At 38.7% G+C, this 70,976-nt stretch overlaps 8 protein-coding genes and 1 long non-coding RNA gene across 9 annotated transcripts; 1 reads left to right on the top strand and 8 right to left on the bottom strand.

The window, feature by feature from the left end:
- Positions 1-4,965: 4,965 nt before the first annotated feature.
- On the bottom strand, positions 4,966-5,463 carry LOC131002630 (uncharacterized). Its single transcript, XM_057929091.1, has one exon. It carries the CDS (start codon positions 5,461-5,463, stop codon positions 4,966-4,968), a length of 498 nt encoding a protein of 165 aa, XP_057785074.1.
- Positions 5,464-12,442: 6,979 nt separating this feature from the next.
- Positions 12,443-12,955, bottom strand: LOC131002629 (uncharacterized). Its single transcript, XM_057929090.1, has one exon. It carries the CDS (start codon positions 12,953-12,955, stop codon positions 12,443-12,445), a length of 513 nt encoding a protein of 170 aa, XP_057785073.1.
- A 6-nt stretch (positions 12,956-12,961) lies between these two features.
- LOC131002628 (uncharacterized) lies at positions 12,962-18,955 on the bottom strand. The gene is made up of 4 exons (XM_057929089.1): positions 18,716-18,955; positions 14,859-18,651; positions 14,636-14,793; positions 12,962-13,372 (listed from the first exon to the last, which is right to left on the bottom strand). Exons 1-4 carry the CDS (start codon positions 18,953-18,955, stop codon positions 12,962-12,964), a joined length of 4,602 nt encoding a protein of 1,533 aa, XP_057785072.1.
- Positions 18,956-44,148: 25,193 nt separating this feature from the next.
- Positions 44,149-44,709, bottom strand: LOC131002618 (histone H4). Its single transcript, XM_057929078.1, has one exon. The coding sequence runs from the start codon at positions 44,589-44,591 to the stop codon at positions 44,280-44,282; it is 312 nt and encodes a 103-aa protein (XP_057785061.1). The 5' UTR covers positions 44,592-44,709; the 3' UTR covers positions 44,149-44,279.
- A 5,465-nt stretch (positions 44,710-50,174) lies between these two features.
- On the bottom strand, positions 50,175-50,719 carry LOC131002619 (histone H4). Its single transcript, XM_057929079.1, has one exon. It carries the CDS (start codon positions 50,601-50,603, stop codon positions 50,292-50,294), a length of 312 nt encoding a protein of 103 aa, XP_057785062.1. The 5' UTR covers positions 50,604-50,719; the 3' UTR covers positions 50,175-50,291.
- A 4,115-nt stretch (positions 50,720-54,834) lies between these two features.
- Positions 54,835-56,440, bottom strand: LOC131002637 (uncharacterized). The gene is made up of 3 exons (XR_009094368.1): positions 55,514-56,440; positions 55,329-55,421; positions 54,835-55,250 (listed from the first exon to the last, which is right to left on the bottom strand). It is a non-coding gene; the product is annotated as an uncharacterized LOC131002637 (long non-coding RNA).
- A 2,464-nt stretch (positions 56,441-58,904) lies between these two features.
- On the bottom strand, positions 58,905-61,022 carry LOC131002621 (bifunctional monothiol glutaredoxin-S16, chloroplastic). The gene is made up of 2 exons (XM_057929082.1): positions 60,479-61,022; positions 58,905-59,574 (listed from the first exon to the last, which is right to left on the bottom strand). Exons 1-2 carry the CDS (start codon positions 60,863-60,865, stop codon positions 59,074-59,076), a joined length of 888 nt encoding a protein of 295 aa, XP_057785065.1. The 5' UTR covers positions 60,866-61,022; the 3' UTR covers positions 58,905-59,073.
- A 1,351-nt stretch (positions 61,023-62,373) lies between these two features.
- On the top strand, positions 62,374-65,958 carry LOC131002636 (protein trichome birefringence-like 3). Its single transcript, XM_057929104.1, has 5 exons — positions 62,374-62,627; positions 62,738-62,975; positions 65,156-65,327; positions 65,414-65,613; positions 65,679-65,958. The coding sequence occupies exons 1-5, from the start codon at positions 62,483-62,485 to the stop codon at positions 65,839-65,841; spliced, it is 918 nt and encodes a 305-aa protein (XP_057785087.1). The 5' UTR covers positions 62,374-62,482; the 3' UTR covers positions 65,842-65,958.
- Positions 65,959-67,858: 1,900 nt separating this feature from the next.
- Positions 67,859-69,277, bottom strand: LOC131002627 (serine carboxypeptidase-like 48). Its single transcript, XM_057929087.1, has 3 exons — positions 69,131-69,277; positions 68,377-68,599; positions 67,859-68,300 (listed from the first exon to the last, which is right to left on the bottom strand). The coding sequence occupies exons 1-3, from the start codon at positions 69,275-69,277 to the stop codon at positions 68,050-68,052; spliced, it is 621 nt and encodes a 206-aa protein (XP_057785070.1). The 3' UTR covers positions 67,859-68,049.
- Positions 69,278-70,976: the final 1,699 nt, after the last annotated feature.

Genomic DNA, 70,976 nt, shown 5'->3' with positions numbered 1-70,976 from the left:
CTCCCATGTAAGAGTGGGTCCCAATTGTAGAGTGTGGTACCATAACTTAGCCTTGTCCCTCGGTGAGAAAGGAAATAGACGAAGGCGAATGATGTCATCTGCTACGCCGTTCATCTTTATCGTACTGCACAACTCCAAAAACTACCTCAAGATCGTGTTGGGATCCTCTACGGCCTTACCTCCATATTGATTTTGTTGTACCATTGTAATCAGCCCAGTGCTCAGTTTAAAGTTATTTGTGTTGACTCTCAGTGGCTCTTGGTACTGATACAAAGGAGTAAACGCCTCGTCAATTGGGGCCTATTTTTGCTCACCAGTATTTTTCTGAGCATCCAACAACGCCTGCAGCTGTTCTCTCAATGCACGGACTTCTTTTGTTGTAGCCATCGTGTTCAGTGTGGCTTAAGTTTTCTTGTTGTTGTTAAGGCGAAGCGTAGCTTCAATCTCGGGATCAAAATCTTCAAGAGAAAGATTCTGAGATCGTGTGTTCATGCACTACCTAGAAAGCTCCAAACACAAGAATTAGAACCACGAGAAAAATAAAGAACAAAAAAATAAATAAACAGAAATAAAATTCAGATTAGTCTCAAACAATCCACAGATAGTACTGATAAATAAATCAGTCCCCGGCAACGGCGCCAAAAACTTGTTCGCTAATTTCTTTACACGCCGCAAGTGCACGGGTGCAATTGCGTATAGTGGCAAACAAGGTCGAATCCACAGAGACTGATTAAAACCAATTCATGTCCTAGACTATAATCTTCTATCTGGAAAATCGAAATTGAGAGTTTTTATTTTAAAGAACAAAATAAACAAACACAGGACATAAATAAATCAAGCTGAGAAATATGGAGAAACAGATATGAGCGGAAATTCCCACGGCAAAGGTTTCAACAGATTCTCATAACGAACAAGTTCAATTCAATCATAAAGATAATTCCTAAGGCAGTATCAAAACTAGTTTATACCCACTCTCATGGCATACAAACCGTTGATTACATGCAAGGCTACCGTCTTCGGATCACACTTCTAACATGCAACTCCTAAAAGTTCCTAGGATTAATGCCCTCACAAATATCAATTCCCTTTAGAATTAAAATAAATGTGTTCTATGTTCTTAGTTCAAGTAATAATCATCATCTCTCGATATCAAATAAAACCTATGATTATGCTAAATTGGTGGTCAATCAATAAAGCAAACGAGATATACAAGAACATAAAAAGGAATAAAAATCTCAATTGATTGAATCAAACAGTTAGGACATCAAATCATGTCTACTCTCTAAACCCTGGGAAAAGGGATTCTAGCCACACATAGACATATGAACTAGAATTAATATCTCAATAAAACAAATAAACATTCAACAAGAAAAATCGTAGTAAAATCGAGAATCTTCAATTCTTCCTCTGGATGTATTCTCCGTCTCTCTCAGCTCTCAGGAAAAGTAAAATATGATAAAAGGTCCAGAGAATAAGTTCTTGGGGAGTATTTTTATGCCCTAGGTCTTGTGGCTCTCAAAAATACCCAAAATCGCTAAAAAATAGGATTTTTGGGCAGAAATACGGCGACTCGCGCGGCCGCATGGCTGGCCCGCATGACGAAACAGAACTCTTGATAGCTTTGCGCAGTGATTTTGTTTTGGCTCGTTTTTCCTCGTTCGAACTCTGATTTATAATCCGTTTATGCTCACGAACTCCTATCGAGACGAACTACAACTTGTAGTTCATCCAATTCTTCCAAATTCTGCTTCATTATTTCTGAAAATTCGTTCAAACAACAAGGAAGTGACAAGTTCTTGACCATAAACCAATATAAGCTCAAATAAACCATCGAACACACAAAATCCTCATAACTAAACATCAAATATGACACACCAAAAGGTAAAAATTCATGTTTATCAAATAGGCATACCGTCATCTTCCTTCAGTTGCAATCGGCGCAGATGATCCGCCACTAAATTAGCAGCCCCCTTCTTATCTCTTATCTCAATGTTGAACTCTTGTAACAGCAAGATCCACCTGATAAGTCGAGATTTTGACTCCTTTTTGGCCATCAAATATTTCAAAGCAGCATGGTCCGTATAGACAATTGCTTTCGTTCCCAAAAGATAAGAACGAAACTTTTCTATGGCGAATACAACTGCCAAAAGTTCTTTCTCCGTAGTGGTATAATTGCACTGTGCTGGGTTCAAAGTCTTGGAGGCGTGGTAGATTACACAACTCTCTTTTCCTTTCTTCTGCCCCAGTATAACGGTATGTCCCATACCGGAGGTTGGATGATTGGAGCTGACAAAAGCTTGTTTCTCAAGATTGTGAATGCCTCCTTGCAATCATCATCAAACTGAAATGGTACATCTTGTTGCAAAAGTCTGGTCATGGGCTGGGCAATCTTGGCGAAATCTTTGATGAATCGCCGGTAGAACCCTGCATGACCAAGGAACGCCCGTGTCACGCCCCAATTCCCGAAGGAAGGCACGAATGCCGAAACGTGACTAGGGGTTGGATTTAAGAAGCGGGAAAGAAATGGGATAATAATAATAGTAATAATAATAATTATAATAATAATAATAATAATAATTGTAAATATTTAATAATAATATAATAATATATATGTTCATCTCTTTTTGTTAATATTCTTAAAGAATATTAATGTATAGTAATCGTTGTTAGATAATTAAACTAAGTATTATAACATACTCCCTCCGTCCGCCAAAATTATGTAAAATTGCTTGGGCACGGGATTTAATAAAATTGGTGATGATTTTGATGTAGTGGAGAAAGGGTCCCACCACTTTATGAGATGTGTGGTTGAGATTGAATTTTGAGTGGGTTTTTTGTAAATAAAGAGTGTTAGTAAGGATAAAATATTAAAGAGGATGGTGGGACCATTGCCATAAAAGGAAAGTGACATAATCTTGGCGGACGCCAAATATAGTAATTTTTACATAATCTTGGCGGACGGAGGGAGTATTTAATATTCAAGTCGGAAAGCTTGGCTCAGCACGCTGGTTGTTTAGAACCAGTCTACAAATACGTGTGGCTAAGCAGTCGGACATTTAATTACAATTTTAATAAAGGGGTAAATGATGGGGTAACCGAGTCTGGCTTGCCAAAAGGAGTTGACCGACCAGCTCACTCATGAAATTGGCATAGCACAACATGATCATGAGGGCTTTGGTCAAGCGTCCAAGAGGGGCCGACTACATGCACTCTCCATCGAGCGATAAATAAATTATTGCATAATAATAATATCATATATATAATCTTTAACTAGCATTTTACATACTCAAAATATATGACATATTTTTTAAATATAATAGCTAGCTATTTCAACATATTGCAGCCAACCCGCCACAGTTGCTTCCGTCTCCACCATCTTACTAACCTGAAAAGATTTGTGGGCTGAGTACTAGTGTATCCAGTGGGTCGTGCATTTTTGAAATAATCATCTTCATATGATAGTCCATGCACATACGTGAATTATAGAAGGTTTTAAAATAAAATATTTAACTTCTATAATCACAAAACATTTTCATTCATTGCGCGCGCCATACCGTAGCACCACTGTTACCCTTATCCTCTCATTCGTAGTCCCTGGGCGACCCCTGGGAAGTAATCATTCATTCATTCAATAACTAGATAGGACCCCGGGACGAACCCATGTCAGCTACACCATCTAGCCGGATTAAAGGCGAACCCAAAATCCTCATTTTGTCTATGAGGCTCGTGGGGATCAATCCACTACCTTAAGACCGTGCGCACAACTTTTAATAGGTGAGTTAGACCCATTAAAAGTCACAATTGTTAACATAAGAGCATTAAACAGTGGGAGAACGTGAAAATATTTCATGGACATACCACATTTCATCTAACAATATCAGAGCTTAATAACTCAAATATACTTTGGAAAATATAACCCACCTTTTATCTAGTATTGGTCGACACCTCTTGTCTTTTAATATTTCTGCTTTATGATTTGTGGTTTATTGCAACCATCCGACCACATATTTATATAGGTGATTTATAGCTATGCTGAGTCATTTATAGACGTATCCATAGGTTAGTAGGTTTGATTAGTATGTTTCTTAAATTCCTACACTTGTTTCGTAGCTTCGTAGGTTTGATTAGTCACTTTATCAATTTCTTACACTTGTTCTTACTTAATATAATATATATATTTATATATTTATATATATATACTTTGCATGATTTTAACATAGACTACGTAATAGTATTTTGTCCATGCATTTATATATATATATATATATATATATATATATATATATATATATATTTAACTCTTATATTTTCAATAACTAGTATACACTTTTTGTTTATATATATATATATATATATATATATATATATATATGATAGCTAATCATTTAACTTAATTACAAAGCTATATGGTACTATTATATATAATGTAAATATTTATTAACTAAAAGCTATTTAGTACAGCTATAGTATAGCTATATATGCGTATATAATATATATATATATATATATATACAATTAGCTTAAGATATATATATATATCTGTACGCTATATATTATATATTTATAAGCAATTTTTAAGAGAATATATTATTATATATCTATTATATATAAGTATATTTATTTCATAAATTTTAAATAAAATCCTTTAGGTAAGATATATGTTTAAATTTAGGAAAAATAAATAAATAAATAATATGACAATATAATGCAGTTGAGCTAATGCTGTGGATATGCTTAAAGAAATGTAAATGCAAATTTTAAATATAATAAATGAGTAACAACACATTTATTCTAAAATCTAATTTATTCTAGGCTTAAATAAATCCTAGATTTTTCAAATCTCACCAAATATCCTAGAGAATAATCTAATATTATCTTATGGAAAATCGGGGTGTTACATCTCTCCCTCCTTATAAAAATTTCGTCCTCGAAATTTGCATACCTTGGTTACTCAATTCAGGGTATTCAGCTAACATTTTTTTCTTCTAGTTCCCATGTAGCTTCTTCCTGGCCATGACGATTCCACAAAACCTTTACTATAGGTATTTCTTTATTCCTCAAGACTTGGACCTTGCGGCCAAGTATCTTTACTGGTTTTTTCTCATAGCTTAGGTCATAGTTTAGAACAACTTCATCATATCTTACGACATGCTTTGGATCGTAAACATACTTTCTTAGCATTGAGATGTGGAACACGTCATGCACATCTGGCAAATTCGGAGGTAATGCTAATCTATACGCGACATGGCCTATTCTTTCTAAGATCTCGAAAGGTCCTATAAATTTGGGTCTCAATTTTTCTCGTTTACCAAATCTCGTTACTCCTTTTGATGGAGAAATTTTCAAAAACACGTGGTCTCCAACATTAAACTGTAAATATGTTCGACGCCTATCAGCATATAATTTTTGTCTATCTTGAGCTTCTTTAATTCGTCTCTTGATAAGGTCAACTTGCTCAACCATTTGTCGAACCAGATCCGGCCGTAGAATTCTTCGTTCACCAACTTAATCCCAATAAAGAGGCGATCTACATTTTCTCCCGTACAATGCTTCAAAAGGTGCCATTCCGATCGTTGCCTGATAACTATTATTATAAGCGAATTTGACCAAAGGCAGAACATCTTCCCAATTTTCACCTTTATCTATAACGATCGTTCGCAACATATCTTCTAAAACTTGAATCGTCCTTTCAGATTGCCCGTCAGTTTGGGGATGAAATGTTGTGCTGAAATTTAGTTGCGTACCCATGGCTTCTTGCAGACTTTTCCAAAAACGTGAAGTAAATCTTGTATCACGATCTGATGTGATTGACACTGGTACTCCATGAAGACGTACAATTTCCTTAACATATAATTGAGCTAGACGTTCCAGCCCAAATGTAATCTTGATTGGAACAAAATGCGAGGATTTCGTCAAACGATCTACTATCACCCATATCGCAGTATTCCCCTTGATAGTTTTTGGTAATCCTGTCACGAAATCCATCGTGATATGCTCCCATTTCCACTCGGGTATAGGTAAGGGTTGCAACATACCTGATGGTCGTTGATGTATTACTTTTACTTGTTGACACGCTAAACATCGTTCAACGAATAAGGCGATGTCTTTCTTCATACCTTCCCACCAAAAGTTTCTTTTTAAATCTCTATACATCTTAGTGCTTCCTGGGTGGGCTGTGTAGGGCGTCTCATGAGCTTCACACCTTATATATGCAAAGATTCGATCTATCACTCTAACCCATTTTTCGGCGTCTAACGGATTGCCTAAGCCGTCAAAAGTTGGAGGGTGTTGTTTTCTAAACATGTTTTCGGTATCACGGATTGGGATGTGATTAACTAGTTCGTCACCCTCGGGATTTTCGTTGTTTCTAGCTCGAGTTCTAGTTGTCATCTGTCAAAAGAAGTAATAATAAGACTTTATAGTATTCAACATGTATTACATGAAGAAATTCATAGGTAATACACATACAGACTTTATATTTTACAATGCCTCCACTGAGGTCTTTGGAAGTACGGATACATGTTTAGATATATTACACAAATATAACCGATCTAGTGTCAAGGTGACGAAGTAAAATTGTCAATCCCTGACATCAAAACTTTGCTTTATCAATCTATCCCTGATTCTTCTTATTCTTCTTATTTTCCCCTCCATAGACTAAACCCAAACGCTTAACTTCATCATTATCGTTGTCGCTAGAGATTTCGAGTGGACGTTTCTGACTTCCTGGTGTTGTACTTGATGCAGTCTCCACAATCATTGACCAATCTTCCTCATCATCATTATCTTTCATCTTGATATCTTCTTCACGCGGTGCTTCAAAACGAAAATATTCAAAATCCGTACAAATCCTGCAACGTGGCTTCCTAGACTGAAACTTAGAAGAACCCGCTTCGTGGTCATGTGCCCTGATTGGATAATTAGGTTGTTGAATACATATTGGGGAAATTGGCATATATTTTCTTTCTTGGACCTGTTGCTCGCTACATTTCTTACGGGTCATTTGTTGATATATATTCATATCATCTACTTCTGGTGGCGGTGCACCAATAGTTACCCATTGTTTGAACAGAGTGGTTGCAAAAGTCGGGAAGTGAATGATTGGGTAGTACATTGAGTCATCTCCTCTAAGCCTCATGATTTCTTGCTCCACCCATGGCTTCCATGAAAGTGGTACTTGTGAACAAAACATATTTGCCACTTCCCAATCTGTAATCCAATATCTGACTGGTTGCCAAATAGTACAGAAATCGGCAAGCATCTGTCCTAGGGACTTGATTTGGTTTACCGTATATGTTTTGAAGTATTCCACATCACACTGTATAAGTTGGTTCATGTACCAAGCATTTTCGGATTCTACATCCCATAAGTCCATCTGTGATACAATAAATCTATAGAAAATATAATACTATATCAACTAGCATAATTAATTCATAAAGACCACTAGCTTATGTATAGTGGTACAACAAAACCTCTTCTTATAGTCTCGTGATCAATGCACACTCTTTATCATCATTCCTTTATAACTCCTTATTATCACTTTTAAAAATATAACATGTAAATAATCACAAACTTTCAACCATAATACATAGAAGAAATCAATCATCATTTTTAAATATATCTTTAATGCATAATAATTTTATGCCATTTGTGATTCATTCATCATGAGAAACTCAAATAAAACATGTCAAATATTTCCTGAAGAGGCATTTCTTGCGCGCTATTACAAATATGCAATTTAAACATATGCAACTTTAATTCATGTTGCATGTAAAAATAATGTACCTTGGTTGAGAGATAACTAGCTGGGGGTTGTTGCATTTACATACTTAATCATATAGTCTTATTCATTTATAGATTGATTCAAGTCAAAAATATTACTTTGATATGAAATTGGTACCAAACTGGGAGCGTAGATCCGACAGGATCTTGCTCTGATACCACTCTGTCACGCCCCAATTCCCGAAGGAAGGCACGAATGCCGAAACGTGAGCGGGAAAGAAAGGGGATAATAATAATAGTAATAATAATAATTATAATAATAATAATAATTGTAAATATTTAATAATAATATAATAATATATATGTTCATCTCTTTTTGTTAATATTCTTAAAGAATATTAATGTATAGTCATCGTTGTTAGATAATTAAACTAAGTATTATAACATATTTAATATTCAAGTCGGAAAGCTTGGCTCAGCACGCTGGTTGTTTAGAACCAGTCTACAAATACGTGTGGCTAAGCAGTCGGACATTTAATTACAATTTTAATAAAGGGGTAAATGATGGGGTAACCGAGTCTGGCTTGCCAAAAGGAGTTGACCGACCAGCTCACTCATGAAATTGGCACAGCACAACATGATCATGAGGGCTTTGGTCAAGCGTCCAAGAGGGGCCGACTACATGCACTCTCCATCGAGCGATAAATAAATTATTGCATAATAATAATATCATATGTATAATCTTTAACTAGCATTTTACATACTCAAAATATATGACATATTTTTTAAATATAATAGCTAGCTATTTCAACATATTGCCGCCAACCCGCCACAGCTGCTTCCGTCTCCACCATCTTACTAACCTGAAAAGATTTGTGGGCTAAGTACTAATGTACCCAGTGGGTCGTGCATTTTTGAAATAATCATCTTCATATGATAGTCCATGCACATACGTGAATTATAGAATGTTTTAAAATAAAACATTTAACTTCTATAATCACAAAACATTTTCATTCATTGCGCGTGCCATACCGTAGCACCACTGTTACCCTTATCCTCTCATTCGTAGTCCCTGGGCGACCCCTGGGAAGTAATCATTCATTCATTCATTAACTAGCTGGGACCCCAGGACGAACCCATGTCAGCTACACCATCTAGCCGGATTAAAGGCGAACCCAAAATCCTCATTTCGTCTATAAGGCTCGTGGGGATCAATCCACTACCTTAAGACCGTGCGCACAACTTTTAATAGGTGAGTTAGACCCATTAAAAGTCACAATTGTTAACATAAAAGCATTAAACAGTGGGAGAACGTGAAAACATTTCGTGGACATACCACATTTCATCTAACAATATCAGAGCTTAATAACTCAAATATACTTTGGAAAATATAACCCACCTTTTATCTAGTATTGGTCGACACCTCTTGTCTTTTAATATTTCTGCTTTATGATTTGTGGTTTATTGCAACCATCCGACCACATATTTATATAGGTGATTTATAGCTAAGTTGAGTCATTTATAGACGTATCCATAGGTTAGTAGGTTTGATTAGTATGTTTCTTAAATTCCTACACTTGTTTCGTAGCTTCGTAGGTTTGATTAGTCGCTTTATCAATTTCTTACACTTGTTCCTACTTAATATAATATATATATATATATATATATATATATATATATATATATATATATACTTTGCATGATTTGAACATAGACTACGTAATAGTATTTTGTCCATGCATTTATATATATATATATATATTTAACTCTTATATTTTCAATAACTAGTATACACTTTTTGTTTATATATATATATATATATATATATATATCTATATATATATATAATCATTTAACTTAATTACAAAGCTATATGGTACTATTATATATAATGTAAATATTTATTAACTAAAAGCTATTTAGTACAGCTATAGTATAGCTATATATACGTATATAATATATATATATATACAATTAGCTTAAGATATATATATCTATACGGTATATATTATATATTTATAAGCAATTTTTAAAAGAATATATTATTATATATCTATTATATATAAGTATATTTATTTCACAAATTCTAAATAAAATCCTTTGGGTAAAATATATGTTTAAATTTAGGAAAAATAAATAAATAAATAATATGACAATATAATGCAGTTGAGCTAATGTTGTGGAAATGCTTAAAGAAATGTAAATGCAAATTTTAAATATAATAAATGAGTAACAACACATTTATTCTAAAATCTAATTTATTCTAGGCTTAGATAAATCCTAGATTTTTCAAATCTCACCAAATATCCTAGAGAATAATCTAATATTATCTTATGGAAAATTGGGGTGTTACAGCCCGTATGTGCTTTACTGCTGTTGGGTAGGGCAGTTTGGCGATAGACTCAATTTTTGTCTTATCCACTTCGATTCTCCTCTCCGAGATCACGTGGCCCAGCACGATTCCTTCTTTTACCATAAAATGACACTTTTCATAGTTAAGAACTAGGCTTTTCTCTACACACCTCTTCAACACGAGCTCTAGATGATTGAGACAAGTGTCGAACGAGTCTCCATACACGGTGAAGTCATCCATGAAAACTTCAATACAATTTTCAAGCAAGTCGGAGAAGATGCTCATCATGCACCGTTGAAAAGTTCCTGGTGCATTGCATAATCCAAATGGCATTCTTCGATATGCAAATGTTCCAAATACACAAGTGAAAGTTGTTTTCTCTTGGTCTTCATGAGCCACAAAGATTTGCATGTAACTAGAATACCTATCTAGGAAACAGTAATAGGCATTACCAGCTAAACGCTCCAGCATCTGATCGATGAACGGTAATGGGAAGTGATCTTTGCGTGTGACCATATTTAGCTTCATGTAATCTATGCAAACCCTCCATCCAGTCTGCAGTCGGGTTGGAACCAGCTCGCCTTGGTCATTTTTGATGACCTGTATCCCTGACTTCTTCGGTACGACATGGATGGGGCTCACCCATTGGCTATCGGAGATGGGACAGATTATTCCCAATTCCAAAAACTTCAGGATCTCTTTTAGTACCACCTCCTTCATAACTGGGTTCATCTTTCTTTGTGAGTTTCGAATAGCTTTGGTTCCTTCTTCTAAATAGATATGGTGCGTGCACTCTGTTGGACTGATCCCCTTAATATCGGCCAAGGTCCAACTGATGGCTTCCCTGTTCTCCATTAAGACTCTGACCAAACGTTCTTCCTGAACAAGAGTTAGATCCGCACTGATTATGACTGGAAGCATCTCGTCAGGACCCAAATAAGCATATTGCAAGTGGTTGGGTAATTTCCTAAGTTCCAATACAGGTGCCTTTACTATTGAAGGTAAAAGCTTCTCGTTCTGCCCATACTGAGCCAATAACTCTGGTTTGCCTGCTTCTGTTCCTCCAACTGAATAGATCTCATAGATCATATCCATGATTCTCTGATCTACTTCCATTTCAGCTTCCAAAGTGCTTTCTCGGAGAGAATAAAGCTCTATGATGGCTTCTTTCATATCCTCATCCTCCATATGTCTACATCTCGATCGGTTAGGCCATACTGAATCACTTTCTCAGTCGTATCCCCTGAACCGAACTCGATTCCATGTTCTTGTACTAGCGGCTCAAACACATCGATCATGTCTAACCCAACCTAAAACACTTGCTAGATTGACTCGCAATTGTACGAGGTCGTCCTAGTGTAGTAAGCTAACCCAAGTCGTCTCACAAGGAAGGCTAAGCAGGGCTTTAATCGTGCTACTCACAGGATACGGGAAAGAAAACCTAAACACTCTAATCAAAAGTTGGGTCGGGCAACTCTCTAACCTTCTAGACATAAAATAACCAACAAGGAAGCAAGTAACTAATTAAAAGAAACTATGAAACTCATACTACCACAAATGAAAGATAATCAACCAACGAAAAGAAGCTAACGGGAAATATCTAAAACAATAAAAGTCTATTTCCTAGATGGCACTAATCTAACCTAATTGCAGAAAATAATTCAATGAATGAAATGCAACAATTGTAGACAATCAAGGCATGAACATGATCACAATTGCAAACTCATAAACTCGACTAATCAACTCAACAATCTTGAACGGAAGTGAAAACTTGTAAAAACAATTAACCAGAGAATAAATAATTGAAGAACATCAAGCAATTAGGACACACACATAAATCTCAAACATCACTAGTAATTTCATAACTAAACCAAGAACAATCCACAATTCAGGAAAATGTCAATCCAAGAGTGCTTACAATCATTCAAACGAGAATTCCAACGTTGCAATCCCAAAATAAATCACGCGATGAACAACGATCCGTGAATCAAAAGATGTTTCAATAAGTTTAAAGCTCTCAAAAACTAAAGAAAATAGGTGAAAATCGCCCTAGGAGGCTGCTGGAGTCGGAAATGATGGAGAAAACCCTAAAAATGGGTTTTATACTTGAAAATCGTAACTACCGGATTAACGCGGGCGGCAGCCGCCGCCTACCCCATTCGCATCATGCCACTAAATGAACGCAGGCAGCCGCCGTGAGGCGGCGATGGCCGGCTCGAGAAACTTCAAAAACATCTCCTTTTCTTCCCAAAATGCACGAGAACCTGATAATCTACAAGGACAACACCAGTGCACGAAAAACCAACGAGCAAGTATAAAATGATATCTAAAAAACCTAGAGCATGCTCGAAAATGCACCCAAAATATTCACAAAACGCGTCCAGAAATGAGGTAAACAATGTCCATGGTTTCCACTTCTTGCTTCATCTTCACAGTTTCATACATGTTGAACTCTTCCTGAACTCCATCGAACTCACATGTTAAAACTCCAGTCTTCATATCAATTTTGGTTCCAGCGGTCATCATGAACGGCCTTCCCAATAATATAGCATTCTCTCCAGCTTTAGGACCGGTATCCAGGACATAAAAGTCGGCGGGAAAGATCAAATCCCCCACTTTAATCAGTACGTCCTCTACTACACCTTCAGGATAGGCGTTGGATCTGTCGGCCAACTGTATGACCACACGGGTATTCCTTAATGCTCCGATGTTCAACCTTTTATAAACGGCCAGTGGCATCACATTTATGGAAGTTCCCAAGTCCATCATTACTTTATCCATGTTTGTTCCACCAATGTTGCATGGAATGGTGAACATTCCCGGATCCTTCCGCTTTGGGGGCAACTTTCGTTGGATCACAGCCGAAACACTTTCGCCCATCACATATCAGACTTCTTCCTCCATCTTTACCTTCCTTGAACAAAGGTCTTTCAAGATCTTGGCATACTTTGGAATTTGTCTGATGGCATCGAGTAATGGTATGCTCAGTTCCACTTTCTGGAACATCTTCATCATTTCACTTGCGTCTTTCTCTTTGGCCTTCTGTCTTAGGCATCCTGGGTAGGGTGCCTCGGTTAGATTGCTACCACCAGCTTGTTCTGTAGTTAGACCTGCACCGCCTTCCTTCACGTTTTCTTTGATTAATTCAACTTCAGCTAACAACTCTTTTGTATCTTCCTCTCCTTCCACGAACTCCGTTAGGATCACCTGAGCTTGTTCTCTGGGATTGATCCTCATGGCTGGGAGTTTACCGGCATTTTCCTCCAGTTTGGCTACTGCTTTCGCCAAGTGATTGATCTGATAAGAAGGTTGTTGCACTAGAAAATATAATTATTGATCCACAGAGTATCGAGTGTCATCGGCAGTGGGATCACATTTATCTACACAAGGTTGAAGATGAAGTATTTGCAAGGGTTGCAAAGGAGCAACTTAAAGAGCATGTCCCTTCAAGAATAAATGTGAAAATCCTTTAGTTTTTTATACTCTTGTTATTTGCTTTGCTCTTGTCTTTATTATGTTTATATAGTAGGTTTTGGTTTATATGAGTTTTTATTTTTATTTTCGAATGTTGGTGGTTGCTTTATATCTAGATTTTAAATATCTCTCTTCTTTTGTATGAGAAGATTTTTTTGAAACAAATGTTAACTTTTCTTATTTTTTCTTCCCTCTCTTGTTGGTTATAATTAATGTTTGAATCTTGTTTAGAATTCGACAAACAAAATATAAACCTGAATTCAAGGATTTCATTTTCACCTTTTGATTAATTTTGGTATTAAAATGCCCCTAAATTTTTACATTTCGACATTTTAATATTTTACTGCGAATATTAGAATTATCGTTTAGTTATAGAAAAGAGTATGTTAATTCTCTTTCATAATTAAAATTGTCACTTAACATGAGTGGTGAGCATGAAAATGTTAATTCTCTTTCATTAATTAAATTATTATACATTATTGGAAATCATATGAATAAATAGTTCTCCCTCCGTCCGCGATATTGTTTTCACATTTGTCATTTCGGTCCGTCCGCGATGTCGTTTCCACTTCCATTTATAGAAGTAGGGTCCACAAACTTCCACTCACTGCTAGTCTACTACTATTATCCACCATTTTTTTAAAAATTCACGCCGTCCACAATGTGGACACAATATCGCACATGGAGGGAGTATATCATAAGTATATATTAATAGTTTTCAATCAATCAAGTAATAGAACAAGTTGAAAAACCAAATTTCTCTCAGTTAATCATTCATTAATTCAATATTTTTTTTAAATTAATTTTTATTAAAAAGAGAAAGAGAAAAAACGAACCAAGAACCCTTGAGTGCACAAACAACAAACTAAGGGCCGAGCCTCATTAAAAGTAGCTCGGAAGGGAAAAAGAGTACTCGTCTAAACAAGGAGCTGTGTGGGAACGGAAGTGAGACAACTTCAGAGATTCCGGCCGAACCATCACCCCTAAGCAGCTCGGTTCCCGAACACATCAAAGCAAACCAACAAAGGAGAACAAGCAAAGAACAAGCAAAAACACAACCAACCAAAAAGGAACCAAAATGAAAACCAGAAATAGCACGACACCAGCCACAACTAGCGAAGCTAAAAGGAAAATCAGCAGACCAAGAAAAACCATGTAAACGGAATAAGTAGGAACCATCCCAACACCAACAGACAACCGAAACCCCAACGAAGCAACCGCACCTGTCGCGAGAAGCATCCAACCTATTCGAAACAAACACTAACACCTTAAAGCACCATTCTAACAAAGCTATGGGTAGAAAAATCACGAGCCACCGCATGTTTAATATCGTCAATCGCATAAGGCCACCATCCCTCTTGTCTATCATCATTGGCCATTATGTCCGCGGGGTGATTTCCTTCCCGAAAGATGTGAGTAACAATCAAAGAAAAACCATGAAGACGACGAAGAACCTGCTTCCAGGAAGCTAAGAAACGCCAGGGAACATTCGTGGAGCGATTCTCCAACAACCGCACCACATACATCGAATCGGACTCAACCCAAAGATGAAGCCAGCCACGATCATGAGCAATATTAATAGCAGTAATAACCGCGAGAAGCTCAGCTTCAAAAGCAAACCCACTACCACCCTTGATGTGAAAACAGCCACGGACATAAGCAAAATTATCCCTAAAGACTCCTCCCGCGGCAATACGACCAGGAGCCCCTTTAGCAGAGCCATCGGTGTTGACCTTAATCCAATGAGTCACCGGAGGCCACCAATAAACCTCCACCATGCGAGGGGGAGGAGCAGCTCGACTGCCAATTCCAAGACTTCTAACAATCACGTAGTCAGTCCAATTATTCTTGATGGTACCAAGCCGTGAAAAATTAGAATCCATCTCTTTAAAATAAGCTTTAACAAAAGTAAGAATCGACCGAGCCTCAAAACGGAGATCATCGAAAACAATCGCATTCCTACAGTCCCATATCTTCCACAGGATCGAAATAATGCCTCCTTTCCAAAAAGCCAAAATTTGGGGGCTGAAGCAAGCATTCCAAGCCAGCACTAAAAAAGTGTGAATATCCAAGCAACTTAACAGATCCGTTTTATGAAACCAGACCAGAAACGTTTCCCAAATGTAACTAATCCGAGGACAGCTCCACATGATATGCTCAATGGTTTCAGCATCCATATAACAAAAGGGACAACCATTAGGAGTGACCATACCTTGTCTAACGAGAGTATCCAAGGTTGGAAGACGCCCATGAAGAATCCTCCAGCATAAGATTGAACGACGAATCGGAATGTACGGTTCCCAAATCCATGTCCCCCATTTCACCATAGTGTAACGATGACAATTCTTGGAGAAGGCTAAAGCCGCCGAGACATCCCCCTTGAGCGAATGCTTCCAATATCTAGAATCTTTTTCCTCGCTCATAGGAATCAATAAAATATCAGCCACCACCTCAGGGAAATAATTCACAAACGAAGGCGAGAAATGCCACAGACCATCGTAGTAGTAATCTTTCACAGAGAAATGGAGAAAATCATGCATGTAGTGAGGAATTTTGAGCTTATCCACCAAAATGTAACCCAGCCAATCATCCTTCCAAAAATAAGTATTAGCACCATTATTGATGCAAGAGTAAGAATCAACCACCAAGGGATCAATCTCTTGTTTCACGCCGAGCCAAATAGTCGAATTAGCAATATTTTGCTTAGCATAGCTGAAGGTCGTGAGGTATCTGGACCTCATAATCCGATGAGCCCAATCATCACCTTTTATCATCTTCCATGCCAGCTTCATCAAAAAAGATTTATTCATTAAGGTAAAAGAACGAATGCCAAGACCACCTTCCTCTTTAGGAGCGCACACCCGTCTCCAACTAACAGAACAACGCGGTTGCTGATCAATGCTGCCCGTCCAAATGAAATTACGACATTTACGGTCAAGCGAATGCAATAACGATTTAGGCCATTTATAAACCATCATCGAATGCACAATCGAACTCTGAATCACAGACCTCACCAAACATAAACGGCCTGCGATAGACAGTTGAAGACCTTTCCACCTTGCAAACTTTTGGACAATTTTATCAAAGATCGGCATGAGATACGAGGCCCGCGGACGACCAACAAATATAGGAACTCCCAAATACGTCATCGGAAGATTCCCCACAGAGAAACCCATGACACGCTGAATAGCCCTTCTCCTATCCGTAGTCACGCCCCTAGCGAAGTAGAGATTCGATTTCTCCTGACTGCAAACCTGACCAGAAATCGAACCATAATAATTCAGAATTTCCTTGATCTTTCGAGCATTACGAACCGTAGCAGTGCTAAAAAGGATAATATCATCAGCATAAAATAAGTGTGTTGGAAAATTAGTGGCCCGACTGAAACCCATCGGACTAAGGTGTCTCGATTCCACACAACTGCTGATAAGGTGACTCAGGACGTCTTCCGCAATCCCAAATAAAATCGGCGACAACGGATCACCCTGCCTAACCCCACGAGAACAAGAGAAGTACCCCGAAAGCTGACCATTGTAAAGAATGGAGAGCCGGGCAGAGCTAAAAATGATCCAAATCCAATTGACGAACTTCTCATGATATCCATTCGCTCTCAAAACTTGCATAATGAACTCCCAGCGAATGGTGTCAAAAGCCTTACGAATGTCAATTTTGCAAGCCATATTCGAACCCCGATTCGTACGTTGCATCGAGTTGAATCCCTCAGAGCTGAGCATAATGCAATCATGGATGTTGCGACCACTAATGAAACCAAATTGGTTATTAGAGATATGAGTGGACGCAATCCTGCTAAGCCTTGACGCCAAGATTTTGGAAATGATTTTAAAGAAGAAGTTCGACAGAACGATGGGTCTCAAATCAGCAACAGTTGAAACATCCTTCTTCTTTGGGATAAGAATCATTGTACTGGAATTGCAACCAGTAGGTAAATAAGAAGACCGGAAAAAAGTTTGAACAGCACTGACGACATCCGTCTTAATAATTTCCCAGCAAGTCTGAAAGAAGGAACCAGAGAAACCATCAGGTCCAGGGGCACTATTAGCGTCCATTCCAAAGACCTCCGCCGCAATCTCACTCTCCGCAGGTATACTGACCAAAAAATTATTCTGAGCATCCGAAACCGCCAGATCAAAAAGCGCCTCAATCTCCAAAGGGTCAGCGCTCGGGCTTCCATCATCCATGAAAAGAGCCGAGAAGTGCCTGATGATATGTTGCTCAATAATACTCGGATCATAGACATCCACACCATCAATATTCAAGCGAGTAATCAAAGTATTCCTCCGTTTGAATTTTATCATTCTGTGAAAGAAAGTCGTATTTCTATCCCCATCTTGCAACCACGAGGCACGGCTTTTCTGTTGAAGAAGATTATTTTTTCTAGAAAGCGCAACATTAAGCTCAGCTTGCAAACGAATCTCCTCATCGAAGAGCTCATCAGTATATCCAGTTTCAGAAATCTGGTTCTGGGTGACCGCCAAATGATTCTGAAATAGACCAATCGAATTATCTACGTTGCCAAAAACATCTTTATTCCAGACCTTAATATCATAACGCAGCCTCTTGAGTTTCAACATAACACACAGAATAGGGCAGCTAGTGTTAACAGCAACCATCCACGAATTCTTCACCATATCTAAGAACGAAGGATGAAGGGTCCACATATTCAGAAATCTGAAGTGTCTTATGCCAGATGGAGTAACCTGACGGCACTGCAGAACTAACGGAGAATGATCAGAGGTGAGCCTCGGAAGCGCCGTGGTAACAATCGAATCGCATAAATCAGCAAAACCCTTGGGAAAAAAATGCTCTATCAAGGATAGATTCAACATGACGGGGAAAAAACCGACGTCCAGACCAGGTAAAGCGAATCCCTTCAGTTGGAGATTCAATGAATTGAGAATCATCAATGAAAGCGCAGAAGTCCAAGCATGAGCTTCTTGAAGGGGACCTAGAACTGATCCTCTCATTAGAGCCTTTGACTGCGTTAAAATCACCAATAAAGACAGTATTACCTGACGTGAAATGTAGAAGATCATGCCAAAGTTGACGGCGGAGGATCTGGTCATTGGCTCCGTGTATAATAGCTACACGGAAGTTGAAAGTTTGCCAAATACAATCAACGATCACAGATTGGTCAGAGGAAAAAACCATGGTTGCAATCACATCAGGATGAGCAAGAACCCAAATGTTCGAACTTTTAGATGCTCGACAATTTTGATGAATAGGCACCATATTTAAAGAATTCCAGTAGCTCTGCCTCACCTTACGAAACGCCTTCTTAGGTTCAATCAAACCCAAGATAACAGGAGAAAATGAGCTACAGTGCTCCTTAAGTAACCGCTTGGATTCGTCCGTCAAACCACGGACATTCCAGGCGATGATATTCATGAAGATTGATTGAAATGGGCGGAGGAGCCTCCGCATCTTTCCACCTCAGCCGACCAGCTTTCACGGGCGACATTCTCCATCGCCTGAATACAGTCTTTCTTGCTATTGTCAATAACAAAAGCTTCCGGATTATTGCCAGCATCTCCAGCTTTTCGAAGACGATGTTTAATACTCTCCTCTGCCTGTTTTGAGATTTGTTCCGCTGCACGATCTGCGAGCTGTTTTTTTGAAGGCCTACCGCGCCGCTTAGCTGCCATACCCGAAGTAATTGGCTCCTTAGCCAATGCCAGAATTTGTTCCAATCTCTGAGCCTTCATAGCATTCTCAAAAGCAACCGCATCAGTTGGTTGCTGTCGGGAATGAATTTCCTCACTTATAACATCCGCTTCAATTGTTTCCTCCTCTTCTGAACTTTCAGAAACATAAACTTCAAGCGGCCTATCGTACACCGATGTCTCCACAATGTTGGTGATAGCGTCCAACATATCCGGCCCTCTGATATCCTCATTATTCCTCAACTGAAATCTAACATTCTCACCACTGATTCTGTTCTTAGCATTTTCCTCCTGCTCCAACAGATGAGGCGAAGAGCCTCGATGCGAAGGCTGCGCAACCTTCTGAGGTGTAGATCTTGGTTCATTGTCCTCACCGGAACCTTGCTGCTGTACGCGCGCGGATTTATCAGTTATCTGCTCAGCCTCCAAGATTTGTAACCCAGTTTCTTCACCTCTCAGGTTTTCCAACACAGCAAAAGTGTTTCCAATCGTAGTCCCCGAGCACTGCTTATCTTTAACCGAATGTTGCTGAATCTGTTGATCGCCGACAGGTTGATTTCTATGCTCATGCAAGGCGGCTTCATGTTCGTTGTTCGTAGTCTGAATATGCTGAATTTCTTGCCATTGTTTTCCCCTTGGTTGTTGCGTGGCAATCTTGACGTGAGTAGTTGTCTCGTCAGTTTCCTTTTGAATAGCTGTGAAACATCTATCAGGAGAGTGTCCTGTTATTTTGCACCTGTTGCAGTAAAGTGGGAGCTTTTCATAAGTGAACTCAATATAAAAAGCGAAATCTCCTTCATCAAAAAGAAGAGTAGTAGGAAGAGGTTTAGACATATCTAACTCGACCAAGACCCTCGCAAACTGTCCAAAATCCTTCTTCACTGAAGCTGCATCGATTCTAATGGGATGCCCAATATATCTCGCAACTCCAGCCAGCACTTCCGCGTACCAATATTCTATCGGCAAATAGTGTATTCTCACCCACACATTAGCCAACGAAGAATGCTCCTTGAAGGGATCGAAATTCCTTGACCATTCCCTGAGTCGAAGATGACCATTAAAAAGTTCCCTAGTGTTTTTAACCTTGGCACAGGTTTTGTCCGCCTCACTTTTAAAAACCAAAGTGTAGTAGCCTTTTCCAAGGGGAATAAGTTGCCAAGAAGAAGCAATTCCCCATAAATCATTCAACTCCTTTTTTAACATCATTGCCGGCTTCGGTTTTTCACCTTTACGAAGCAAAAGTCTTCCTGTCAAAGCATATTGAAACTCCGAAACTTGTTTGATAAGAAGATCTTTGGGCATTTTGAAACAGAACTGATCACCCTCCTTCATGGGACATAGTGCATGAAAGTTATGAGCAGCTACGTCAGAGCGTCGTTGCCCCCTGTTAGAAGCCATCTCCGCATAGGATTTGTGGGCATCAATCTTCTCTCCCATATCAGTAACTTGTTGACGAACCGAATTCGTGGGAATAGTTGTCGAAGAGAAAGCCTCCGCCCCATTAGGGTTAGGATTGGGATTCCCTTGTGCTTGCGTAAGGGAAGTACCATCCGGAACCACAAGCGTACGTTGAGGTCCCTTTGAGCCATGAGAAAAGACCATCATTCCAGACTGTTCGTTGGCGTTGTTCAAAGCCAAATTCGGATTAGCAGAAGTAGCAGGCGAAACCAAACTAGGGTGTTTCCTTGGGGAAGAAACATGACGAGCATTCGGGTTAAAATTGTTAGAAACGAGTGGAAGGTTCAGGCCCCCTTTGCCCGACATGATTCAGCAAGAGAGGACGCCGGAATGCGAAAAAGAAACCACAAAGCTTTCACTGGCATTTCATCAAACACCTTATAGGCAAACACAAAAAAACCTAGAAATTGATTTCACCTACCAGAGTAGCATCGATCCAGGCGAGCAGCAGCTCCAGCGGCTTGTGGCAGCTGCACGTCGGCGTGGAGCTCAGGCGTCGAGCTCGAGCGCCGCTGCTGCTGGGACGACCGGACGAGCGAGCCCTGCTGCTTCTGGGACGAGCTGCTGCGTCTGGGAGTGGGTCTGCCGCCTGCTGGTGGGCAGCTGCGCCGGCGCCGGTACCGTGGGGACAAAGGTCTGGAAGCGGTGAGCTTCACCGACCGGTCGCGAGAGAGTCCGAACTCTGATGCGAGAACAAATTCAAAAAAAATTACTGTTCATGCTACAGTATTTCGCTGATCTTGCTGCTGATTTTCATCTTCCTATCTTCATTAATTCAATATTATACATTCATATTCAGCTTATATCGTGTTTTAATTTTTGCTTAGAGTTATGTTCCAATTTTTATGTAATTTGTTATTTACCATTAGTTTACGTAAATGAATCACACATTGAGGCGTAATCTTTCTAGTTAAATATTTTCTAGTCAATCTGTAAGAGTTCAGAAGGAAACTAGTGTTGTATCCCGTGCGATGCACGATAAGAGCATTATTTAAAAAAAAATATGTATAATAAAATGTTGATAAAATAATTACTAACAAAACTAATATCAAGAGAGAGAGAGAGAAAAATAATTGTATTAAATATTATATTATCAAACAATTAATTTTATTAAACTCTAATCGGGATCATATATAGCTGAGAATGTCCAAACAATTAAATATATAAAAAAAAAAAAAAACTAATATTTGATTGTTAATAAATTCGAGCCCGTCAATAATTTACAAATTTATTAATGGAACAAAGCCTATGTTCTATTCTAATTTTTGACAAATTCAAAGTATTTAAAACACATAACCGATGTCAAGTATATTGTTGAATATTTTGTTTAGTAAGTAATTACATGAATACCATTTCCCCCACAAACATAATATCTTACTTTATTGCATTTCGTAGAGAAGTTACTTTTCATTATCAAATCTGTAATATAATAACTATTTGAATTTTATGAAGTCAAAAATAACAATTCGACTAAGCCTAACAAATAATTAGGAGGCGTTTACTTTGAATGATTATACTTGATAGACAAAAATAGTAAGATTAATCCATTGTTTATTTTGTTGGATTGCAACTTTGGGATATCCCAAGACCCTTGATTATTTTTATCATTCAAGCTAGTTTTGCTTGATTCTTATCCCGTGAAAAGGGTGAGATTGAAGTTACCTCACTCTTAAGGATAAAAATACTCAATCATCCATCTTATCAATCATGCAAAGTAAACATCCCCTTATAGTATCAAATATAGCAGATGGGATCCTCTGTCCCAAAATATAGTGTGTACCACGTGTATTACTCTTCATTTCTTTATTTTATAAATTGTTTTTTATAAAAATAAAAATTATTATTATATTATAAACTATAATTAGTATTTATCATTAAAAAATTAAAATTTAAAAAATTATATACTCTAACTTTGAATTAATGAACCCAAATAATCTATTATTAATTCAAATAAAGATTAAAAAATAATTATAAACCCTAAATGGATGAATGAGCCCTTGTTAATTATCTTTATATTACTCCCTCCGTCCCGGCTTTTGGTATCCAGTTGAGAACGGCACGGGTTTTAATAAAGTGATTAATGTGTTGTGAGTGGAATAAAGGTCCCACATTTTATGTGAGGGTTAAAATAATTAAAGTGGAGTAAGGGCCCCACCTGCTTTTACTAAAAATAGAAATGGATACCAAAATGTGTGACGGCCAAAAAAGGAAAGCTGGATACTAAAAGCTGAGACGGAGGGAATATATAAAAGCATAATAACTCGAACAAAGCATTCTTCCTCCTGTTTTATCAAAAGCTCCTACAAAGCATTAAACAAACCATAAACGCACCAACTTCCAGAATATTTAGCTCAAATATAGCACAATCAAACCCTAAATTAAGAACAATTAGGCATAAATCAACCCCCCCCCCACACTTAGCCTTTTGCTTGTCCTCAAGCAAAATCAGTATGAATCTAAGGAAGAGAGCGTTTCACAATGATTATTTCCATCCAAACATTCAACAAGTCAATTCAAAATTTTCCATTTAACACATATCTCTCAGATCATGCAAGTAACTTAAAGTTTAAGAAACAACACAGCGGTAAAGCAAATAATTCGATCATACCCAATTCTCCGCTGGAAGTGAATTCCCTAATGTGATCGCCTTTACAATCATTATCTTCATTTTTCACACTTTGTGTGCTTAATCACTTAAATTTCGACAGTTGAGCCATAATTCGTGAAATAAAACCATTCGGATGTAATCCAAAGTCTTCTCATGTGGTTTCCCATGCTCATAGTTAAACTAGCGGAGCAGAGACTCAGAGCTGTCATGATTTTCAGAGCTGGCCAGATTTTCAGAGCTGGCAGAATTTTCAGCAATCAAACATTTCACAGATAAGGATACGATCGTAGGCAATCACAATGATAACACTCCCTCTAGCATCTACCGGACAAATCACGTTTTATTTACTTACAACCGTGTTGCAACAAAACTCATAATTCTTTGCACAATCAAGAGACATATATCTAGGGCTGGGAATCGGGTCGGGATCGGGTACCCTACCCGAAAAAATCGGGTACCCGACCCCGATTAAGCCAGAAAATCGTTACCCAACCCCGACCCCAAAAATTAATCGGGTACCTTAATACCCGACTCGGGTACCCGAGTCGGGTATTCGGGTATCCTAAATTACCCGGTCAAAATTACATTTTTCAGGTCAAATTGTGAAATCAGGTATTTCGGGTATTAGGGTACCCGAATTACCCGATTTTTGCTTAATCGAGTATTCGGGTACCCTAATACCCGATTTTATTTAAAAAAAACAAAAATGTAACCCCTATTTTCATGCTTTGCCCTATATAATCTTGTACATTTTCAATTCCCTGTTTTAACAAATAATATATAACATCAAATCAAAAATCAACAACCACAAATCTCAACTCTGAAGTCTAAAATTTTAAATGGAACGAACGTCTAGTACCCACGTCTAATACACAAAGTCACAAACAAATGTCAATGACAAAGTCTAGTACACAACTAGATCACAAAATGATGTCCATAGCTACGAGCCTACGACTACGATGCACGAGTTACACTTTGCTCTGTCTGACTCTGTGCCGCCCTCGAATCACCATGAGTATAGCTATGGAGCACTGTAAGAATTAAGAAATTGAAATTGAAGTAAAAATAAACCAAACAAAGTAATGTAATAAGTAATAATATGTAGAAGTGGAATAATTAGAATGAAATGTAATTACCCGATTCAAACTCCTGCTGTTGTTTTTCTTCTGAAACGCCTTCTTCATCTTTTTTATCAAAGTTGGTAGATCTTAACCAATCCTCAGCACAAATCAAGGCCTCAACCATTTTCGGCGCCAAAGAACTTCTATACGGATAGAACACGTCCACCCATACTAAATGCACACTCTGAAGCAACACTAGATATGGGGACAGCTAAGATATCTCTGGCCATCTCAGCAAGTATAGGATACCGTGGAGTATTGGTCGACCACCACATCAAAATATCAAACTGGTCGACGTCATTCTTACCCATTTTGTGTTTCTTCTCAGTGAGGTAGATGGTGAGCTCGTTTGCATCAAGATCATCACAATCTTCTTCACTCTCTTGCAATGACACAAGGCTAAGTGCACTACGACGTTCCGACCTCCTCTCTCTAACTCCTGAAGATGTAGAAGCACTTGCTTGTGGTCGAGATGTGGGTGCCACCTGATGATATGTCTTATAAAGCTCAAATAAGTCCTTCAATAAGCTTGTCACCTCACTCACCAAAACAGCAGCACGTTCTTGACCATACACCGACTTGAAGCATTTCTCAACATGCTTCAACTTTTGCCTAGGGTCCAACACAGCAGCAATATAAAGAAGCCTGTTCATATTAGGATTTGATTCGACATCCTCCAACCAATATTTTCCAATCTTCGCCCTCATCTTGGTAGCCATCGAAGAAACCTCAAGATCTTCAGTCACCTGCAACTCAGCAATAAGATCAAATATATCACACATCTCAACAAAGTAGAGGTGTGAAGTGGCATATGAAGTCCCGGATGCAAGAAGAGTGAGGTCGTAGAATTTCTTGAGGTATTCTATGATCTTCCTAACATTCACCCCATCGTTTGTTGTTGCATTGTCTAGTGTGCAACAAAGTAATCTCTGCAAGCCCCAATCCTTCATCGACGTCACAATAGCCTCACCAATATCAACGGCTTTGTGACTAACGATCTTGACAAATGTAATGATCTTCTTATGTAATCTCCAATCCTTACCAATGAAGTGGGCAGTAACATACATAAAATTGGTGTTGTTTAATGAAGTCCAGCTATCTGTGGTCAATGAGACCCTACCCATGCCCTTCTTGGTAAAGAAAGTCTTCAACCTATCTTTCCGCTCCAAGAAGATCTTCACACAGTCAGCTCTGATCGTTTGCCTTGTAGGAATTTGGAACATTGGGCAAGCAGCAACAACAAATTTTTGGAAGCCCTCCTTTTCCACATGTGTGAATGGGAGCTCATCAAGGATAATCATCTCAGCCAAAGTGAGTCGAACAAACTTCTGATCAAATTTCCAAGCTGACAATGAGCTAGTTCCATCCGTGCTGGCAGGTGTGAAATGCAATACAATTTGACCTTCCGTTGTATTTTTATGCTTTCTAGAGCACGAAATAGTGTGGTTCTTGAGGCCATTCGTCCCATTACGGTATGAATCGGCGCAAATTATAACTCCACATGTCTTGCACTTCCCCTTGCGCGTCTTCTCCGGAGGATCACCTTCTTCAACCCACATAAGTGTGAAAGCTTTCCAATGATCTGAGCGTGCACTTCCTTTCATTTTCTTTGATACACCACTTTGACATCCGGTTTCTATTGTTGCTTCCCCGTCTTCACCGATAGGAATATCCTCTAACCCATCATCATCCATATCATCATTCATATCAATAGCGTCTTCCTCAACACAATTACTATTGTGAGAATATGCCATAACAATGTAGCAAACTACAAAATAAGTAAACACACTCATTTAGTCATTTAGACACTGAATTCATAAATAAAATTGTCATAATAGCTCAAACTAATTTAGAAACAATCAATCAAGCCAACTGAAATCAATCAAACCAATAATAGATATGATGAAATCAATCAAACCAATCAATACCAAATGAAATCTAAAGCCAACTGTACCAAATACCAATCAAACCAAGCAAAGCATATCCAATCTAAAGCCAACTGTACCAAATATGAAATACCAATCAAACCAAGCAAAGCATATCTAAAGCAATCAATAAAAAAAAATTCAATCTGTATCAAACTATCAATAAAGAAGATATAGTGCACAAATGAAATCACCAATCTGTATCAATACAACCCCAATATCGAAAGGAACCAATCAAACATTCAAACTAATCTAAATTCTGAACTGAACCTAAGTAAATATAGATATAGTGCACAAATCTACACATAACACATTGAGTCATTTAAAAAAAAGGAAGAAGAAGAAGATTCAGAAGAAGAATAAGAATCGTACCTGGGGAGTGGGGACGGCTGGCGGTGTCTGCTGGGAGCTCGGAGGCGGCGCGGCTGCTGGGACGATGGAGGCAACTGCGTGGCTGGGTCGACGACTCGCGACGGCGGCAGCTGCGTGGCTGGGAGGCGGGCGGGACTCGGACCTGGCTAGGGACGACTCGCGAGAGGCCGCTGCTGGGTCGTGGCAGCCGACAGGTCGCGGGTGGGACGACGGAGGCCGGCGCCGGTGCGCCGCGCGAGGAGGCTGGGGGATTAGGGCGGCCGGGAGTTCAGCAGGGCGTTTGGAACTTGGAAGTTTCAAGTTTAGAACAGAGGGAGGCGGGCAGCAGGGAACAAACTAGGGTTAGAAGTGTTTTCAAATTGATTAAATTAATTAAATAATTTAATATATATTTAATAAAAAAAACCGGGTAATTAGGGTATACCCGATACCCGATTTTTCCCCACCCTAAATACCCGATCCCGAACCCGAACCCTAATTTATCGGGTATAGGGTACCCGATACCCGATTTTTTCGGGTCGGGTAATAGGGTACCCTATACCCGAACCCTATCTTCCCAGCCCTACATATATCAAAAGCAAAACCAGAATAACCACCATTCAATCACAAACCCGAAATTCTCATCAAAAACCATCTCTTCCACACATTCATAACAATTAGCAAGCATCCAAGAACAAGCTAAGAACAGAGAGACCAATCGCCCAAATGAAAGCATGCACGCATCGAAACAAGTCACCCCCCACCACACACTTAAAGTATGCCATGTCCACAAGGCAAAAGATAGAGTTAGAAAAACGTCCCTGAATATCGGCACTGAAAAGCAGAAGCACTGTGGAGAGGCGGCGAAAATTAGGATTTGCGGTAGAGTGTAAATGTCAGCGCTGGCGGCTCTCTTCAGCGCTGGCGGCAGCGTCAGAGTGGAAGTTCAGAGCTGGGATTTCAGAGGGGAAATTCAGTGCTGGGAAAGGACTCTTCTGCCTAATAAAAACAAGAACACTCCAAAAAGATTAAACCAACACCAAAGGCATCAAAACAAGAAACACAAAAGAAAGCAAAGAAACACAGAACAAAAAGAAACGAAAAGCAAACTAAGAAAAACAACATGGGTTACCTCCCATGCAACGCTAGTTTTAAAGTCGTCAGCCCGACTTAAAGAAACCCTTAACCAAAGTCACTATGAAGCGTCAGCTGCATTAATCCCTGTGAAAACACGTCCTTCTCTATTTCAGCTGCGGGTCCTCTTAATGAGCAAACAGCGCTCATCACATTCAACATTATCTCAACCCATGGGCCAGATCGCAAGCTTCCTTCTTTCTTCTCCTCCAAGAGCAGTACACCCTGCAATCCTTGTACGACACCATCATTGCATTCCAGCACGTCAGCCCATTCTTCCGTAACGGCTGTGTCCTCTTTCAAGTTAGTCGATAATTCTTGCACTGCATGAACATCGAGTTGCAGCTTGTCCAAAAATTCGTCTTCAATGGCCTCCTCATCTAGCAGGTTATCAAGAAACTCCTACATTATTTCATCTTCTTCCGAGCAGGTGCTCATCGAATTATCCTCAGCATAATTTTGGCAAGTGCTCACCAAAGCTAGCGGACTGGTCAGAGCTGGCGGGCTGGTCAGAGCTGGCGGGCTGTTAGCGCTGAATATTTCCACTTCTTCCTGCATATAATTATCAACCTCCTGCAGATTGTCAAGAAATTCCTGCACAATACATTCCTCTTCCGCAGGGTCAAATATCTCCACGTAAGAACAATCATGCAATAAAGAAGTAGAAATAGCAGGCTTCTTATCAAAAATAGAGAACGTTACCGATCTACCTGACCCGGCCATACTCAAAGTTCCAGATCCCACATCAATGCGAGTCTGGGTAGTAGCTATAAAAGGCCGGCCAAGCAGAACAAGATGGTCGTTCTTTCCTCTAATGCCTTTTCCTGCATCGAGCACCACAAAATATGTCTGCACCTTGATTCCTCTTACCGTTACTTCGACATCCTCCAAGAGTCCACGTGGCTGCTAATAGAACCGTCAGCTAGCTGAAGTCTCATCTAAGTGCACTTCAGCTCATCATCCTTCCTGCCCAACCTTTGAAAAATATCAAACGGCATCAAATTGACTGCCGCACCCAAGTCTAACATTCCCGAGACCTCTCCAGCTCTACCCAAACCAATACCAAAAATGAAGCTGTCTGGATCTCCTTGCTTCGGTAGTGGTTGGGTTGGATCAACAATCGCTGGTGGCAGAGGTGGGCTGGGACGTTGGATAGCTTTCGATGGTCGATATGGCGTAGTGGACTTGTGAAGTTTCAGCTCTGGCGCTCTTCTCAGCTCTGATACCCTGGTCTTCTCTAGCGCCCTTGTCTGCTCTGGTTCCCTTATCTGCTCTACCAACCTTGTCTGCTCTGGTATCCTTGGACCTTGACAATGCTGGCGGTGTTGTCTGCTCTGGCAGAGCAGTAATAGCTAGAGCCTGATGAGCCTGCAAAGGCTGACCATGAAGTTTCCCGGGCTGCTGCTGCTGCAGCTGGTTCAGAGTTCCCGACAGCTGCCCCACCGTAGTCTCAAGGCGTTTGATCGTAGCTGATTGAGACTCCATGTTTTGCTTGATCATCTCCATAAACGATTGCATCGTCTCCTCTAAGAACGACTTCTGAGGCTGAACCTGCTTTTGATACTGTGGAGCATTCTGAAATTGTTGAGCAGGTTGAAAATTCCCTTACTGCTGATACCTAGGTGGATATTGTAGGGGCTGCGGTGTATAAGGAGGCTGTTGACCTCTCCATCCGCTATTGAAGTTTTGTTGGCCTTGATTATAAGTTTGCCCAAATTGCGGTCTGCTCTGAAATCATTGCGCTACATAAACTTCAGTTGCACCCTCTGGAGTAAAATCGCCCATTCTGTTGCATTCACTAATTCCATGGCTAAAATCACCACAGATTCCACAAGGCTATACGCTCTGCACCGGGACAGGAAGAGTTTCCATCTTGCTCATCTTGAGCTGTTGAACTTCTCTCATAAGTGTAGCCAACTGTTTCTACAGATCATCGGTCTGTGATACAGCACTGGCCTCAACCTTCTTTCCACGGACTGATTTCTGCTGGGAACTCTCAGCTAAGGTTTTGAATATTTCTTTTAGCTCGTCTGCAGTGTTCCTAGCTATGTTCCCTCCTGCGGTGCTGTCCACCATGAATTGGGCAGTCTGCACAAGTCCGTCATAGAAAAATTGCATCAACATTACAGAAGTTAGTTGATGCTGCGGGCATTGGCGGAGGAGCTCTTGAAATCTCTCCCAAGCCTCATGAAAGGGCTCGTCCGTTCCTTGGATGAAATTCATTATTTGAGCTCTAATCTCTTGTGTCTTGTGATTCAGGTAATATTTCAACATGAATTTCTCACAAGTTTCTCCCCAAGTGGTGATGGAGTTAGGCGGCAGAGATAGCAGTCACGTCCTCGCCCGATCTTTAAGTGCATAAGGGAAACACTTAAGCTTTAACTGATCCTCCGTGAGATTTAGTAGTGGGATGGTTTGCACTTGAGTGCAAAAATCGCGAATGAATTGCAGAGCGTCCTCGGCATCTCGTAGAATAGAGGTAGCAAACTTGAATCATTCGGCTTCAAGTTGTAGTTTCTGACGGCGGTAGGGAGCACAATAGCCGAGGTGTTAGTGTCACCTATGACGGGCCGGGTGAAGTCTCCCATGTATTGTGGATTATTCTGCGCCATCTCTTCTTTTTTCTCCTTTAAGGTCTGCTCTGAACGGTCAGAGTCAGATTCTGCTTCTTCCTTCCTTTCTATGGTCTGCTCTGTATAGTCAGAGTCAGAGTCAGAGCCAGAACCAAAGTAGAACTCGTCTGCTCTGTCGGCACCTTTCCGTCAGAACCAGAGTAGAGAACGCCTGCTCTGTCACGATCCCTTCCTTCAGAGTTAGACTCAGATCCTTCCTCTCGATCATTCGGAAACAAATCCTTAATGTTCTGTCTAAGCACACCACTGGTCCGATTAATGTTATCGACGTAGGGCGTCAATTCCTGATTTAAGCTTCGGCGACCCTGCATACACAACACTTAATACATGGTCACGGATCAAACGCACCGGCGGGAAAAAGTAACGAAAACAAGAAAAAGTAAATAAATAAAGGAAGTAAAAATAGAAAGAAAAGTGACACAATTAAAACGCCTAAAACCATCCCCAGCAACGGCGCCAAAATTTTGACTCAACCTAAAACACCTCTAGATTGACTTGCAATAGGACAAGGATACTCTAGCAATGGTAAGTTGACCCAAAGTCATCTCTCAAGGAAGATCTTAAAGGGCCTCTAATTGTATCACAAGAAAGCGGTAAAAAAGGATTGAAAACTATAAAATTAAACTAAAGCTTGTAAATAAAAACTTAACTAGAAATTAAACTTAAGAATTATCTAGGCGAAACTTAAATACTTAAGCATAAATAAATTACTAACCCTAGGCAAAATTAAACAGTAAAGTAAAGTTTGATTATTCTAATTTAACTAAAGCTTGTAAATAAAAACTTAACTTAAAATTAACTAGGCAGAAAAGAACAAAGCATAAATACGAAACAGAAATAAACTATTAAACCTAGGCAAAATTAAAAGCATAAAGTAATGGCGAGTTGAATTTAAACGCTACTATGCTACGAATTTAAATAACTTTAATTAAAATTTCTAATCTAACTAGACATAAACGAAATTGCATAATTGAAAGCAAAGCATAATTCAAGTAGAAACTAGTAAATAAACGTAATTAATAAATACCGAAATCGTCTCGAGAAGCAAATATGTAACTTGATTACAACTCTAAACGAACAACTAACTAAAACTGAATTGAAAACTAACTTAAAACTCGAAACTAAAGAACCATGAAAAACGAGAATTAAACTAAAGATTGTTTTGATTGCCTAACATCAAAGCTACTCTTGTTCTGAAGGCTAAAGATTATTTCTCATGAAGAACATTAAGCCTTATATATAGACTACCGATCAACCTTAAAAACCCTCAAAACGGCCCATCAAAATTGGGCTTAAAAGATAAGCATCAAGGCAGCGTGCACACACAGGGGATTGCACTGGATAACTTGCTCGGCAAGTTTTGGCAGTTCTGGCAAAGTCATGGCAGCTCTAGCGAGTTATGGCAGATGACTCAACCTAGAACACCTCTAGTTTGACTTGCAATAGAACAAGGACATCCTAGTGATGGTAAGTTGACCCAGTGTCATCTCTCAAGGAAGATTTTTAAGGGCTTTTAATTATGTCACGAAAAAGCAGTAAACTTAAGATTATTTAACTAAAACATGGAAAGTAAATTAACGTGAATTTAACTTAACTAGGCAAAAAGGAATTATTAACTAATGCTTGTAATTTAAACTTAACTAAAAACTTAATCTTAAAATTATCTAGGCGTGAAACTATTAAACCCTAGGCAAGAATTAAATGAACTTAAGTAAAGAATTAACTAGACAAATTGAATTTAAATAACTTTAATTAAAACTTCTAATCTAATCTAACTAGGCAGAAACCAAAGTGCATAATTTAAAGAACGCATCATAAAAACGCAGAAGTAAATTTGCAGAATTTAAAGAAAGCATAAGTAAAAGCAAATAAATAAACTTGATTAAAGAAATACCGTAAATTCGTCTCGAGAAGTAATCTGTCACGTAATCACAACTCTAAACGAAAACTAATCTAAAACATGAATTGAAAGAACATAAATCAAAACTAACTAAGAAAGCAATAAAAACCTAACTTTGGCTAACTAAGCGTGAACTCAAAATTAGGGCAAAAGACGTTCGTTCTTTGATGCAAAACAAAGCCCTTATTTATAGACTTCTCCTCAAAGTTGCCATCCAAAGCTGGACTCCTAAAGGTAATAGAATCATGTATGATAAGGTAACTCCAGCTGGCGTGTTCTTCAAGAAATCTCCTCCTAGCGAGAATTAACAATTCTGCACGTTCAGCTCTGAAAAGGGCAGTGCAGAGCTGAAAGTCAGCTCTGGCGTCAGGGCAGAGCTGGAAGTCAGCTCTGGAAATTTAGCTCTGGCGAAAGTAACACTGCACTGGAAGGCGAACTCTGGTGCATCAGCTCGGGAAAGGTAGTCAGAGCTGAAAAGTCAGCTCTGGCGAGATGGGCAGAGCTCGCAGCTCAGTTCTGCCGAGATGGGCAGAGCTGGAAAGTCAGCTCTGGCGAGAAGGGCAGAGCTCGCAGCTCAGTTCTGGCGAGATGGGCAGAGCTCGCAGCTCAGCTCTGACGAGATGGGCAGAGCTCGCAGCTCAGCTCTGGCGTGATGGGCAGAGCTCGCAGCTCAGCTCTGGCGTGATGTGCAGAGCTCGCAGCTCAGCTCTGGCGCGATGGACAGAGCTCGCAGCTCAGCTCTGGCGACAGAGCTATGCTCTGCTACAGTGTGCTCTCGCAGCTCAGCTTTGCAGTACAGTGCTGGGCTCGCAGCTCAGCTTTGTGGTACGGTGCTGGGCTCGCAGCTCAGCTCTGCGGTACGGTGCTGGGCTCGCAGCTCAGCTCTGCATTACAGTGCTGGGCTCGCAGCTCAGCTCTGCATTACAATGTTGGGCTCGCAGCTCAGCTCTGCACACCAGAACAGCAAAAAAAACGCCAAATTCATCCAAATTCTCCAAAATTGCACTCTTCCCTCCATAAAACCTAAATCTCCTGCAAAGCATAAAATAAACCATAAAACGCACCAATTTCTAGAAGATTTAAGTCAATACATGCTCATGCAAACCCTTAAAAAATAGAACAATTAAGCATAAATCAACCCCCCACACTTAGCCTTTTGCTTGTCCTCAAGCAAAATCAATATGAATCCTAGGAAGAATTGGGTTTCAACGATGCTTATTTCCATCCAAACATTCTCAAAGTCAATTCAAAATTTTACCAACAACACACATCTCTCGATCATGCAAGTAACTCAAAGTTTAAGAAGCAACAAAACAGTAATGTAAGCAATTCAATCAGACCCAATTCTCCGCTAGAAGTGAATTCCCTAATGTGATCGCCTTTATAATCGATATCACCAATTTCACACTTTGTGTGCTTAAAATTTCGACAGTTGAGCCATAGTTCGTGAAATAAAAACCATTTGAATATAATCCAAAGTCTTTTCACATGGTTTCCCATGCTCATAGTTAGACTAGAGGAGCAGAGACTCAGAGCTGTCACGTTTCAGAACAGGCCAGATGTTTCAGAGCTGGCAAAATTAGAGCTGATTTTCAGCGTTTTTCACAGATAAGATACGATCGTAGGCAATCACAATGACAACACTCCTTCTAGCATCTACCAGACAAATCACGTTTTACTTACTTACAATCGTGTTGCAACAAAACTCATAATTCTTTGCACAATCAAGAAACACATATTAAAAGTAAAACAAGAATAACCACCATTCATTCACAAACCCGAAATTCACATCGAAAATCATGTTCTCTTCCACAAATTCATAAAAATTAGCAAGTATCAAAGAAAAAAACTAAGCATAGAAAGATTGATCTCGCCCAATTTTTGAAAATAAAAGCAACAAAACACCCCCCACACTTAAAGCATGCCATGTCCTCAGGGCGGAAAAGAAAAATGAAGAGTGTAGAAAACGTCCCTGATTATCGGCATTGGAAAGCTGAACCATCGTGAGAGGCGGCGAAAAGTGAGGTTTGCGGTCTTGGGCAGCGTAGAGACGGCAGCGCTGCACTTGGCAGGGCAGCCTGGGCAGGGTTGGCAGCGCTGAAACTGGGCAGCGCAGGATTTGGGCAGCGCTGAATAGAAAACATGAACACCAAGCATCAAAGCACCCGCAAAGCAACCAAAGACTAGGAACGAAACAAAAACGGAAAAAAAAAAAAAAAAAAAAAAAAAACAAGACAAACAAAAACAAAAACTAAACCAACGGTGGGTTGCCTCCCACCAAGCGCTAGTTTTAGAGTCGCCAGCCCGACGTAGAGGATCCCTTAACCAAAATCGCTATGAAACATCAGCTGAATTAGTCCTCGTGAAAGCACATCATCCTCCAGTTCAGCTGCGGGTCCTCTTAATGAGCAAGCATAGCTCATTGCGTTCATCATTCTCTCGAACCAAGAGCTATGTCGAGATCTCTCCTTTTTCTTCTCTTCCAAAGGTGGTGCACTCTACACTCTTAGCACGGCATCATCCTTGCATGGCAGCACATCAGCCCGTTCTTCCTCAACGGTTGCATCCTCTTTCACGGTTGTTGGCACCTCATGAACGGCATTAACGTCGAGTGGAAGCTTGGCCAAAAACTGATCTTCAATGGCCTCCTCATCGTGCAAATTATCAAGAAAAATTTGTATAATTTTGTCCTCTTCCGGGCTAGTGCTCTCCAGCACTGGCGAACTGGTCAGGGCTGGTGGACTAGTCAGGGCTGGCTGAATGGGCAGAGCTGGGCTCGTCAGGTCTGAGCTCTGTAGGGCTGGACTGGGCAGCGCTAAACTTGGCATGACTGGACTAAGCAGCGCTGGACTGGGCAGCGCTGAACTGGACAGCGCTGCACTTGGCAGAGCTGGTGTGGTGGTTAGAGCTGGAATGCTAGGCAGAGCTGGTAGACAATTGTCAGCGCTGAAAATTTCCACTTCTTCCGCATGGTCAGAAATCTCAATAAAAGAACAAATATGCATTAAAGAAGTAGAAATAACAGGCTTCTTATCGAAGACAGAGAACGTTACCGATCTACCTGACCCGGCCATGCTCAAAGTTCCAGAACTCACATTAATGCGAGTCTGGGTAGTAGCCATAAAAGGTCGGCCAAGCAGCACAAGATGGTCGTTCTCTCCTGCAATGCATTTCCCTTCATCGAGCACCACAAAATCTGCCAATACCTTGATCCCTCTCACCGTTACTTCTACCTCCTCCAAGAGTCCATGTGGGCGGGTTATAGCTCCGTCAGCTAGCTGGAGTTTCATATTTGTGCATTTTAGCTCATCCTCCTTCCTGCCCAATTTCTGAAATATAGCAAACGGCATCAAATTGACTGCCGCACCCAAGTCTAACATACCCGAGAACTCTCCAGCTCTTCCTAAACCAATACCAAGAATGAAACTTCCTGGATCTCCTTGCTTCGGTAGTGGTTTGGTTGGATCTACAATCATTGGTAGCAGAGGTGGGCTGGGACGTTGGACAGCTTTCGGTGGTCGATATGGCGTAGTGGACTTGTGGAGTTTCAGCTCTGGCCGCCTGATCAACTCTAGCCGTCGGGTCTGCTCTGGCTGCCTTCTTGACAGCGCTGGAATTGGCAGCGCTGGACTTTGCAGGGCTGGAGGTTGCATAGCTAGAATTGGCAGGGCTGAATTCTGCAGAGCTGGATTTTGCATAGCTGGATTTTGCATAGCTGGAGTATGCAAAGTTGGATTCGGCAAAGCTGAATTCTGCAGCGCTGGATGTTGCAGGGCTGGATGTGGCAGGACTGGATTCGGCAGGGCTGGATTTCTCATCTGCTCTGCTACCTTCATCTTCTCTGGTACCCCTGATCAGCTCTGGCATCCTGGACAGCGCTGGCGGTGTATTCTGCTCTGGCAGCGCAGTAATGGCCAGAGCCTGATGTAGCTGGTTCAGAGTGCCTGACTGTTGCCCCAGGGTGGTCTCAAGTCTTTTTATGGTTGCGGACTGAGATTCCAAATTCTCCTTGGTCATCTCCATGTTTTGCTTGGTCATCTCCATAAACGACTGCATAGTATCTTCTAAGGCTGACTTCTGTTGTGGAGGATTCTGAAATTGTTGAGCAGGTTGAAAATTTCCTTGCTGCTGACCTCTCCATCCGCCATTGAAGTTCTGCTTGCCTTGATTATAATTTATGCTCTGCGCAGGGACAGGTGCAGCTTCCGTTTGGCTCAACTTGAGCTGCTGTACTTCGCGCATAATTGAGGCCAATTGTTTCTGCATCTCAAACTGGTGCGTTACAGCGCTGGCCTCAACTCTCTTCCCACGGACTGATTTTTGTTGAGAGCTCTCCGCTAAAGTTTTGAATATTTCCTTTAGCTCTGCTACAGTCTTCCGAGCTATGTTACCTTCTGCAGTGCTGTCCACCATAAATTGGGCAGTTTGCACTAACCCATCGTAGAAGTATTGCATTAACATCACGTTTGTCAGCTGATGTTGTGGACACTGGCGGAGGAGTTCTTGAAATCTTTCCCAAGCTTCATGTAAAGGCTCGTCCGATCCTTGGGTGAATTCCATGATTTGCATTCTAAGCTCCTGTGTCTTGTGGCTGGGATAATATTTAAGCATGAATTTCTCACAAGCTTCTCCCCAAGTGGTGATGGAGTTGGGCGGCAGAGTTAGCATCCACATCCTCGCTCGATCCTTAAGTGCATAGGGAAAGCACTTGAGCTTTAATTGGTCCTCCGTGAGATTCAGCAATGGAATGGTTTGTACTTGCGTGCAAAAATCACGCATGAATTGCAGGGCATCCTCACTCGGCATCCCGTGAAACACCGGCAGCAAACTTGAGTCATTTGGTTTGAGATTGTAGTTTCTCACGGCGGCAGAGAGCACGATCGCTGAAGTGTTTGTGTCTCCAATTACAGGCCTGGTAAAGTCTCCCATGTATTCCATGTTTTGGGCCATCTCCTTCTTCTCCTCGTTTGTATTCTGCTCAGTGCTGAAATTAGCTGGGCTGGCCTGGTCTGCGCTGGAGTTGGCAGAGCTGGCAGTGCTGAACTCGGCAGCACTGGCAGTGCTGAACTCGACAGCGCTGGCAGCGGCAGCGCTGAACTCGTCTGAACAAACACTAACAAACAGATCAAACGCACCGGCCAGAAAGAAAAGTAAAAACAAAACGTAAAGTAAAGAAAGCAATTAAAAATAGAAACGAAAGAGACACAACTAAACGCCTAAAATCTTCCCCGGCAACGGCGCTAAAATTTGACTCAACCTAGAACACCTCTAGTTTGACTTGCAATAGAACAAGGACATCCTAGTGATGGTAAGTTGACCCAGTGTCATCTCTCAAGGAAGATTTTTAAGGGCTTTTAATTATGTCACGAAAAAGCAGTAAACTTAAGATTATTTAACTAAAACATGGAAAGTAAATTAACGTGAATTTAACTTAACTAGGCAAAAAGGAATTATTAACTAATGCTTGTAATTTAAACTTAACTAAAAACTTAATCTTAAAATTATCTAGGCGTGAAACTATTAAACCCTAGGCAAGAATTAAATGAACTTAAGTAAAGAATTAACTAGACAAATTGAATTTAAATAACTTTAATTAAAACTTCTAATCTAATCTAACTAGGCAGAAACCAAAGTGCACAATTTAAAGAACGCATCATAAAAACGCAGAAGTAAATTTGCAGAATTTAAAGAAAGCATAAGTAAAAGCAAATAAATAAACTTGATTAAAGAAATACCGTAAATTCATCTCTAGAAGTAATCTGTCACGTAATCACAACTCTAAACGAAAACTAATCTAAAACATGAATTGAAAGAACATAAATCAAAACTAACTAAGAAAGCAATAAAAACCTAACTTTGGCTAACTAGGCGTGAACTCAAAATTAGGGCAAAAGACGTTCGTTCTTTGATGCAAAACAAAGCCCTTATTTATAGACTTCTCCTCAAAGTTTCCATCCAAAGATGGACTCCTAAAGGTAATAGAATCATGTATGATAAGGTAACTCCAGCTGGCGTGTTCTTCAAGAAATCTCCTCCTAGCGAGAATTAACAATTCTGCACGTTCAGCTCTGAAAAGGGCAGTGCAGAGCTGAAAGTCAGCTCTGGCGTCAGGGCAGAGCTGGAAGTCAGCTCTGGAAATTTAGCTCTGGCGAAAGTAACACTGCACTGGAAGGCGAACTCTGGTGCATCAGCTCGGGAAAGGTAGTCAGAGCTGAAAAGTCAGCTCTGGCGAGATGGGCAGAGCTCGCAGCTCAGTTCTGCCGAGATGGGCAGAGCTGGAAAGTCAGCTCTGGCGAGAAGGGCAGAGCTCGCAGCTCAGTTCTGGCGAGATGGGCAGAGCTCGCAGCTCAGCTCTGGCGTGATGGGCAGAGCTCGCAGCTCAGCTCTGGCGTGATGTGCAGAGCTCGCAGATCAGCTCTGGCGCGATGGACAGAGCTCGCAGCTCAGCTCTGGCGACAGAGCTACGCTCTGCTACAGTGCGCTCTCGCAGCTCAGCTTTGCAGTACAGTGCTGGGCTCGCAGCTCAGCTTTGTGGTACGGTGCTGGGCTCGCAGCTCAGCTCTGCGGTACGGTGCTGGGCTCGCAGCTCAGCTCTGCATTACAGTGCTGGGCTCGCAGCTCAGCTCTGCATTACAGTGCTGGGCTCGCAGCTCAGCTCTGCATTACAGTGTTGGGCTCGCAGCTCAGCTCTGCACACCAGAACAGCAAAAAAAACGCCAAATTCATCCAAATTCTCCAAAATTGCTCTTCCCTCCATAAAACCTAAATCTCCTGCAAAGCATAAAATAAACCATAAAACGCACCAATTTCTAGAAGATTTAAGTCAATACATGCTCATGCAAACCCTTAAAAAAATAGAACAATTAAGCATAAATCAGCAGAGCTGGAAGTCAGCTTTGTAGAAGTAGTCAGCTCTAGAAATGTAAGTTCAGCTCTGGCTTATGAAATTCGGCTCTGCCAACTCTGGAATTGTTAGCTCTGGAACTCCGCTTGGTCAGCTCTGGAACTTTATCTCTGTCGACTCTGGAATTCAGCTCTGGCTTGGGATTGTTAGCTCTGGCTCTGGCACGGGAAATCCACTCTAACGAATAGCCTTCAGCTATGTCAGCTCTGGCGAGGCAGCAGAGTATGCGGAGTCAACGTTGGCACCACTTTGAGCCTAAAATAGCAATTTCTGATCCAATAACTCGAACAAAGCATTCGTCCTCCTGTTTTATCAAAAGCTCCTACAAAGCATTAAACAAACCATAAACGTACCAACTTCCAGAATATTTAGCTCAAATATAGCACAATCAAACCCTCAAATTAAAAACAATTAGGCATAAATCAAGGACCCTTCAGGAACTCCGTCATAACCATTGCCCTTAAGGATCCCCGGCCCTCACAACCCGAGCACAACAAAACAGAAACACAAACACCCACAGAAAATAACATCGAAAGGGAGAACCCGAGCCGACAGACAAAGAACCAACTCAACGCCATCCATGCATGAAGCGAATCATCCACAGACGCGGAGTAACCAAAGGGATCCCACCCGTCACGACCCAGCACCGAGCTCACCCAAAAACTGAAAAAGGTCCGAAGGGACATCCCACCAATAATCGCCAAGAACACCACCCAAGCACCAAACAGCGGGCAGCTGTAGAACAGCCCGCGACCGCCCAAACCCAGCTCGCAAAGGCCTTCGCAAGGCCATGCCGTGAACGCCGATGCCTCGGACCGCCCCCAGCAGCAACAAGCAACCCAGAACAACAGCTCTCGCATCCGCACACCAGGTGCGCGACAAAAGCACCGAAAGAGCCAAGAAGCAGCCCATGCATCAAAAACGTCGGGTATGTCCATGACCATGAGAAGCCATGCCCTTAACCATAATGTTATTGATACTTTTATTTTTATAAATAAAATATTTAAAACTCATTTAGTTGTCTAAGTTATACTATTATATCAATTAGTTACTTTTTAATTATTATACTAGTTTGTCGCCCGTCGAATTCGATGAGAATTAATTATTGTATATAAATTTTATTACTCTCTTCAATGTAAAAAAGTGAATAAAAGGTAAAATTTTTGCCAAATAAAAAAAGATCTCAAGATAAGTGAGACGTCCAAAATAAAAATAGCCTCAAGATAGGTGAGACGGAGAGAGTAATAATTTTAAATATAAATTTGATAATTATACAATCTGCAGATTATGAACTTCGTTTATATACTCGTATTCGTTTTAAACTTAATTAAAAATAATTTTACTACTCATTCTCATTCTAAATTCATAATAATAATATCCGCTAATTACCCAAATATGCTTAAATTTATTAAATATCTAAATAATCAAATATAAATTGTTACGATAATTAGTTATCTATCTTAACAAAAACTCATATCATTTCAAAATAAACATTAACAATAAATAATAAATAATAAAAGATTAATAAATAGAGAATAATTTAGAATCACAATTAGTGAAGTCTTCCGCAAAAAATAATTGTGGATTCCTGAACATCTATATGTGTGTGTTAACAATAAATAGTATGAATAATAAAAACTATACAATTAACAATCAATATATGTCTGTTTCTGGACATTACAAAGTACATTTATAATAAATATCATAAATTATAAAAGATTAAAAATTAATTTATAATAAATGTAGAAATTATACATTGTACGAAATCTTTTTAGAATTTATATACCAGTCATGTCGCAAACCCAATTCAAAAAAGTTTTTACTACCAGTTTCTGTCAAAACACGTATAGTAATATCCGTTAATTATTCTCAAACTCGTTTAAGTTCATAAATATCTAAAAAAGTCAAATATAAGTTGTTACAATAATATATTATCTGTCTTATTGAAAATATAAACATTACAAAGTAAATATTAATAATACCTAGTATAAATAATAAAAGTGGCCGATACCTTTCTCTACAATTAATAACCCTACAATTCAAAAGTGGTCGGTATATTTCTCTACTCAACACACTATCAACTAAATATTTCTTTAAACTTGTATCATTCAATCTCATAAATTAGGAAATTATACAATTTACGAAGTATGTTTAGAATTTATAAACTCGTACTAATCTCGTATCTTATTAAAAAAATAATTTTATTAGTTGTCGTCTTCCCATACTCATATAGTGATATCCGCTTACTACCTAAAACCGTTTAAATTTTTAAATATTTAAATAATGAAATATAATTTTTTACAATAATTGATTATTCATCTGAAGAAAAATTTGACATTACCAAGTAAATATTAATAAATTATTTAAATAACACACAAAATTAAAATGGATAAAATATGTTCTTTGTCATCTTCTAGGAAACTCATTGTGTAGCATGTTTCCTTATAATTGTCTTTGAGGTCGTCTTTCACCTTTCTAAAATCATTGTAACACGTTGTGCCTCTGACGTGATTCAATAGCATCTTAAGTTGATACATTTTCTTATTTAACGAAGGAATATGAAAAATGTTTTTTATGGCAAAGTCTTTTTCTCGATTTGTCTATTTAACTACGTTAATTTAAATTTGATCTATTTTTTAATTGTTATATTAATCACAATTGTAAAATCGAAAAGCTAATACAATAATTTAAAATAATAATTGAAAAATTTTAATTAAGAAATTTTAGTTGTTAATTATGATAACAATCATTAATAGCTGGCCCACTATTGGTAAAGCTTCCAAGGGAAGCTTAGCATTCAATATTTTTTGAATTTAGGAGGTGGGTCTCATTTTAGTTTGAATTTGACAAATATTGTGCGAAAAACTGAGGTCGTCATTTTTTTGGTGGGAAGCTTGAAGGCGACTATGTTCGTCGTTTTTCATTGTGCCACAGCAACTACTTAAATACTCCCTTCGTCCTGTAAGAGCATATCATATTTTTCATTTTCGTCTGTTTCATAATAATGTATTACTTTTATTTTGAAACATGGCCTTATTTCCTCTTTTTATCCACAACCACTCATTTATAACTTCAAAATCAATTCAATCACAACCATTTATTTCCACTCAACACATTATCTATCAATTTTTTTCTCCAAAATTAATTTAACCACAATCACTCATTTCCAACCTATGTCATATCATTTGTGATACACTATTGACCACCACTCATTTCTAACCTATGTCATCTCATTTGCGATACACTCTTACGTGACCACCACTCATTTCCAACCTATGTCATCTTATTTGTGATACACTCTTACATGACCACGTAGATAGTACTCCCTCCGTCCATCAAAATTATGTCACGAATTTTAATAAAATGTGAGTAAAGTTAATACTCCCTCCATCCCATTATTCATGGCTCGTATTCATTTTTGAGTTGTCCCATATTACTTGGCTCATTTCCTCTTTTAGGTATAATTAGGGAATAATTAAATACGTAATTAACCCTAGTATTTAAACTAAAAATCTATCCTAAAAACACACCCCACCCCACCCACCGTTTCATCCCACCCTCCTCTGATATCTTTCTCTCTCTTTCTCCCCATCCTTCTTCCCTCCGCCGACCTCCCTCTCCTCCACTGTTTCTATTCCCGCCGCTTCCCCCTCTCCTCCACGGGTCGTGCCTGCCAGGAGAGGGCTCGGACCTTCTATTGCCGTTGTGGTCTCGCTGAGGGTGCTGCAGATCTTGAATGCCTCGATCAAGGGCGGTGTACGAAAAGGGTGCAGCAGATCTCTGAAATTATTCTCTCTTAGGTGCTGCTGTTGAGTTTTTTGGGCGGTTTTGCTGTTGTTAGGTTCGTGGGCGAAGGGAGGCGGCGTTAGGTGGGTGGCATCGTCGGCGGCGGGAATTAGAGGAGGGAGATGAGACGAAGGGTGGTGTCAGTGGATTTGGTTATATAGAGCTCCAACGACGGCTCTGTTGCTATCAATCAGAGCAAGAGGGGGTCGAGTTTCAAGCTCCGGTAGAGAGAGAAATGAGGCTGTGTCGTGGTGGTTTTCGCCGTTATTTCGCCAGTCGGACTATGGAAAAAGATTAGGAGAGGAAGCCGAGTGTAGAAGGAGATTATCAGGGAAGAGAGAACAGTGGCAGGCTAGCAGCAATTCTTAATTAAAATTAAAACTAAATTAAGTTTGTGGGATATACAATTTACCTTTTAATTTTACTCTTCTAAATATCTGTGCAGAAAAGTTTTGAACCATTATTAACACGACAAAGGAAGTATTAGAGTAAGGTTTAAAAGTGGAATGGTGTGAACTCTATTACTAAAATTGAATGTAGCATATTTTTTATAGACAGACAAATAATTTGAAATTATGACATATCTTTGATGAATAGAAAGAGTATAAATTATGTGCATCAAAAGTACTTCGAAAAAAATGGAGAAAGTGTAATTAAAAAACTTTAAAACTAAATTACTAAATCGACTAATGTTTCTTTTCAACTCCGTCAACTAGGTTCAATGTCACAATATTTTGGATGATCTAAGTCGACGTTCAATGAAAGAGCGGCATCTCATAAATAAAAGAAGAAAATTAACAATAATAATCATAATTCATTACGCCTATTGCGTGTGGAGTAAAGAATATCAAATAACAGCTTCAAAGCTTAGCAAAACGCAACCGGAATTATAAGACAGTTTTAAGCGCAAAGCCAAAAAGTAGATGACAACAAGAAATTTGAATGCTAGTCAATTAAAAATCATTACAACTTTTAAGAGAAGATGAGAAAGAATTTAAAGAAGGTGAAAAAAAATTATAAATCTAAGCAAAATAGCTGGTCATCCACGCAAAAGTAGGCGGTGACGATACTACCGAGAGAGAGAGAGAGAGTAATCCATAAGTAAAATTCAACGTGACATAAGATAAAATGAGAGGATCCAAAAGCTACTCTGCAAACACATCAAAAGGAAAACTAAATCTAATATAATTCAGAATTAAAATTAAATACATGTCCAAATCTGCGCGAGCTCAGCCACCAAAACCGTAAAGAGTTCGGCCTTGCCTCTTGAGAGCGTAGACGACATCCATCGCCGTCACGGTCTTCCGCCGAGCGTGCTCAGTGTAGGTGACGGCGTCACGGATGACGTTCTCGAGAAAGATCTTGAGGACGCCACGTGTCTCCTCGTAGATGAGGCCGCTGATACGCTTGACGCCTCCACGGCGAGCTAGCCGCCGGATCGCCGGCTTCGTAATGCCCTGGATGTTATCTCTCAGCACCTTGCGATGGCGCTTAGCGCCACCCTTGCCTAATCCTTTGCCGCCCTTTCCTCTTCCCGACATTTTTGCTAAACCCTAATTTGGCAGTGAAGTTTGAATGAGACTGAATTTTAGAGAGGGAATCCTTAATTGTTTGGATGTGAAGTTTGAAGAAGGGGGAGAAATTTATATACTCTGGATTAATGTGGGGACGCGATATCTGCCGTTGGATATTGATGGGAATCGACGGTATGGAAAGAGGATCCGCGCCTAGCTGATTTAGCAATTATACACCGTTGATAAGCACAGATGATAGATCTAGCGGATTGTGAAGAGAGTTTCATTTAAATGTGATTTGATTGTATACAGCCGTCAGATTTTTTATATTACGGTTGAGATTGAAAAAAATCGCGCACAGTAAATTGGATTTCAAATGTGAGGATTTCTAACTTTATTTTCATACTTCCTTGCTCCCATAAAAACATGAACGATTTATCATTTTGGTGTCTCACAAAAATATAAATATTTTTATTTTTATATATTATTTTCTTATTTTTTATTCTTTATTTTTATATTTATTTATAAAAAATTTATCATGACCCACTATTATTTTTCCTCAATTAACTTATTATTCTCATAACACTTTTTAAAGTGAGATCTATTTTCTACTCACAATAATTATCAACTAGCTTTTTATTAAGACCTGTGAGTTATGGGAATTGGTTTCTGTTTGGAGCACGAGTTTGAACCCATTATTATTTTCATCGATTCTCTCCTAGCTGTCCTTGATAAGTATGGTGGTAAAGACTCTCTTTCTGATGAGTTATGGGAAGTTTCTGAGCAGGCTCGCAACCATTTGGTTTTGGATTTCTGTCACGTTCGTAGATTTGCAAACACGGCGGCGCATGAGCTAGCCCAATTTGCTTTGTTTTCTCATGATGTAATGATTTGAAAGTCGAATTTTCCGTCTTGGCTTCTAGATATTGTGCATTCGGACTTGGAGTAATATTGAAGCTCGTCTTTTGTTTCAAAAAAAAAAAAGACCTGTGACATTCTTAATTGTTCATGCTTTTGTGAGAAACTTTTTATTAAAACTTATGTCACCCTCAATTGTTCATATTTTTATGAGACACAAAAAGTATAAATTAATTATTTAGGTGGATAACTACGTAAAGTTTGTTTTTGACATTTTAATTTGTTTTTCGAGGACTATTTAGTCAATCCAGCTTGAATTTACTTTTTGCCAACAGAATTTCATATAAATAAAATCCAATGAATTGTTAAATTTTGGGATAAATTTGGGCAAAATGTAGTTATACTCTTGGTACAGGCCACCGACATAGTTACATAATGTAGTTATTTCAAGGAAAGACTTTTTACTTTAGGAAAAAGAACCTAAATTCATCTATTCTTATTTCAACAACATTAAGTATTTCTGAAAAAGAAAAAAAGAAAAAAAGAAAAAAGAACGTTAAGTATATTGGAGAAAAAACATAAACCCGAGAAAAATTGGTTAGAAATTAAATACTCCAAGATTTTTATTTTAATTAAAGTACTCCAAGATTTAAGTACTCCCTCCATCCGCGAATTAAAGCCCCATTTGAGGGTGGCACGGAGACTAAGAAAGCTGAAAAAGGTGTTGTAGGTAAAAGATAAGGGTAGTTGTTACTTTTTGCTAATCTTTACTTAAGAGAATGCTTTTACTTTATTGAGTTTAAGCTTTCCATTTAATTTTATGTTTCAATTTAAGTCTTAATTTTATGTTTCATTGATTAATTAATTTTTACTTTGTGGAATTCGAAACTGTTCAAATTTAATAGGCAAATTTAATTGACATTTTGGAGCCAAAACAAAAATTAATTAAAATAGGATGAATCCACAGTGGCTCCAAAACTTTGGAGCCAAAAGTACAAGGGTCCCGCCATTACAGCTATAAATCCACAGCTCTACCTCATTCAATTCTCACCTACTTTTACTCAAAAACAAAAAATGGCTATAGAAAGGTCAAAGTTACAAGATGATCAAAGAAACAAAGTTGTCAAGTGGCTGTTAGAGCATAGCAGTGAAGGCAACCTTCACCATGGAGCAAAAAAAGAGGCGGCACTTCACTTCAAAGTAAACTTGAAGACCATTTGGAGGATTTGGAGCCAAGTCTCCAATCAAAGAGCATCCGGTGTACCTGTCCAGGTTAGATCAATTAGAAAATGATGTATACACAAGGATAAGATGCTCATTGATGGTGAAATTTTGATTTTTCGGTTCGGTTTGGTTCGGATATTTTAAAACAGAACAAAACCGAAAAACCGAATTATATTTATAATATATATATAAAATTTTAATTATAATTTTATAATATCTAACTTCTAATATTTTTTTAATTTTATAGTTTTTTTAAAAAAAAATTGGTTTTTTTTTTAAATTTCGGTTTTTTCGGTTTTTCTTCGAAAATTTCGATTTTCTTCGGATTAATTCGGGTTTTCGGTTCGGTTCGGTTTTAATTATAAAAATTTTGGTTAATTCGGTTCAGTTTGTTCGGTTAATTTGGTTCGGTTCGGTTTTTTTTTTTAAACCGAACTAAAATATGGTTTGGTTTGGTTTTAGCAAAAACCGAACCATATAACCGAATGCTCACCCCTAGTCATATTCGATGGAAAGTTAGGCATCTATCCTTTCATAACCATAGAGCCAGCACAAAGGAACTCGAAAAACAGAGTGAAAGGTACGCTGGAAGTTAAGGCAATTGCAGCAATCACTAAGCCCATCATTAGAGACTGTCTTATAAAAGAGGTAAGCATACTCAATTTTTTTTTATTAAATGCTATCAGAATATTTGCAAATTCATCATATAGCCTTACTATGGCAGATGGTTCCTGACTTCATGGCCAAGTGGCCGAAAACATCAAGCAAGCACATATATATCCAACAAGATAATGCCAAACCACACATTTAAGCAAATGATCCAGAGTTTCAAGCGGTTGCAAATACTAATGGATTTAAATTCCAATTAGTATGCCAGCCAGCTAATTCACCGGATACAAATGTCAACGACCTCGGGTTTTTCAGAGCTATTCAGAGCCTAAAAGATCAAAAACCGGCCAAGAATGTCGAGGAGTTACTAGAGAATGTGAAAGCTGCGTACGAGGAATACCCACCAGAGAAGCTCAACAATGTTTTCCTAACCTTACAAGGCTGCTATCAAGAGATAATCAAGTGTAAGGGTGGGAACAACTACAAGATTCCACATATGAATAAAGAAAGATTGTCCAGGCAGGGGATGTTACCACGATGTATTCAAGTTGAAGAATCACTTGTCAAGGAAGGTCTAGAGTTCCTACAGATGGAATCAAGTGAAGAAGGCAAAATTTTAAGGCTTGAAGATGTCATAGAAGGGCTGAATGAAGTGTTACTTACAGACTAGAATTCTGTAGAAACCTATGTAATTACAGGTGAAAATGTTTACAAGGACAAACACCATGCATGTTTTTGGGGTGTTTGGAATGTAAACTTTTTGTAGATGTTGCCCTCAGACTTTAACATCATCACTGGGCTATTACAATTACCTCAATTGGCACCAAAGTCACTCAATCGGCACCAACGATGCCGATTGTGCACCAAAGATGCACAATCGATATCACAGGTACATAGAGAGCATCACAGGTACATAGAGAGCATCACAGGTACACAGAGAGCAACAAAGGTACACAATCGGCATTCACCATGCAAAATATAAGGCATTACAGAGTACAAATAGAGCATCACAGGTACACAATGAAGGCAGACAGAGAACACAATCAGAGAGCACAGAGAAGGCAGCAAACACATAAGGCATCACCAGCCATCCCCACCAAAGAAGCTGAAATGAAAACACACATAAGGCATCACCAGCCATCCCCACCAAAGTAAACGAAATGAAAACACACATAAGGCATCACCAGCCATCCCCACCCAAGTAAAAATCACGATTTCACCTGGTTTAACAGAACGAGATAACCTGCTTCGCTTGGCCTCCTCGCGATCTCGTCTAAAATATTCTCTGAGGTCTGAAATTCGAGCGGCCTTCTCTCGATCGCGTCTGAAAGATTCGCGGAGCTCTGAGATTCGATCGGTCTTTTCCCTTTCTCGTCTGATGTGTTCAGAGAGATGGAAGCCATCAGAATCATAGTCCGGTGATTCAGAGAGAGATTCCTCCGATTCAGAGAGAGGGAGGTGCGGCAGCTCAGTTTCTGGCAGCAACCACGACGCCGCTTCAGATACCGACGACATCTGCTCCGATTCAGAGAGAGGGAGGCGAGACACTTCAGTATCCGGCAGCAACCACGGCGCCGCTTCAGATACCGACGTCGTTTTCTCCGATTCAGAGATAGGAAGGTGCGGCGGCTCGGTTTCAGCCAGCAACCACGGCGCCAATTCACAGAGATCAGAGGCCGCGGTTTCCGGCACAATCGATTCAGTTTCAAAGGGATGATCCATGGAGTAACACAACAATGGTAGATTTAGGAAGAACAAGAGAGAGACGATGCAAAGAGAGAAGAACGCGGTGCAGTCTAGGGTTTGGTAGAGAGAGAGAGGCAACTGCGAAATGAATTGGAATTCTCTAGAATTCCATTTGAGAGAAAAAGACTAAATTAATAGACATAAATTTATTTTGCATTAATTAAGGATGAATACTTAAATCTATAATTAAGTAGGTTAAAAAATGAGAATGGATAATTAATGGCAAAAGGTAGTTATTTTAGATAAAGTAGGAGGGTAAAAGGGTACAGAAAGGCAAATGGGCCTTTAATTCGCGGACAAATATTTAGAAGCAAATGGGGCTTTAATTCGCGGACGGAGGGAGTACATGTTACAAGTTACAACAACAAAAAATTTGCAAATTTCATTTACAAAAAATTAGTTTTCATAATAAAAAAACCAAGCATTATTCACATGTAAAAGATCATTCTTTAAACTCCGATTATAAGTAACTTTTTTACTTCTTAGTACTTAGATGCTTTTCAATTCATCTAAAACAAATGATCCAAACTACTAATATATGTTCATACATTTTGTAATCATATTAAGCCATGTCCTTACCTAAAAAAGGAGTAATAACAGCTCAATATTTAAAAATTAATAAAAACTAGCCAGGGAAATAGTTTACACACTATTCAATTTCTTCCATATCTTGAACTATGTTCTTCATTGATACCTGAAATCAATGGACCAAGCAATCCATAACATCACTTAACTTAATACAACTAGCTTTGCCTCTTTCACTCTCTGGATTCAAAATAATTCACTATCAACTCTATGAAAAAATAGATAAAAAGAATATGAAGATTACAGTATTTGAACATATCACAGCCCCCAACCAATCTCACCATTCAAACAAATGACGGAATGTAGGCTTGTTATTGTAATTGTAATTCTTCAAAGTCCCCCTAAAACCGAAGTTATACTCTTCATCAAGCACATCAACACTCTCGTAATCCACCCCTTGATTTTCAAGAATCGCCCTAACCCTTTGCGAGAATCCACACAATGGGCTTCTTGGACGAAATAGTTAATCAATAGTAAATTTCAGTGTAAGTTTGCTTGACAATGTCATTCAGCTCAACTGACATTGTTACCAAACGTAAATTCAATCGATCAAGCAAACAAGGGGATTCAGATGTGACATAAGACAAATTGAGAGGATCCAAAACATTTCATACCACTGCTATGCAAACACATCAAACAGAAAACTAAATCTAATATACTGTAATTCAGAATTAAAACTAAATACATCTCCAAATCTGCGCGAGCTCAACCACCGAAACCGTAAAGAGTTCGGCCTTGCCTCTTGAGAGCGTAGACGACGTCCATCGCCGTCACCGTCTTCCGCCGAGCGTGCTCAGTGTAGGTGACGGCGTCACGGATGACGTTCTCGAGAAAGATCTTGAGGACGCCACGTGTCTCCTCGTAGATGAGGCCGCTGATACGCTTGACGCCTCCACGGCGAGCTAGCCGCCGGATCGCCGGCTTCGTGATGCCCTGGATGTTATCTCTCAGCACCTTGCGGTGGCGCTTGGCGCCGCCCTTGCCTAATCCCTTGCCGCCCTTTCCTCTTCCCGACATTTTTGCTGAACCCTAATTTGGCAGTGAAGTGAAGTTTGAATGAGACTGAATTTTAGAGAGGGAATCCTTAATTGTTTGGATGAGAAGTTTGAAGAAGAGGGAGAAATTTATAATACTCTGGATTAATGTGGGGACGCGATCTCTGCCGTTGGATATTGATGGGCGACGGTGTGGAAAGAGGATCCGCGCCTAGCTGATTTAGCAATTATAGACCGTTGATAAGCACAGATGATAGATCTAGCGGATTGTGAAGAAAGTTTAATCTAAATGTGACTTGATGATATTACAGCCGTCGGATTTGATCTTATGGACGGTTGAGATTGAACAAATCGCGGATAGTAATTTTTTTTTTATAACAGTAAATTGGATTTGACACGTGAGGTTTTCTAACTTTATTTTCATACTCACACCTTTTAATAAATTTCATAATATAAAATTTTCTCATTAAATTTTTCACTTTATAACTCCCTCATTAAGATATTAATTTAATTTATCTCTTCCCCTTTCAATGTTTCATTTGAGTCTATTGAAACATGTAATATGTAAAGAGATACATTAAGTTATAGGATGTGAGTAAAGAGAATGAATTCTCAAATTTTGACGTTAATTAAGTCTTCTTAATTCTAATGCAAAATTTTAAAAATATCTTAGTATTTTTTAAAGGATGGAGCATAAATTAAGTATTTAGGTGGATTACTAGAGGCAGTTTATATTTTACATTTATATTTGTTTTTTGAGAAGAAAATATTTTCATTACGTAGCAAGTATACGATATATTAACGTTGAGCGTAGAATTGAACTCAACAGTGACATACAAAAATATAAAATAACACATGAATCTAATGTGGTTCGATCGTAAAGATCTACGTTTACGGAGAGTCACCCGAAATAATTCACTACATGAGGAGATGTTACAATTACAAAGTTTTGTATTAAATAATGAAGCCTTTCCTAAACTTATTTATGAGAGTCCTATTTATAAGTGGTGAAAGTGAACTTAGCCATAAAACCCACTACTTTAAGTAATTGGGCGGGCCCAAGCCCTTATTACAATATGTTCTTTATGAAATGTCATCAGCTTTTGAACTTCAAGGCTGCATCATCTTCTCGCGAAAAGAGACTTGAATTCTCGATGTCATGTTAAACTTATCTCATGAACGGTCCACCCCTTTCTAGTCTTTATTGATGAAATCAGCCCTGCCAAGTTAATTCACGAATGATTGACTTCCATGTGCATTATCAGCCATGTGACAATCAACATTGCAAAATATTCAAAATAACATTAGTACTACTAATAATAATATTAATAGGGAAAATGATTTCAGCCCCGTCATCGTACAACGTTGGCACGTGTTTTAATCCTCATCAATACGGTATAATTATAATAAATGGAAGCAATGTCGTATCCACAAAGATTGGTGAATTCAATCTTATAAGTATTAATAAATTGAACTCAACCTATTTAGACTATCAAAGTTTAAGAATTAATGATTAACTAAAACAAAGCTAGCAAACTAATTGCTGACAAAATAAAATTAGTTAATAAATTAAGAAATTACTTGAAGGAAAAGTTATCATAGGGGCTAGATTATGATGGATCGCAATGAACTTCAATTTATATTAACTAACTCTTGGATGAACTCAAACTATCTATAGCAATCATCAAACTAGCCTTATCCCCTTCCCGGATGATTAAAACGATAGATTATGAGTTATAATTGTTGTTCCCGATCAATTTCTAACATATAACTTCAAAAAACACCAAAGATCACCAAACATTCTCACTCAAACTCTCAACCTCTCGGTTTATCGAGATGGCGTGCCTTAAACCCCTATTATATATAGTATATATTCTTCTCTATTGAGTTCAAATTAACACAATATATATGCTCAAATGTTTGTCAATCATTCAAATACTCCCTCCGTTTCAGCTAAGTTGATCAATTTTTTTTCGGCACGAGATTTAAGTAACTAGTGTTTTAAGTGTGTTTGATAATAAAGTGAATAAATGATTAGATGTTTCTTTGCTTATATTTATTTCATATAAGGAAATCGATCAACTTAGTTGGAACGACCCAAAAAGAAATATTGACCAAGTTAGTTGGAACGAATGTAGTAATAAATAAACCTAGAACTCAATGAGATAAAGATATTTAAATAATAATTAAAATAAAATAATTATCAATCCATTACAAACCCTTCTAATCTAATCCATAAGATAAGAGATATTAGTCAAGCATATTCATAATCAAAACAAATTTCAAATCATAAGAAGACATAACCAATAATACAAAAAGATAAAGATTTAAAGACAAATCATGTAATTTTGATCTTCAATTATGTAGTCTTGATGAGCTCTTTTTCATACCTTCCCCTTATTCATTTGGTTGAGGTGTTATTTTGTATGTGCGCAAAAAACATTTTTTTAACGGTGTGCGACCCACGGTCGTGGGGTGATTGCGGAACCCCTTGGAGTGCTTTGGCAGTGGTAGCGGTCCCACCCGCGGTCGCAGCTTGTGACCGTGAGTCCTACACGGTTGATTTGCTCGGGTCCGTTCTCCTGCGCTCGAGCTCCGATTCATGCACTGTTTGCGTTCACAGATTCCTATCGAATTGTACTTCGATTCCGTTGAATTATTTATTTTCATGAAAATTCATCAAAACTATCACCAAGTGTCATCTCATCATAATAAACAACAATAAGGCACAAACACGTAATTTGTAAATAAAAATAGAAAGGGAATGAGAACCAATTCATACGAAAATGAGGTACAAAACCCATATTTGTCGAGGACTACATAGTCAATCCAAGCTAGAATTTATTTATTTCCAACATAATTGTGTATAAATAAAAAATAATGAATTGTAAAATTTTGGGATAAATTTGGGGAAAATGTAGATAATTTAGATTTTCCTGTCCTATGCCACCATGGCCCACCAACATACTACATCTATCTATATAATATATAAAAGAGGAGTCCAACGGTAACTTTTTCCTACCAAAATTTCTCTCTCTTCATTTATCTTTTTTTGTTTTGATTCTTTTATTAAAATCATCAACTTTGATTCATAAAAAAATATTTAATATGGATATTAAATTAAAGATAATAACAAAATCTTTAATTTAATATAAAAATTATAAAAAACAAATTTAAAAAGAATAAATTATTATTGTTTAAAGTCATAAAATTATTCTTTTTCTCTCTCATCTATCATCTTTTATCTATCCTCTCATTTCTCATTTCTCCAAATTTAATGTTACGTTCCTATCCTAGCTTATCTTTCATTCCTTTTATCTACTCCATATATATTTTATTTCATTTTTTATTTTTGTATTAGATATCATTTTTTATATTTTTCTATTTTTTTATTATGATAATTTAATGCAACTAAAAAGATAAAACTTATATTTGTTCATTTTAGAACTCTTTTATCTTAAAAATAATTTTTTAAAGTCATGAAATTTATATTAATATAAAGAGTGGATTTTTAAAATGGCCACTTTCATATTGTAAAGATAAAAAATGTCCACTAAAATAAAAAACTTAAAAAATGTCTACTGTTACCAAAATACCCTTCACATTAAAAATTAAAAAAATATCCACTTTACATCACCCCTTTAAAAAATCCCGCAATTCACAACCAGTGTGAATTCACAACCAAAATTTTTTGGTTGTGAATTCACACTGGTTGTGAATTGAGAATTCACAACCAGTCGAATTCACAACCAGAATTTTTTGTTTGTGAATTCACAACTAGTCGAATTCACAGCCAAAATTTAATTCACAACCAGTCGAATTCACAACCAAAATTTAATTCACAAGTAGAATTTTTTGGTTGTGAATTCACAACAAGCGAATTCACAACCAAAATTTAATTCACAACCAGATTTATGTTGGTTGTGAATTCACAATCAGTCGAATTCACAACCTGAATTTAATTCACAACTAGAATTTATTTTGGTTGTGAATTCAAGTAGTTGTGAATTTGAGTTTTTAAAGTTTGAATTCACAACTAAAACTAGAATTTATTTTGATTATGAATTCGAGTTTTAGTTGTGATTTAATAGATCTGGTTATAAATTCAAGAATATTAAGTTGTGAATTCATAGATGTGGTCGTGAATTCAAAAACATTAAGCTGCTGTGAATTTATAAATTTGGTTGTGAATTTAAGAACATTAAAAAAATAATTATACAGCTCAATCAAATTGTTGTTATACAACACCAAAATACAACAACTCAATCTACCATCAAAATACATCAATTCCTCTAAATCAACAATCAAAATACAACAAAATATTATTCGAATCAATTCAATCTACAATTAAAATACAACAATTCCTTCGAATCAACAATCTCAACATTCAATCTCCGAATCAACAATCTCAATAGATCTTAGAACGAAAATCATTCACAGACGTATCAGATCTAAACTTTTTTTCAAGGAATTAAAACAAAAATCCCCAAAATTACTTAGATATGAAACTAGGGTTTTTTTTTTTGCCATCTACACAATTAAAAGAGGGCCTTGCAATCTGCACGCCCTTCTCCTCCGCGTGGCTAATGTAGACAATCAAGGTAGATAGGATCACGGAGATGAGCGGAGAAATTGCAGCTATCCAGAAAAGCTTCTTGTGCTTCTTCCCCTGCAGAAAACGTCGTGCATCACAAATCACTAGCTCTCATAGATAGGCAAGAGATGGAGTGTGAATTAAAGATCTTACAATGTACTTGGCTAGTAGAAGAAACACCAGAAAACTTGCTCCAATGAGAATAGTTGGCACATTCCACAGCATACACAATTCACATAAGCAATTCTACTTTACCAAGAGAGAGATAGGAAGAGAGAGTGAGAGAGAGAGACCAATCAAGCTACAAAACAAGAGAGAAAGAGAGATAGCAATTCTACCTTTAATCTCGGTGGATGTTCACCGCCCATTCACTACAAGAGAAGCAATTTCCCCAAAATAAATTGCTAGTTCATCGAAAATAATCGATCAAATAGGAACTCATTCCTCAGGTTTTAGCTTAGGGTACTTAAAATTGAGTCAAGTCGGCGTGCCATTGGTAAACCTGCCAGGGGGAAATCCACCGGGAAATCGCTTGGCAGCGGCGTTGGTGACGGAATCCGACGGCGGCGGCAGAGGGCTTGGCAGCGGTGTTGGTGACCGAATCCGACGGAGGCAGAAGAGGGCTTGGCAGCGGCCTTCGACGGCGGTTAGAGGAGGATGGGAAGAAATCGCTGAAATTAAGCTCCAATCGAAGGGAATCGACGGCGAGGCTCGGGAATCCGGCGGTGGCGGGAAGAGATGCTGAACGGCGGAGAAATTCCGGTGGGTGGCTGGTCCGACGGGGGTTCCGAGCGGTGGAGGATTTTCTGGTAATTTCGATGCAGACGCCGCGGCCGGGGAAGAGAGTTGCCTGCACGACAAGAACCTTGAGCAGTTTCCGATCGGATTCCTCGACGATCGGCGGCAACCGATGGATGAAACTGTAGAGCTTATCAGCCGATTGCCCACGGTTTCCGACGAGACCGTCGAAATTCTCCACCGCCTCCAGAGATCCGTTGCCGCTGTGCGTCGTGGTGGTGGTGGTTCGCTGTGCGGCGGAGGCGGTGGCCGGCGACTGTGGAGCGGCGGCGAGGACGAGAGGGAGAGCCGAAGAGGTAGAGAAGAGAGAGAGAGAAGAGAGAGAAAATGAGTTTACGATAGAGAGAGAGAAGAGAGAGGGAGAGAAAAATGGCTACTTTTTTAATTTTTATTGTTAGGGGTAATTTTGTACTTTTACATAAAAACTGGCCACTTTTTATTATTTTTATCTTAGTGGACAATTTTTAATTTTATAATATGAAAGTGGATAGTTTTATATATTAAGTCTAATATAAATGTGTAGATAAATAATTATATATATATATATATATATCTATCTATCTTAAAAATAGCATTTTAAATATTAAATCATATACTTTTTATTTTTGAAAATGAACTACATATATCTCATATTCAACCCTTTATTTTTTCACTTACCCATTGATAAAAAAATATCGGTAAAATAACACAAATCAAAATTTTGATGCATATAAAAATAATCGTTGTCATGTTTATTCAAATCAAATCTTTGGATGTTGCAAGGAACTTTATATTAAAATTTGTATTTAAACAAAATGACCACATAAATATGATATAAATATGCATTCAACAGATATATTAAACTATATGCAAATAAATATTTTTGTACATCTTAGAATATTATATGATACATAATGATACCCATTATCACTTATAATTGCTTTTGATATTTGATGATGTATATATATATATATATATATATATATATATATATATATATATATATATACATTATCAATTAAAATTAATTAATTGGTATTTCAAAAATTGAAATTTTAAATGTTTTCAAATTCATGTTTTTTTATTGAGATTGTGTCGTGGACAATTTCAATTTTTTTAGATTCGTGTTTGTATTAACTTATATTTAAATTGTGTTTAATATGTAGTATATTTTATTTATTTAGAATATCATTTAATTTTAATATTGATCGTGCATCGCACGAGCGGACGTACTAGTAATGTATTAAACTGGAGAAAAAATGGTTGGAAGCTAAGTAATGAAATTAAGTACATTTTTACAACAACAAAAAATACCAAATTTCATTTACAAAACTTCAGATTACAAAGTCAAAAAACCAAGCATTATTCACATGTAAAATATCATTCTTTAAACTTCGATTAGAAATAACTTAATTAACTTCATACTTAGATGCTTTTGATTTTTTTTTTTTTTTTGGATGAAATTACATTATAAATAATACAAACCACACACACACCCCACCTAGTGGTTATTGTGGCCGAGAGTACTCTAACCTGTGACCTCTTGGAGGACAGGCAATCACCCCAACCACTAGGCCATCCCAAGGGGACATCTAAACTATTAACTATATATCGTCTTTGTTCATCCATTTTGTAATAATATTAAGGGTTAATAGCCAAAAAATACATGAACTATCACCAAATTTGCAAATTGCACATGACCATTAAAATTAGCCTCAGAATACATCACCTTTTAATTTTGTTGTAATTTGCACACGGCGAAATTTTCGGCGAGGAATAAGTTTGACCAGTGATTACGTGGACATTACCTGGCATATTGTGTGGCTTTTTTTACACGCTGGCAAGCCACGTGGGCAAAACGACGTCGTTTTGATATTTTGAAGAATTTACTAAAAAAAAAATTTGCAAATGTCTCTCTGACACCTTCCAGATCAACACGGCAGCAACCCCCTGCTTCTCCGGCGAGGAACGCCTCTCCGACATCAACACGGCAGCAGCGGCGCTGTGACAGTAGCGCCGTCGAACTCATGTCTCTCTCGGCCATTTTCGCGACGGGAGCAGCGCCATTCAACAGCTGCCTCCCCTCTTCCACCTCCACTCAACCGCCACCTCCACCACCCATTCCTCATCGACGCCGCCACCTTCCCCCGCCTCACCTACTCCGTCTTCCTCTGTCAAGTTGCCTCTCTGTCCGCCTCCCTCAAATCCATCCTCTCTAACAACGCTGCCGCCTTCATCCTCCTCCACCGCCAGGAGCGCCATGGCTGCAGATCCCCAAATCGCGGCCCTGGGCCTCCTAGATCGCCAAATCGCGGCCCTCGTGAGTCTTTCCACCGCCAATACCAAACCCCCTCTGACCTTCTCCGACCCACACACACCACGCAACAACAAACACCAAACCCCAGTTCCTCTTCCTCCTCGCCGCCAGATCTGGGGATTTCCCCCCTTTTTACCCCATCGCCACCTCTGACCTTCTCCGACCCATACACACCACGCAAAGAGAGGGAAGAGTGGCGCCGGAAGGCAGGACGACGACCTCTCCGCCGGCTGCAGCGACCAGGATTGAGATTGAGCGGAAGTTGGGATTGAGATTGAGCAAAAATTTGGAATTGAGATTGATAGAGAACAAGGCTGTTCCCTTTTTAAAAAAAAATTATTAAAAAAACACGTTCAAAACGATGTCGTTTTACATGCCCGGCGGTTAGTCCACGTCTGCAATTTTCGGCTGCCACGTCAACTACGCTTAAGGTGATAGTCAACGCGTGTGCAAATTGCAACTAAATTAAAAGGTGATGTATTCTGAGGCTAATTTTGAAGGTCATGTGCAATTTGCAAATTCGGTGATACTTGGTGTATTTTTTGGCTATTAACCCCAATATTAAACCCTGTTCTTACCAATATTTAAAATTTAATAAAAAAATTAGCCAGGACAATAGTTCATACACGATTCAATTTCTTCCATATCATGAAACCTGTTCTTCATTGATTCATGAAACAAATGGACCAAGCCCATAACATCACTTAACTTAATACAACTAGCTTTGCCTCTTTCTCTCTCTGGATTCAAAATAATTCACTATCAACTCTTAAAAAAAGATAAAAAGAATATGAAGATTACATTCTATTTGAACATATCAGCAAGCTCACCTTTCTCATACATGGAGGTCAGTATATCACAGCCCCCAACCAATTCACCATTAACAAAAATCTGAGGGAATGTAGGCCAGTTACTGTAATTCTTCAACGTCTCCCTCAAACCGAAGTTATACTCTTCATCAAGCACATCAACGCTCTCGTAATCCACCCCTTGATTTTCAAGAATCGCCACGACCCTCTGTGAGAAGCCACACAATGGGGCACTTCTTGAACCCTTGATGAATGCCACCACTTTGTTCTCTTTCACTAGCCTGTCAACGAGATCCTCCAGAGGCACTGTCAGTTGAACATGGCGGCCTGGTGTTAACCTCAGATCAGACTTCTTTCTCGGAGCCCTTTTCACCCACGTTGAATTCCCGGGTTCATTCCCTGGTGGAACCTTCCCAGTAGCTGCTATGTGTTCTTGCAACCATGTCTTCCACGCTTCAGTTAGAGCAGTTTTATCGGGGTCCTCTACGACTGCAACCTACACAATGGCAATCCACCGATTTTGAAATGGTAAATGATAAACAGGAAATTACCCATAGTGAAACAAAACCTAGAGAGATCAATAAAATGGTGCATATGTCGCTATTTGTAATCAGAATCTTGTCCAAATATTTCAAGCCCACAGTTTGCAAGTGCTCACTGATATATCTCAAACAATAGAGCTGCTATAAGCTACATATCAGAAAGTGTGTCAGTAAGCAATCTCTGCGTGGAATGATATAGTTAAGTAATAGCTATTCTTACCATTAGAGTAATAGGTTCCCAAACAGAAAAAAATAAATAAAACAGCAAATCAAACAGTGTTCAATCTCTTCACTGTATGTATGTTCATAGTCTTGAATTTCAATTTAATTTTGATTGACAATATCATTGAGCTCAATGACACTGTTAGTAAGCTTAAATTCAATCAATCAAGCCATCAAGGGACTTCAAATAAAGCATGATCGAATTTGAAACAATAAAACAGAAAATCAAACAGTGTTTCTACTTTCCAGTGCTATATTTCTATCAAAGTTTAGTCGGTACAGCTAGTTTTCAAGGACAAGCCGATTGTCAACCACATATCACTAACAAATTTTAAGCGAGTAAATATAATATGAAACCTTCTCCGCGTATTGATTTCCAATGAAAAGTTGAAGTAAAAATAGAGGGGGAAAAACTTAGAATTGGAATGGTGATTTCATCCACGTAAATACACTATAACAGCTATAAATCGGTAAGTGATAAAATTAAAAACCTATATACGGTCTAAACTCAGTGCTGAAGATTAATCCCTACTCGATAAAGCAATATCCCTCTCAATTAAGCTTTATACAGAAGTACAGATTCTTCATCCTTCAATATGCGTTCTCGCAAAATTAACTACGTACAAAACACGATACCTTCACGGCGCAACAAAGCTCTGGCAAGGACTTTTTGTGAGCGAGAACGCTGACGGCGAGATTTCGCGTTATCCCGACGAACTGAAGGTCGCCGCCGCTGTCGTAAATGGCGTAAACACCGGACTCGGACGGGAAGTTTCCGTCAGAATCGGAGGAAACCGTCACCGACTCAGTCTCCGACAACTTCTGCAGCGCGGAGACGACGAGGCCGGGGCGGCGGCGCTTCGCCGGCGATCTGTGCTTGAAGGATGCGGAGTGGAAGAAAGCGGTGGGGTTGGGAAGGGAATTGAAAGAAAGAGCGGGGGCATTTCTGGAATTAGAAAAATTGGAAAGCAGTCGAAGAGAGTAAGGAGAGTGTGTTGGAGATGAGAGGTTTAAAGCAGCCATTTTTGCGAGCGTTCTGATTTACAGATGAAGTCTAGTCTCCGATATATCAGGCGAAGTGCTGTCGCTTTTCTCCGGTGTTTAGTTATCCGGTATTGTGCAGTGATTTCTAAAGTCGAAAATTACAAAAAGTGACTCTTATTTTCCTAAAATTGCATTAGTGTTGCATGGATTGCGCTGAATCATGGGCCTTTTCTTTGCACTAGTAACACTTACACCTCGCTATTTAGGCCCATAAGACAGAACTGGCTAATAAGTATTAACGCAAAAATTGATTTATTTTATTTTTTTCAATAATTGCAATTAAATAAACAAATTTTCACTCTATTCTGAATTTGTATATAAATTAAAATATATACTTCTAATTATATGAACTTTCAATTGTTATAACTTCTCACATAATTATCATTTTTTATCGAATTAATATCATAACGATAAAGATGAAGAGATAAATTGATGTCATCAGTACTAACTAAGCGACCTAAACATCTAACTTCATCCTTTTAAATACGTCAGGCGTATAAGTCATGTAGACATTTCATGCTTTCACCTAACCAGTTGTGTAGTAGATTACTTTTTTGGGGAGGGGTTAATTATAGTTTATAACTTGAATTTCAACGGATTTTAGTTTATAGCCTCAAATTTGATTTATTGTTTGCATAGCCTCAATTTTAAGAAATTATTTAATTATGACTATAATCATACCAAAATTATAATTGTTCTTTATTAAAAATTACACCTAAAATAATGATCAATCGTAATTATTTTACATTGAATGGTTTCCAACAGTAGGTAGTCTATCATCATCGATCACCGATGTGGTCAAAATTAAACTTGAAAATTGGCTCACTTACACTAACTTTTAGGCATGATTCTGACCACGTCGGTGGTCCGATGATGATAGAGCTACCTATCGTTAAAAATCTCATTCACGTGTATAATATATTAAGTGTAATCATGACCATAATTAAATAATTTCTTAAAATTTAAATTATATCAAAAATAAATTAAAGTTAAGGCTATATATAACCATTATAGTATTACTATTAAACTTGGATATTCTAATGATAAATGACATCTCAACTTCCTCCCACACTATTGTCATCCAACAATAGAAAATTCCTGTAGAAGTTGAAGGGTCGATTCAAAAAAATTTATCATGCAAAGTTACAAAAAACTTGGCAATCAATTGATCCAATCGATGGGTTTTAATTTTATGTAATCTACCAATTTGAACAAAACTGGCAAACAACTATGATATCAATATCATTTTCTTCTCATTAGGATTTATCTTCCCATTATCCAATCCTATTTATGTCGAGCAATTTGACAATAAATTCAACTAATTTGAAAGAAGAATACACCAAATCAATATTGTTACTTTAAGTGCAAGTCATGTGAACTGGCAAGGATCCCAAATATTTCCGTGTCTCTATCAGTAGTTGGACCAACCAAGTAGCCCCTGTTTGCACACAAAAGAACTCTTAAAATCTTGCAATATTTGATTCATTAATTAATCTCAAGAAACTAATCAACTATGCCTTTGGCTTCACTTCTAATCAACTTCACATAAAAATATCTCTTCAAACAACATTTCATCACTACACAACTTGTTCTGCAATGGCCAATTTCAAAGGAAATCTGCCATTTTCCATACTCACCATCGCAATCTTGGCTTTCGTCGCGCTCTTGTACACTGAAAGATTAGGTTCTCTATCTTCAAGAGCCATTTTCAGGTTGAAGCCCTGCGCTAGAAGTAACGCTGGTGAGAAAAATCTGTTTTCACCTCAACATATCGAAGTGGTTGAGAGTTATTACATCATAGTATAGTTTGTTTCGTTGATGTTTTAATCACAATCTACATGCCCTTCGCAGTTGAGAAATTAGTGGATGTCAATGGCTTGAGTTACGAAGGTGATGAATTGTTCGATTTTGATCCTGATCAATGCAGCCTGCATCATGGGAAATGGGCGTTCAATCGCTCCATCGAGCCCCTGTATTCGGACCAAACATGTCGATTTTTGGACCGGCAGGTCGCTTGCGTTAGGAGCGGTAGGCCGGATTCGGATTATATGTACTGGGAGTGGCCGCCCGACGGCTGCAGGCTGCCGAGGTAATATACCATTTTGGAATAGAAGATCTCATCCGAATTAAGGGTGGGGTCGATGCAATATATAGTGTCAAAATTGGTATTGTAGTACATCGTAACAAAGCCTTCAGTATCAAAAATCTCATATTGATATTTTACCGAAGAACATTTTAGTATACTACAGATTGGGAGTCAGACAGTGTTTTAGGACAATAACTTATGTCAATTTGGAAATTATGACAATTTTTTTTGAATTTGTAAAAATAGGACTCTAATTAATAAGTGTTGCAGCTGCAGGACATTTCTTGGCCTATAATTCAATTTTTGGGTTTACCTGCACGAACCAAGCACGTGACAACCCGCACGGAGGGGTTGATTATGTAGCAAGCACGTCATTTTTAGGGCTCCAGATAGGATGTCATGTGTTGGTCCGTGCGGGTAAGTCCGAAAATTCGATATTGGGCAGAGAAATGTCATGCGGGTGCAATGCTCATTAATTAATGTCCTATTTTTACAAGGAAAAAATTTTTTGTCCTAATTTCCAAATCTACCTAGGTGGTGTTCGGTTTCTTGGACAAAATAGTACTGAGATATAATATGTGATAAGTCAAGATTGAATCTTGGCTAATCAAAACCTGTTCGGTTTAGTTGTTAATTTTTATATAATTGAAAGCATGTTTGGCTTGTGAGATTATATAATATATTAAGTTAATGCACATTTACTAATATACCCCTCAAAATATTGTTTTTAAAAGATGCCTAATGAATGCTGGTTTAAAAATTTTGTTCAATAATGAATAATCACTACAATTTTTGTTTTAGACCTTTTTTTAGGGGAGTTTTAGATCTTATTTATTATATATTAATAATGGAATCATATACAAATATTGGAATGTGAATTTTTAAAAATATTAAAAAGTCAAAAAGTAAGCAAAATGCCATAAGATACAGAATGAGAATGGGAGAAGAATTAGACTGAAACAAGAAGAAAAAAAAGTGTCAGCGACATTTGATTTCCTGAAGTTTGATCGGTGGCAAATTTGGAATTTACAGAAAAAGTAAAGGATAAAATGGTATTAAAAAATTATTCTTGCTCCGGATGAATTATGTCGCAGGGGTAGAGCTCCGACTTGAAAACGTGAGATAATTCATCAGAGATAATATCAGGGATTAAGTATTGGAAATAATATAATTAACCGAACGTGGACTTAATTTTATATGGGCTGGAAATAATATAATTAACCGAACGTGGACTTAATTTTATATGGGCTGATATCAGGGCATCCGAACAGGCTCATAAGTTACTGTCCTAAAAAATCCTCTAAATCTATAGATTGGTATGCCAAAATTTCGGTACGAAGTATATCAAATACAAATATGTACCATCTTTTCGGTATTGCTGTATTTATCGATATCATTTTCATGGTATACCAAAATTACTGGTATTTAATGTGTAATTATGAGCATGGGCAAGGGTCACCGGACCCCCTAAGATTTTCAAAAGGAGTAGGCATATTTTCGTAATTTTATAAATATATTATAAAAATAAAAATATATCATTTTTATGACCCCCTGAGATTTTCAAAAGGAGTAGGCATATTTTCGTAATTTTATAAATATATTATAAAAATAAAAATATATCATTTTTATCTCCGTTGTTATTAAGTTGACTTATTTTACACTGTGATTGATATGCAAGTTTTAGAGTTGAACCGATGTTTTCATGAAATGAACACATAATTAATTTATGCATGTCATGATTGGAGCCAAAGATTTATTTTTTAAATTTTATATTGAAAGCTATTTCATTTTGTAAAATTTTATCCATCTTAATTTTTTCAAATTGTTGTGTATGAACTTGAAAGACAGTTGAAAATATAGTTTCAATGACATTATAAGTAGTTATTATTAATTTAATTTAACTTTGAATTTAATTATTAATATTATTGAAAGAAAAAAAAATTGGACAGTCCCAAACTAAAAATCCGGCTCCACCACTGATTATGAGTATATATATACGACAAACGGTCCATGGTTTGGTACGATAAAGGTGTAGCACGCCGTTACCTTACCGCAAATTATAGTATATTAAAAAATTTGATATTTTCCCTGATACTATAAACATGGCATACCAAATTTTCGGTATTTTTGAAACTAGAGTTCATTCGAAAAAACAAATGTATCATATAAAATTTGATTTATAGGTTTGATCCAAGAATGGTGCTGCGGAAACTTAAAGGGAAGAGGCTAATGTTTGTAGGGGATTCACTGCAGAGAGGGCAATGGCAATCCTTCGTTTGCCTCGTTGATTCTGTGATACCGAAAGGGAAGAAGTCGATGAAACGAGGTCGTTTGCATTCTGTTTTCAGAGCTAAGGTGATTTCGAAGTAAACTTCAGACATCATCTGCAAGAAAAGAATTGTGTTTGTGTGCATTAATTTTACATTTTTCTTTTTGTTCAGGAATACGATGCCACGGTGGAGTTCTATTGGGCTCCTTTCCTCGTAGAATCCAACACAGATATTCATATAATAGCAGATCCAAAGCAGAGGATTTTGAAGGTTGATTCAGTTGAAAAGCATGCCAAACACTGGTTAGGCGTCGACATCCTCGTCTTCAACACTTATGTTTGGTGGATGAGTGGCCTCAAAACTAAGACATTGTAATATTATTACAAATTTACAACCTCTCTTCCTCTCTTTCTCTCATATGCAATCTTATGCGCAGATGGGGTTCGTTTGCGAACGGAGCAGAAGGGTACGAAGAGTTGGAAACACACGTTTCCTACACGTTAGGGCTCAGAACATGGGCAAATTGGGTGGATTCAAACGTTAATCCCTCCAAAACACGAGTGTTCTTCACAACCATGTCTCCTTCACACCACAGGTGAATTTAGGCCTAATTAAGGGGTGTGGTTGGTTGAACTTAATTATAAGCTCTTTAAAACACTTTATAATTGTTTCAAAAAAACACTTTATAATTTAAAAGTTTATAAACTCTTATTTTTTTTTTGACAAAATAAGTCACTAATCAACTTATAATTGTAAAAGAAAACATCTTTTAACTTTTTAACTCAGTTGTGTGCCCGTCTTGAATTGGAACTCAACATTAGGACAAACAACTCCGAGGCTTAGCTCTCAACCACAACTGATTTATTCATAATTTTATAAACAATAATCATTTTATTAAATGATATTACTATAGTTTTTTTTATTTCCAACATATACTATAAATTGTCGGAGCTTATAATCTCTACAAAATAAATTTTGCCAAACACCCCCTACCTACCTGAACGAGATCTAGTGTCCCAGAATGTGCTACCGTGTCTCATTATTATTTATTATTTTAATAATATTGTTTATAAAAATAAATTTTATTATAATATTATGAACTATTCTTAATTTAAAAAAAATTAATTTTATATACTCCCTCCGTCTCACAAAAACATGAACAAAGAGAAATGCACGGGTTTTAAGAAATGTTAGTTGAGAGTTAAAGTAAGTGGAAAATGGGTTCCACTTTAAAAGGTGTTGCGAGAGTAATAAATTAATTAAAGAAAAGTAGTGGTGGGCCATGATGTACTAAAATAAAAATGTTCATGTTTTTGTGAGACACCCCAAAATGGAAAAACGTTCATGTTTTTGTGAGACGGAGGGAGTATAACATAACTTTGAATTTATCAACCTATTATTAACTAATCTATATAATATATAAAATAGTGAATTTTTAAAATGACCACTTTCATATTGTAAAAATAAAAAATGTCCACTAAAATAAAAAACTTAAAAAATGTCCACTGTTACCAAAATACCCTTCACATTAAAAATTAAAAAAATGTCCACTTTACATCACCCCTTTAAAAAATCCCGCAATTCACAACCAGTGTGAATTGAGAATTCACAACCAGACGAATTCACAACTAGAATTTTTTGTTTGTGAATTCACAACTAGTCGAATTCACAGCCAAAATTTAATTCACAATCAATCGAATTCACAACCAAAATTTAATTCACAACTAGAATTATTTGGTTGTAAATTCACAACCAAACGAATTCACAACCAAAATTTAATTCACAATCAGATTTATGTTGGTTGTGAATTCACAATCAGTCGAATTCACAACCTGAATTTAATTCACAACTAGAATTTATTTTGGTTGTGAATTTGAGTTTTTAAAGCTTGAATTCACAATTAAAACTGTAATTTATTTTGATTGTGAATTTATAGATTTGGTTGTAAATTCAAGAATATTAAGTTGTGAATTCAAGAATATTAAGTTGTGAATTCATCGACCTGGTTGTCAATTCATAAATGTATTCTTAAATCTAGTTGTGAATTCATAAATGTGGTCGTGAATTCAGGAACATTAAATTGTGAATTCATAAATTTGGTTGTGAATTTAAGAACATTAAAAAAATTATTTGCTCCCTCTCTGGAGCACGAACAAAATTATTCATCTTAAAAAAAAAAACGGAAATCCAATAGTCCAAATATGAAATTCTTTCGTGGATGAAGGGAGTAATTTTTATTCATGACTAAAAGGTTTGATATTCATTTTGATCCAACGATCAATTACAGTATCTGAAACCCGTTTAATTAAGTACATTAACTTCAATTTTATTCTGTGCATATGATTTTTTTCAGAATTTCAGATTGTAGTACTATAAAAATGTTTCATTTCAAATTCATTTGATTCTATCACATAAGAGTAATAATTCAACCTGCAGTGCAATCTTGTAGTATATTATTTCTGTTGATCTTATATAATTGCATGTTAACCTTCTCAAATACATAGATTATTTTTCCTTTAAATTTTCTTGTGCAAAACTACTCTCTACATTATTGCCATGTCAAGAGTTGGGATATGTCCTTACTAGATTATCCAACAAGAAACCAATAAACAGCTATTTCAAACATAAATCAATAAACCTTCATTACAACAAATCACAGAAGGCCTTGCAACACTTCCAATACAGGTAAAAAAATGATTTTTTTGTAGAAAACCATATCAGCATTTGATCTGTTTTGGAAAAACAGTCTCTCTATGTTTCTTCTGTATATATGTATACATAAACAGCTCCTGCTTCAGTAAGTGTATTTACATTGGAGCAAGATGATTATCTGCTTGTGTTAATTTCCACTGCATCCACCTCCTCAGCATTTCCACCGATGCTTTTGGTTGATCCATCGGAACCATGTGGCCCGCATCGTGCACCTTGAGGAACGTAAGAGGCCCGTAGCCCTTCTGCTGCCCGGCCTCAGCCCCGTCTACAGAGAAAGACGCAGTGGCAGCTGCTGCAAACTTCTTCTGTCCAGACCATTCCATGGCATGCACCCATCTCGAGTTCCCTATCCATGTCAAATCAAGTGTGTTTTTCAGTTGTTTATGTGTTTAAGAATAAAGGCGAAATGTAAGAATCCTTACCTAGCCAATTGCAGATGAGATCATACTCTCCTGCATACACCAGCAGCTTGATTCCATCCTCCAGCATTGCAGGGATTCCTACTTCAAGATTCCTCATCCAGTCCGTCACCATAGCCTCGTACACCGTGGAGCTACAAGACACGAAGTCTATGTCTCCGACACCAAGAGCGTCTCTCACTGATCTGAGGGGTTTTGAAATTTGAATCACACAATGCTTCGATTTCTACAATATACTCCAAAATTAACCTCCAAATCTCCTTCACCAATGACCTCCAAATCTCATCAATCGACGAGCTCTATGCCAACGGAAAAAATCATCCCCATTCAGATCAGAAACACATCTCCATTGAAGCAAATCGATCAACTTTGATTTAAATCTGAAGCTAGCGATTCGACTTTGATTTGAATCTGGACATGAATTTGAGAAACCATCAATACCAAATCTGGACGCCGGTGAAGACTTTCATTTCTCGAATTCGGTGCTGCTCATAGGAGGATCCCGCGGCACCGCCGCCTTTGCTACTGAATCAGTCGTTGTTGACCTAGGAAGTGCTCAGGCCTGCTGGGATGTTCTATTCTTTCTTCGAGCGTCGCCAGTTCTTCTCCAGCGGAGGCGGCGCAGGGATGAGCGTCGCCAGTTCTTCCTCCGCGCTCCGACATCGTCGCGGATGTTTCCACGATCTCCTCCGATTTAGATTGGCTAGCAGAGAGCCGCGCCGTCGTCGTCGATTCCAATCTGCTACTTCAGCGATGCCCTCGACGACAGAGCCTCCTCGCCGCCACCGCCGCCGCTCGATTTCGGCGGATCTGCATCCGGTAATTTTTCTCCGCTCTCCGACATCGCCGCGGATGTTTCCAGGATCTCCTGCGATTTAGATTGGCTGGCAGAGAGCCGCGCCATCGTCGTCGATTCCAATTTGCCCGATCAGGATTCTATAAACTTCCATCAAGTTCTTAGGGAAAGAAGGCGAAATTCTTCGGTTTACGCCGCTGCCGTAGTGAAGAAAACTCGCGACCGCGGCGATCTGAGCTCGAAGGGAGGGAGGGAGGGAGAGAGAGAGAGAGAAGGGGGAAGGGAGTACCGTGGAGAAGAGAGAGAAAGAGAGTGGAGAGAGAGAAGAGAATGAGAGAGGCTGGAATAGAAATTTTATTGAAGAAAAGCAAAAACCCTTGAGAGCACAGGCGCAAACAAGGAGAGTCCGAAAAAACCAAAACAAGAAGAAGACAAAAAAACCAAGCGTAAGGAGAAGGAAAAAACAAGAACGAACAAAAGACGGGACCGCAGGCGCCAGAGGAGTCGAGGCGTCAGAGGAGTCGAGGCGCCAGAGGAGTCCAGGTGCCAGATGAGAGAATGCGCCTGAGGATACGAGGCGCCAGAGGAGTCAAGTCGCCAGAGGAGTCAAGGCGCCCGAGGAGTCGAGGCTCCAGAGGAGTCGAGGCTCCAGAGGAGACGAGGTGCCAGAAGAGTCGAGGCGCCAGAGGAGTCGAGGCGCCAGAGGAGTGAAGGCGCCAGAGGAGTCGATGCGCCAGAGGAGTCGAGGCGCCAGAGGAGTCGAGGCACCAGCGGAGTCAAGGCGCCAGAGGAGTGAAGGCGCCAGAGGAGTGAAGGCGCCAGAGGAGTCGAGGCGCCAGAGGAGTCGAGGCGCCAGAGGAGACGAGGCGCTAGAGGAAAGCATCCTCGTCCCCAACATCTTCATCATCCAGCATATCACCCCATTTCTTCTTTTTGGCTACCGCCGACATAGCTCGGGCAGCATCGAAAGAGGAGTGAATCACAAAGTTTTGCAGAATTGCTCCTCCAGATTGAGCATGTTGTACTTTATTCAAGAACTCCACCGGCACCGAAGAGTTAAGTACGGCCTCCTGCAAGACACCAGTAGCCCGGCCAGCTTTTAGTGCATGGCCATGCTCTATAATACGTCGGAGGCGGTGCTTGATAGAGGAATCAGGAACCTTCCCATTCTTTTTAGCTCCCTTCGGTCGCCCTCGTCCGCGAGTTATGGGAGGATCCACTGGCAACTCCTTCTCAGGAGTCACCACACTACAACTCGGAGCTGGAGAAGTCAAGTCCGAATCATTCTGCAGAGGAGGAATCCTATCAGATTGCGCAGAGCCCATAGTTGGAGATCCCGTGTCTTCCTCCTCATCCACATCTTCCACCACCCCCTCTTGAAAATTCATTCCTTTTCCATTGTCTATAGGATCCTCAGTCTCAAGAATAGCAAAGGAATTTGATGTCGCGACGCCAAGATCCGGAGCCACGTTCAAGTCTTCCCCAGTTTCATTAGGACAATCAGCGCTATGAGGAGTCTCCTCATGGAGATTCTCATCGACGGCTTTGGGAATTGGCCGCCAAGAATCAACAGATCTCCTCTTGCCTTTGAAATTCTGATTCTTTCTCTGGTTGACCGGAGAGGAAGGTTCAGTTTCAGAGCGATTTTTCCTGCAATCATCAACAGCATGGCCCACCACGGAGCAAATCTCACAAAAATACGGTAAATTCTCATAGCCAAATTCAATTTCATAGATATCATCACCACATTTCACATCCAAAAATTCTGGAATATCAGAGGCAACATTCATCTCCACGAGCACACGCG

The sequence above is a fragment of the Salvia miltiorrhiza genome, unplaced genomic scaffold (genome assembly GCF_028751815.1).
Source record: "Salvia miltiorrhiza cultivar Shanhuang (shh) unplaced genomic scaffold, IMPLAD_Smil_shh fragScaff_scaffold_156_1, whole genome shotgun sequence".
NCBI classification, from domain to species: Eukaryota; Viridiplantae; Streptophyta; class Magnoliopsida; order Lamiales; family Lamiaceae; genus Salvia; species Salvia miltiorrhiza.
Note: the sequence above shows the minus strand (reverse complement) of the source record. Positions and strands in the feature narration are given on the sequence as shown.

What these genes read in the sequence shown, in the direction of transcription:
- LOC131002627 (XM_057929087.1), bottom strand. Translation starts at nt 69,277, where the DNA reads ATGGCGCGGCTCTCTGCCAGCCAATCTAAATCGCAGGAGATCCTGGAA. An exon ending in AGGAGGCTCTGTCGTCGAGG is followed by an intron (nt 68,600 to 69,130) that starts GCATCGCTGAAG and finishes AGTATATTGTAG; the next exon opens with AAATCGAAGCATTGTGTGAT. An exon ending in TCTCATCTGCAATTGGCTAG is followed by an intron (nt 68,301 to 68,376) that starts GTAAGGATTCTT and finishes TGACATGGATAG; the next exon opens with GGAACTCGAGATGGGTGCAT.
- LOC131002621 (XM_057929082.1), bottom strand. Translation starts at nt 60,865, where the DNA reads ATGGCTGCTTTAAACCTCTCATCTCCAACACACTCTCCTTACTCTCTT. An exon ending in AGCTTTGTTGCGCCGTGAAG is followed by an intron (nt 59,575 to 60,478) that starts GTATCGTGTTTT and finishes GCCATTGTGTAG; the next exon opens with GTTGCAGTCGTAGAGGACCC.
- LOC131002636 (XM_057929104.1), top strand. Translation starts at nt 62,483, where the DNA reads ATGGCCAATTTCAAAGGAAATCTGCCATTTTCCATACTCACCATCGCA. An exon ending in CTGCGCTAGAAGTAACGCTG is followed by an intron (nt 62,628 to 62,737) that starts GTGAGAAAAATC and finishes TGCCCTTCGCAG; the next exon opens with TTGAGAAATTAGTGGATGTC. An exon ending in GGCCTCAAAACTAAGACATT is followed by an intron (nt 65,614 to 65,678) that starts GTAATATTATTA and finishes TCTTATGCGCAG; the next exon opens with ATGGGGTTCGTTTGCGAACG.
- LOC131002628 (XM_057929089.1), bottom strand. Translation starts at nt 18,955, where the DNA reads ATGAATATCATCGCCTGGAATGTCCGTGGTTTGACGGACGAATCCAAG. An exon ending in CTGATGTGATTGCAACCATG is followed by an intron (nt 18,652 to 18,715) that starts GTTTTTTCCTCT and finishes ACTTCCGTGTAG; the next exon opens with CTATTATACACGGAGCCAAT. An exon ending in CTGGTGTCGTGCTATTTCTG is followed by an intron (nt 13,373 to 14,635) that starts GTTTTCATTTTG and finishes CCTTCTTATCAG; the next exon opens with ATCAATCACTTGGCGAAAGC.
- LOC131002618 (XM_057929078.1), bottom strand. Translation starts at nt 44,591, where the DNA reads ATGTCGGGAAGAGGAAAGGGCGGCAAAGGATTAGGCAAGGGTGGCGCT.
- LOC131002630 (XM_057929091.1), bottom strand. Translation starts at nt 5,463, where the DNA reads ATGGTTGAGCAAGTTGACCTTATCAAGAGACGAATTAAAGAAGCTCAA.
- LOC131002619 (XM_057929079.1), bottom strand. Translation starts at nt 50,603, where the DNA reads ATGTCGGGAAGAGGAAAGGGCGGCAAGGGATTAGGCAAGGGCGGCGCC.
- LOC131002629 (XM_057929090.1), bottom strand. Translation starts at nt 12,955, where the DNA reads ATGGGCGAAAGTGTTTCGGCTGTGATCCAACGAAAGTTGCCCCCAAAG.